Below are 72,089 nucleotides of genomic sequence, written 5' to 3'. Positions count from 1 at the left end.
AAAGGGGATCAAGTTTTGAACACGGCCTTTAAACACTTCGGGGACGAAGATTTTAAGGCTGTGTGGGTCAACTGGACAAAAATGCTAAACAAGACCCAAAGGTGGCTGTTTATGCAAAGTCAGCCTTCCGGCGTCCCTTTTCGGGAACATTCGGCTATTTATGACAAAACAACATCACCTGGCTTATTTATGACTCTTTTAAAATTTGACACATCTTTTTCTTTTTCTTTTTTTATTTATTTATTGATTTTGGCTATTTTAGCAAAAATGGGGTTGAACCCGACGAGGGTTGCCTACGTATCTCACATCCGGTGAGAATCAAACCGGCGTAGTTCGGGAACATCGTGAATAGAGAAAATCAATTAAACCCAGAAAGCAAAAAAAAAAAATTTGATTATTTTGAAAAAGAGATAAGGGCTAAAGAAAATATATTTTTTTTTATTTTCATATATATTTTTTTTAGGAAATATTTAGACTATTAGTCTGAATTCATAACAGAGGTATTAGGAAAGAAACAACATTTTTTTTGAATTATGAATTTTCCGTTTTTTTTTTTTACTTTTACTTTTAAAGAAATACCCCCTTTTTTATTTTGAGAATGATAAAAAGAACAATTTTTTTTTTTTAATAAATCAAACTAGAAAAATAAAAAATTTCTTTTTTTTTTAGGAAAATTCCGGCGAGGTTTTGACACTACTCGGACATTGGTTTTATTTTTCCAAAATAAGTAATCATCTCCCTACACTGCTATTTTCCTTTTTGTTTTTAGAAACCGGTCAGCATGCGGAACCGAAGCAAATAGATGCGCAAAACAAATAGGATGCAGCAGGATGATCTTTTCATTTCAGGTTGCCTGTCCTAGACGGGCCCAACCCCTGTGTTGAGCCCCCTAAGTCGAATGCAACATGATGCAGATAAACGTTCCTACTAGGGATCCGGCATGAAGTTTCGTTATACTAGGTTTATAACCTGGGCATTTGTTCTAGACTGTGTACCCGAGCGGACAACTCGAGTCAAGGAGGGGGCTACGTAGCGGGGACCCGCGAGATCGTCCAGCTTTGTAACTTGTCCGACCTCTTTCTTATTTCAGGTATTGACACTAACAGAATAGGGAGTCTCGACCAGCGAGCTTCTCCCCGGAGGTAAGAAGAGAAGGGTTTCGGCGCGGTTTATATACAGTTCAGATAATATCAAAGCGGTAAAAGACAACATTTAGCACGTTATGCAAAAACATGTAATAAAGATCAAATAATAAAGCCAAATATAACAATTATTCTAAGCTCGAATTCTTGAACCCTGAACCAATAGTTCTGGGTTCATTTTCCCCAGCAGAGTCGCCAGAGCTGTCACACCTCCTTTTTGCGCGCCCGCCCCGAAGGATAAATGCGCGAGGGGAGTTTTTCCAATTTAAGTGACAATATTCGAAATGGGATTATTTATTTAATTCAGAGTCGCCACTTGGGAAAGGTTTGGCTTTTGGTGTCCCAAGTCACCGGTTTATCTTGAATCCCAAATCGAGGAAATTTTCGACTTTTCCAAATGAAGTCTGCGAACCAGAAATTCTAAGTAAGGAATTCTGTTGACCCGAGGGAAGGTGTTAGGCACCCTCGAATCCCGTGGTTCTAGCACGGTCGCTTAAATTGTTATAATGGCTAAATATCTGATTTAAATACATGTTATGACTTATGTGCTTTTATTAAGTTTAAACCGCTTTTATTATTATCATTTATTTTTTATAGAATTGCAACGTCGTGAAAATGCATCTCGAACCACGTCACAATCAATGCACCCGTGGTCGTCGACACATTTTGACTCCGTTGAGATTTGGATTTGGGTCACATCAATGTGCACCCGTGTTTAAGAAGGTTAAATTATTAAAGGTGCGCCTAAAGCAACTAGCGTATTGTTATTTTGGGAAGGCCGTAAAATTCGCTAAACGGCCTGTCCCGAATTCTAAGTATTTTAATATATACATTGAGGGTCCCACAATTTTGCGTTTTATTTGGCGAGGCTCGTCTCTATTTTTAGAAAGGATATCCTAAAGTGGCTACATTTCTAATGCTTTTGTCTCTAAAACTAGAAGAGAAAGGTACATACTAATTTAATTATATGCTTTGGCCTAATCAGGATTCTTTTGGTTAATTATTTACAAAGTTGAGAAAACATTATACTTCGATGGAAAAATGCTTTAATTTGACAAAAAGAAATCCGTTTATTCTAACGAAATACAACACTTAATCCGAACAAACATCTTTAGGTCGAATTTAGATTAACTTGCTTAAACAGGGTTAATAGAATTCCTTATTAAAGAATACTACCGATGATATTCAAAACTAGTCCTATAAAATGCCTAAAGAAATCGAAAACTGGGCGATTCAAAAACTGTATTATATTTGGCTAGGTTTAACAGCCATTTGCCCCTACTTATTCAAAGCATGCCGAAAGAGTGAATTTAATTTTAACAATCGCGCTAAATAGTTTCACATTCCATGAGTTATATTTACATCCTGTATGCTACTTAACGAATCAAACACCACAGTTTTAAATCAACATAAACATTAATTAAGTACAAGCTTACTAATGTATCCTCTCTCAGGCTACAAGTTAAAGATATACATCTTTAACAGTATTCGCAAAGCTATAAGTAAGGCAACGGATGATTAAAAATTCTTCAGATCTTTCGACCCAACTTTCATTGTGACATCAGTTACATCAAACAGATTCGAAGTGTGTACCTGAGGAGATGCTTACAATGAAGAAACCAAGAGAGTCAGTTGAGCAACAGTGCAAGCGAAACAACAGTAATAGATGAACAATAGCAGGGCAAATTCCCAGTGCAAGGTGCAGTTTAGAGCCAATAAAAAAATGGCAGAATGTAGCAAATTCCCAGCAATATGAATCAGAATTTGGGCAGAATAGATCCAGAAATGAACTGATGCTACACACAGCTAGTAATCTCAAACAGGACTCAGAAGAAATCAATATGGAACAAAGAAATCCAGGCCAGTGAGAGTCAAGACAAAGATGAAGATGTAGTTCCTCTTTTCTGTGTTATGCCTCTCTCTATCTATTTCTGTCTGTGTGTGTATCCTCCAAAATCTTTCTCCCCTCCCCTTTTCTTATCAATCTCCCTCTGCGTCTGTATATTCTTCTCCCTCTTATCAGATCTCCTGATGTCTCTGTCTGTTAATATGTGTGTGTCTTTATGTCTATATGTGTATATGTTCAGCTCCCTCACCCTTCTCTGATCCCCTCTCTAAAACTGATGGAAGTCCCATTTTTTGTCCTAAAATCAAACCTTTAACAGCCTGTTTAGACCATCACAAAACCCCTCCCATGTGCTCTCCTACTTTCAGATTCCACAAGTATAAAAAACCCCATGATATTCCCTGGCAAACTTACTTTGAGTAATGTTTATTATTTCTGAAACTAAAGTAGAGTATGGGCAGCAGAATGTCGTCTGATAGCATATGCTGTCAAACTATTTAATTCAAAAGCCCTTAGGCAGGACACAGGCTGTGCACAAATGCACATGTGGTGCACAAATGCACATGTTGTGCACAAGTGCACATGCCCTCCAATTTCAGAACTGTAACTAAACAAAACATTGATTTTACATTTCTGATTCAAATTAACAATTATAAGCACTAAACTCAGTTCCTAATTGATTCAGGCGATGCTTAACAGAAGCAAATCGATTTGTTATTGTTCAGGCAGCTGAAACTAATTGACGACACATGTCGACTCGACTATATTAATCATAACATGTACAATCGTAGCCAAAATCAGACATTTAACAGTATCGAACACATGATTTGAATTGTACTGACTAAGCAGAATTGTACTCGAGGAATCAGTTAATCAGTTCAAATTTGAAATTCAGCTAATTGCACAACACATACATACATACATATTATCAGAACAAGTAGAAGGACTCAATCAAAACACAGAGGTTCAGGCAAGGTGGACAGGACACAGTTGGTAAAATTCAAAACAAATTTCACAAAATATGAACAGCCTTTTAAACAACACATGGACTAAAAAAAATAAAGAAAGAAAGCAAACCTCACCTTAAATCCCGACAAATCAAAGAGCCTCAGTTTGGATTCGAACAGGCCTTTCTTAAGGCTGAACGGACTTTAATCGAAGTGTTTCTCAGATCGATTAAGGTCCATTAGACCTTAATCTCTTCGGCTTAAACAGATATGGAACAGGCACGAGGAAACCTAGGGTTCAAAAAATCAGATCTGGAATTCGTGTTTCCTTGGTTAGATTCGGACCAAACCAAGCATGGTTTGGTCACGAGGGGGGTCTGGGGATTATCTGGTGTGAAGTTGAGGTCGATGGGTGTGAGTCAGGTTCCGACTCGAACCTTCAAATGAAGATTCGAGACGGTGAGAGGGGATTTGAGCTGAACGGTTGGTGGATTCATGTTCAGGGTGGTGAGGGGGTTCTATGGTGTTCAGGTGGAGGCCACCGGCGTTCATGCCGCCGGCTTTCATGGTGAAGAATACAGGGGCGGCTAGGGTTTGGAGGGGAAGGGGATGAGGACGAAGGTTGGGGTCTTGGATAGGGGGGGCAAGGTATGATAGGGACCTTTTATATGGGATGGGTGGATTGATTTCAACCGTTGGATGAGGCGAGATGGATGGCTTGGATCTGCAGGCTTAAAAGAAACGTCGTCGTTTCAAGGGTAAAGGGTTGGGGTCGGTCCGGGTGAGACGGGTCGGGTCTGTTAGTGGGTACGAGGTGTGAGATCTTGGTCGTTGATCATTCAGAGATCAACGGCTCAGATCAGACTCAATCACTACGACGTCGTTTGGACGTCCTTGAAGTAGGCTAGTCCGGACCGGGGCAAGCATAGGTTTTTTTGGGCTGGGTTGTTTGGGCTTTGAATTAAAACGAAAATCAGCCCAAACTGATTTTCAAACCAATTCTGCACTTATCTCTTATATATATATATATATATTTTATTATTATTATTATTTTTTATTTTGAAAAACAAAACCTAAGTAAATCAAATTAAAATTAAATAAACACTTAATACAATTATTTGCACACGTATATTAAAATATTTAAAGCAGGTAAAATCAAATAAAACAAAAATCACGGACAAAGATGCCTATTTATGATTTTTCTTTTTAATAGCCGGATTACGGTTCCAACTACGCATGACACATACATTTTTTGTATTTTGTTTTAATAAAAAATAAAAATGGACAAAAATCATAAATAATTAACAAAATGCCACGTAAAATCCGAAAATTGTACAGCAGGACCATTTGTTAATATTTTTCATCTCTTTTTGGAGCGATTGTCGCGTGAGACAAAAATCACGTGCTCACAGTTCTTGTTGATTCTAACTCCATAGACATATAGGCGTTAGGTTTGCTTGAATAGGCGAGTAAGAACTCGACAGATTCTTATGAGCAATATTAACCCTGTCAACCAATAAACTAGATAAATTAGTTAGTCAATTCAATAGAAGAATACAATAGGATTGTTAGATAGCCCATAACCCTAGATCGTTTTCATTACATTGATATCATAAAAATCTGTTATCCTTTGGCTCAGAGTTCATTATTTATTTTCTTTTTATTTTAATTAGTTTAGAATCAAATACTTTTAGGTTTAATTCTTGTATAGATAATTAGGATAGTCTAATTTAGTTAATAGTTAATCACAAGTCCTCGTGGGATCGACATCCGACTTTTAGTCACTTTATTACTTGACGACCGCGTATACTTGCGTGTGTGTTTGGTCGCAACAAGTTTTTGGCGCCGTTGCCGGAGACTTAGAAATTAACTATTCTTCTAGATTAGACACTGAATTTTTTTATTTATTCATTTTTTTGTTTTAGTTTAGTTAATATTTTTTTTATTTATTTTAACATGGAATCTTGGAATGAAAGTTATTCGAATGATGGTTATTCTTATTTTGATGATCCTTGTCCATATTGTGGAGGACCGCACTGGTGGAAAAATTTTCAGAATATTCCCGGAAACGAGTTGTGCGCACAATCTCAATCCTTTGAGTGGAATATTTGTAATATGTGTGGTGGTCAAGATGGCCACTGGGATGGTTGTCATAATTCTTTTCATCCTTCTCTGAGCCCTTATTATGATCATTCTAATAATGTTTGTGAGTTTGATAGGGGCAATGAAGTACAAGATATGGAACCTGATGCATATATTAGGTTTATTTTAAAACAAGTAGCAGAGCTACATGATGAACTCAAAAAAGATATGAAAAGAATGAGGGCAACAATCACAAGAATGAAGGCCAATATAGAAGAATTGAATGAAGATAGTGAGTGCCAGCAAGAGGAAAATTTTGAAAAAGAGAGATTTTGAGTCAAACTTGGCTGGTGGAACAAGCTGAAAGATTGGAGATATATGAGGCTCAACGTGAGAAAATTACAGATGGGATACAAGACCTAATAGAAGGAAGAGCTAAAATAGGACAAGAGATAAAAAAATTTGGCACTGCTATTCATGATTTGGGAGCTCAATTGATTGCAAAGGTTGATGCGTCTAATGCCCAACAAAATAGTTCTGAGTTGTGTGAAACTGAAAAGGAGCTTATATGCCAATTCGAGGAGCTAAAATTGGAGAGTCAATCATTCGAGCTTACTTTTATTAATGATGTCCATGTTGAGGAAAGCACTCTAGAGTCATGTGAGGAAGTAGATAATGTTATATTTGAAGACTCTAGTGTGTGTACATATGAGGATGTAACTAGTGATACAATTCTAGAGTTGGGGCATACTGCTCCTCATTCCATACATTTTTCAACATTGTGTTTGGATGATGACATGGAAATCGAGTCATCTGAGCCTTTGGGGGAGCCAATGTACGAGGACCTGGGTGCTTATTGATCGCAGCGAACTCAACCTAAGGAAGAGTGGGCGCTAATACTTTTACCCAATAGCGGTATCGGGGTCAATTTTCCACAGGGAGCTTCAATTTGGAGTTGAGTGTTTGTATGGTCTAGGACTATGTTTTAGCTCCTAATTGATCTTCTAACATTTTTGGTTTTCTTTTGATTATCAACTACAATTTATCAACTACAAGTTTAAAGCTAAGTTAGGCTAAGATATAGATTCTAGAGAAAGGCACTAGGGTCGTGGCATGTACCTAGGTGGTCAACTAACGGGTAGAGATTCTTAATGCAAGAATGATGAATATAGGACTTATGCTATAACCGTTGCACTTTTGCACCCACTCTCACACCTCTCGGTAGAGAGAGTGATTTTGCCCAATTGACTCTCTCGAGACCAATTGGGTAGGCCAATTTGCCCAAGCAACTTATGGTTCAAATTGGGTAATTACTCTCTCGAGGTTTAACCCGTTAATTGGGACTACCATTCTCATGGGTCCATCCCAATTCCTTGTTGGAATTAATCTTGGGGTCATAGACTCTCTTTCTCAAGAGGAGTCAAGACTCACTAAGCTAGACTTAGTGTTTGCAACCACCAAATCTTAATGAAAACATAAGATTAATCCAAATAACAAATACCCAACATCATTCATGCACTAAACAATCACACCCATTAATTACCCACACTAGGGTTGAGCCACAACCCTAGCTAATGGGTTTAGCTAGCCATAATAGAAACAGAAATTGAAGAAATAGTAGATGAAATTGTCATAATAATTAATTACAATGTTAATCTACTCAAATCCACGTTAGTACTAGAAGAAATTGCCCAAAATAGGCTAAAACCATGTAGTCTCGAGTTCAGCTCCTATCTGATAAAAAACCAAAACTGAAAAAAACTAATCCTAAAAAGTAAAATGTTCTATTTATACTACACATGAAAAATCGGACAAAAATACCCTTGAGGGTATGGCGCGGACCGCGCACAAATGACGCGCGGCTGCATAGGGTTTTGGGTCTTCATATCTTGCTTCTGGCACTGGGGACGCGGACCGCACAAATGTGACACGCGGCCGCGTGAACTTCATCCACGCGGACCGCACTGATTAGGTGTGCGGCCGCGTGGGCTTTTGCCTTGAATGATTGGGTCTCTGACAATCTTAGGCGCGAATCGCGTAATAAGGGGCGCGGACCGCATGAAAAGGGGCGCAGACCGCGCATCTTGACTAAAAAAAATGGTATGGCCTCTGAACTTTCCTACGCGGTCGCGTGGCAAAATAGTGCGGACCGTGCAGGTTGACCTTGAAAATGCCCAGCCTCTGAACTCTCCTGTGCGGCCGTGTGACAAAACAGTGCGGACCGCACAAGTCATTTTGTTCCCCCTTTTAGTTGTCTTTTGACACTTGGCAGATTTCACTCCTTTTTGAGTCGATCTTTGGTATTTGTCATCTTGTCGTTCAAACCTGCAATCAAGCGCAACTTGTAAGCATTTTGGGACAAATTTATAGCAGTTAATGCACAAAGCTTAGGTAAGAATGGGTATAAAACATGTAAAAATCACAGTTATCAACTCCCCCAAACTTAACCCTTTGCTTGTCCTCAAGCAAATAAAATAAGACCTACCCCTCAATGGACAACACCCACGTAATTCCTTCTTATCCTAAAGTAACCTCAACAAGCATCAATTGGGACTAACAATTGCCCTCAATGCGAATGCATCATTAACACATTTAAATTTTGAAAGCTTGTGGGTCAAGTGTGACACAAGAGCATCAAGAGTTGACACATGTCATCAAGGAACCTTTCTCAATTTCTTTGGTCATTGTGGAACCCAAACTCACACATCCTCAATGTTCCCTAAGTGAACCTCACCTTTTTAGAGTATTTGCACACAAATCGAGGTGAATGGACTTCTCTCTCATCTCTCATAAAGAAAAGGCTCTAAGTCCGGCTCTAAGTACCATATGCTTGCCCCTTATGTAAGTATCCACTAATGTAGGCTTCCCTCAACTCAAGATCATATAGGGCTTTTGAGGAGTCATTGTGAAGGCTTTGGGTAAAGGTAGGACGTGTTTTTGTTCAAATGGGTTCAATCTTCCCCTAAACACTTCTTTGAATTTATTTTGGCACACTTTCTTGACTCAATTGAGTAATTCACTTCTTTCAAGGGGTTAGAGAGACACATTATCACTCTTTCTTTTGCAATTCAAACCCTTTCTCCTTTTTACCACTTTTCCACACCTTTTTCACTTTTTTGTTGTCCTTGGATTCCCTTTTTGGTTCTTATTCATTTTTGTCTTTCTTTTTGTCTTTTTCTCTTTTTCATCGCCTTGCTTTTCTTTTGCTTTTGCGCCTTTTTACCACATTGATGCCTTTCTTGTCTCTCCCCCCAAACTTAGACATTTGCTATTTACTCAAGGGAAGATTTAGGTGCCAAGAGAGGGTCTCGTTAAGAAAGGGTATAGGCTTGTAGCTTGGTTCATGAATGAAAAAGGTTTAAGGCTCAAAAGGGTTGAACTAGGGATTATTTCATTGGTAGGTTATGGAAATTGTTCAAATTTTTGCGTTTTGGATCAAGGAGAGCCTATAATCACGTCTCAAGTCAAGTTCCACCTATGATTTCGCCTCAACAGACATTCAGAGCAAGTTCTAGACCATCGGCTCGGTACTTGGGCTCACGATTTGAATTCTCACTACACACACTCAAGGATTGCCAAAGACGGAGTCGGGGGCCCACAACGACCTTAGATATGATTCAAGCGCACAATGGTCCAAAATGACCACACGATGATTGTTTGGTCAACACAAGAGTCTCAAGGCCACAACTTTCACCATCCTAAACACAACATAATGTCTTTGACCATAGGACCAAAGGCAAATGTGCTAGGCCCAAGTGAAGCTTTGCCTGAGGTACCCTTAACTACAAAAACATGAAAATCAAAAAGAAAAATCAAAAACGGACTCAAACCCTTAAGAAGGTTGTCATGCCATCTATCATTGGGAAGAGCCGCCCGGTTCACACAACATCTACCCTTGGAACGAACCGTGGCATTAAGAAAACCAAGGGCTTATTGCAAACGCCAAAATAAAACAAAAAAAAAACTACGAGCCTAACTTTGCAACTAAAACGAAAAATTTTAACGAAAAATAGAAAACCAAAATGAAAACCAAATGAATATGTACAAAAGGGAGTAGAATATACAACCAGGGAGAATGAATATATACATAGAGTTTAAGAGCATCTAGAATGAACGGTTATATACAAGCCATCTACAACTACGAATGTGCAGAAAGTAAAAGAATATATACAGTAATCCAACAGCCAATCCAAATAGTAGGGCCACACCCCCACGAATAAAAGCTAGCATTGTCCCCAATGCTAACTATCAAAATAAGCACAAAAATGAAAGAAAGGATATAGAAAGGCCCCTCAAGCCTCATCCATCACCCTGTGCTGGTTAATGGCTCCTAAGTCCTCTGTACTGGCGGGGACCTCAGACTGGTCCCCGGCCTGTTGCTGCTGTGCTGCTGGGCCCGGTGCCTGCTCAAAAACTGGCTCATCAACTGGTGGGGCAGCGGAGGGACTCTCCTGAACTGGTGCTACCTCAATCACAACTCCCGTAGTGCTAGGGAGTTTCCTCTTCTTCCTCGGCCTCTACTCCTCCTCCTGTACCTGTGCAGCTGCTGGCTCTATAGCCGGGTCCCCAAATAGTAGGTCAAGTGGCAACTGATTCACCATGAGCTTGTCCACATCCACTCTCAACTGTGTCACTGACTCCTTTGAAGCCTTCTTCTTCCTTAGCTTTTTGTGCTCCCGAGCCAATTTCTCCAATGCTTTGCCATGTGCCCCAACCGCCTTAGTCAAGGCCTCCTGCGCCGCCATAATCTTTTCATGGTTGGACATGATCTTCTTCAGTGCCTCCTCAATGGAGGAAGGAATCTCAACAGTAACTGGCGCTTCCTGTGCCTGTACAGCAGTGGTTAATGTGGACAACTTGGATGTCGCAGCTGACATCTAGTTGTTCAAACTAGCAAGGGAGTGGGTGAGCTGGTTTGTGGTGAACCAGTGAGTCTTTGATGAAGGGACTACTGGGTCAGCTGCAATAGAAGGACCAGCTACTGACGACGGACCTGGAGGCAATGCCTCATCAGTAGCAGGAATGGTCGAAGGCTCACTGGGCTGCTCAATGACCGCTGGCTCCTCAGACTAGCCAGGTGTGGTGGAAGTGGATGCCACATTCTTCTTGCCCCTCTTCGGGTTTTCTGGACCCAACTGACTATACCATGAGTACGGGGCCACCGGAGGTACCTTGACATCATATTTCTTTTTCTTCACTTTCAATTCTCTGAAGTACAAAGAGAGTGTGTTTGGGAAGGGGTAGTTTGTTTGGGTCTCATTACCAACGGTAGAAATCACTCTTGACATAATATTACCCATATTCAAAGGGAAACCCGCCATGATAGATGCTACCAAGACAGCACGAGGGAGGGGAATGGAGTGATCATGTGTAGACAGGTCAAGTCGACTACACACGAAAGTCAACCACCCTTTGGCTTCAAAGTTCAGGGTGTTCCTAAAAATCTTTTCTTGTGCTTTCAACCAGACTGGGACTGTACCCGGGACTGCTAAGTGCTCGGCCAACCAAGGACGAACCTCCTCTTTCATTGCTAGCTTTTCTAAATATTGCGATTCATCCTCTTCTCCGAACCCCAGGAATTCATTCAATGATTTGCCATCAAACACAACTATCTTGTCCCTCACTTTAGTTACTTTGGAGTCCAGAACTATATGGTGAACATTGCTGCAGAACTCCTTCACCATATGCTCATTCGCCATTTCAACATGTTCTTTGAAGAAGCCCCAACCCTCCCTAGTGCGGAATTGTGCTTGCACATGAGGGTTGAGAGGGACAAGATCGGCATCTATGAACTTCCTCTCCGGAATAAGTTTCCTTCTGGGCCACCACTCTCGGAATCTATGGAAAGCAACCTCACTAATAAACATGTCTGCCCATGCCTCCAGTTTTCTAGTACTCTCAATCCCCCCCGACCTGTGGCTCACCTCCCTCAGCATATCCTCCACTCTCCTCTTATAATGAAGTTGTGGGAGATGTGGAGTATTGCTCTTCTTCTCTTGCTACGGACTCATCAGACGAGTCCGAGATGACATTAACCGGCTTCTTGGAGGAGGCTACATTATCATGATCCGGGGAAGGAGAATCACGGAGCTGAAATGAAGTGGACATGTGGGTGGGGGCAGACTCCGAGGTAATGCTCTGTGAAGGTGCATACTCACTCCCTGTGGAATGAGATGCAGCTCTATCAGCTTCCCGGATTATCTTCCGGGTTTTCTTTATCAGTTCCCTGGTTTAAGGAGTGAGTTTCACAATCCGCCTGCTTTTCCCTCCTTGAGAGGAACCACCTCTCCCGGGTTGTATTTCTTTGCCCGCTTGTTTTTTAGCCACTTGTTTTTGAACCATTGTCTGCAAGGAATACATATGTAACATTGTCAGTAGAAGCACATAAGGTGAAGTAGACAGTTCAATTAAATGAAAAGAGTGCAGACACAGTTACACAGGCAGAGGGGCACGGACCGCAAAAAGGCACGCTATCCGCACAGTATACTGACACCAACACATACCTCTCTGAATAAACCGACGCGGTCTGCACAGAAATGGTACGCGGTCGCGTTGGTTCAGCACGGACCGCACAAAAATGGTACGCGTTCCGCGCAGGTGAAATACCAAAATGTTGACCTCTCTGAACTCTACACACGTGGACCGCATTGTTTTGGTACGCGGTCCGCACAGGTGAAGTACCCAAATGTTGACCTCTCTGAACTCTTCACACGCGGTCCGCACTGTTTGGACCGCGACCGCGCTGGGCTCACACGGACCACACAAAAATGGTACGCGATCCGCGCAGAGAGGTTCATCATCTCTTTACCAGAGTCATGCGGACCGCGCACAAATGTTGCGCGGCTGCGTAGGGCTAATTTAACTGAGCCGGGTGTTTGTTCAAATAAATCCAATTTTTGTTCACCTTCTTGGGTCCTAAGTGTCCCTACTCAGTTATTTAACAAGATTTCATGCTAATGATTAAACAAAAACACACAAAAATCTAATCTAATAGTTAAACTAAGAAGAAAAAGACGAAAGTAAGAAGTTACACTAGTGCAGAGCAATTAAACAAGACAAAAATTAGACTACGATTAAAATGCATGAGAGTTGTTACCAGGGATTAATGAGATTTCAACGATGTGCACACTTAATGTTGATGAACAGTGAAAATTATATCTCAGGTGCTAAATTGGGGAAAAGGGTTAAAATGAGGCCCAAGGCCTCTATTTATAGAAAAGCCCTGGGACCCCGTACCCACCTACCAGCGCGGCCGCACAGAAATGGACGCGGACCGCACTGTTTTGGTGCGCGTCCGCGTGGGACTTTGTCAGAGACTTGGTACTTCTTGGTCCTCCAGCGCGGACCGCACAGAAATGTCACGCGACCGCGCTGGGTCTTCTAGGTCTCAGCCTTTCAGCTGCTCACACCTACACGGACCGCACTGTTTTGATGCGCGGCCGCGTAGGCCATATTCAGAGACTGACCATTTTTTTTGCACATTTGCCCTACACTGGTTCAACATTATCCCTGCAACACTTCACAAATTATCAGCTCAAAAATCCTACTCTTCAACAGAAAAAACAAAGAAAAAGAAAAAGACATGGGTTGCCTCCCAAGAAGCGCCTGATTTAACATCGCGGCACGATGCGTGTTACCATCACAGTCATTTCAAACGAATGAGTGCCACCACGTGGCTGTCATCAATCTTTCCTAAATAGTGCTTGACACGATGCCCATTGACCCGGAAAACTTCACCATTCTTATTTTTGAGATCAATGGCACCAAAGGGAGTTACACCAACCACTTCAAATGGGTCGCTCCACTTAGACTTCAGCTTGCCCGGAAATAACCTCAACGGGGAGTTGAAAAGAAGAACCATGTCACCAACTTTGAATTCCTTCCCTCGGGCATACTTGTCGTGAAGGTACTTCATCTTGTCCTTATACAAGGACGAGCTGGAGTAAGCATGAAACCTAAATTCATCAAATTCATTCAATTGCTCAACCCGGAGATTTGCCGCGACATCCCATTCTAAGTTCAACTTTTTCAGGGCCCACATAGCCTTATGTTCCAATTCTACCGGAAGATGACAAGCCTTCCCAAACACCAACCGATACAGCGACATACATTGGAGTCTTGAAAGCTGTACGATAAGCCCAAAGAGCATCATCCAATTTCTTCGACCAGTCGGTCCTATTTGCATTGACAATCTTGGACAAAATACTCTTGATCTCACGGTTGGACACCTCAACTTTACCACTCGCTTGAGGATGATAAGGAGTGGTCACCCTGTGATTAACCCCATACTTGGCTAGTAAGGAGTCAAAAGCCCGGTTGCAAAAATGAGAACCCCCGTCATTGATGATAGCACGTGGAGTACCAAACCTCGTGAAGATACTCTTTTTCAAGAACGCCACCACACTTCGAGCTTCATTATTTGGCAAAGCTATGGCCTCAACCCATTTCGACACATAATCAACCGCTACCAAAATGTAGGTGTTGCCACAAGAACTTACGAATGGTCCCATAAAGTTTATCCCCCAAACATCAAAAATGTCAACCTCTAGAATCGTGTTAAGGGGCATCTCATCTTTCTTCGAAATCCCTCCGGCACGTTGGCATTCATCACATCTTTTCACAAAGTCATCGGCATCCTTGAACAAAGAAGGCCAATAGAAACCACAACTCAACACTTTAGACGCCGTCCTCGCCCCGCCATGATGGCCACCATAGGGCGAAGAGTGACAAGCTTCCACAATACCCAATTGCTCTTCTTCGGGAACACACTGGCGAATTACACCATCGGTGCAAATTTTGAAAAAATACGGCTCATCCCAATAGTAGTCCAAACAATCCCGCTTGAGCTTCTTCCTTTGGTTAGAAGAGAGCTCATACGGAATCACACCGGTAACAAGATAATTGGCAATGTCGGCAAACCATGGCATGTCTAGCATTGAAACCGAGAGGAGTTGTTCATCCGGAAAAGCATCATTTATCTCAAGGTCGTCCAAAGGCCTCCCTTTCTCCTCCAATCGAGACAAGTGGTCCGCCACTTGATTTTCATTACCCTTTCTATCAACAATCTCCAAATCAAATTCTTGAAGAAGAAGCACCCATCTCATTAACCTCGCTTTCGAGTCTTTTTTCGTCATCAAGTACCTAAGGGCGGCGTGATCGGTATGAATAATCACTTTGGCCCCCATAAGGTATGGGCGAAACTTCTCCATGGCAAAAACAATGGCAAGCAATTCCTTCTCGGTGACCGTATAGTTCCTTTGAGCTTCATTCATCGTCTTACATGCGTAGTACACCAGATGGAACATTTTGTTGATTCTTTGGCCCAAGACTTCCCCCACCGCAACATCACTAGCATCGCATATAAGCTCAAAGGGAAAGCTCCAATTTGGTGCGGTAATGATGGGGGTAGTCGTCAACTTGTGCTTTAGAAGCTCGAAAGCCTCCATACATTTCTCATTGAACACATATTTTGCATCTTTCTCTAGCAATTTACACAACGGGTTAACTACCTTAGAGAAGTCTTTGATGAATCTTCGGTAAAAACCCACGTGTCCAAGAAAACTCCTCACCCCTTTGACGGAAGTAGGGGAAGGGAGCCTTGAGATAACCTCAATTTTTGCCTTATCAACCTCAATCCCTCTTTTTGAAATTTTGTGACCCAACACAATTCCTTCTTCTACCATAAAATGGCATTTCTCCCAATTGAGAACCAAGTTTGTGTTTTTGCATCGGGCCAACACACGATCCAAGTTTTGCAAGCAATCACCAAATGAGTCCCCAACCACACTAAAATCATCCATGAAGACCTCCAATATGTCTTCCACCATGTCGGTGAAGATTGTCATCATACATCGTTGGAAGGTCGTCGGTGCATTACATAATCCAAATGGCATTCGAGAGAAGGCGAATGTGCCATAAGGACATGTGAAGGTTGTCTTTTCTTGGTCTTCCGGGGCAATGAGAATTTGGTTATAGCCTGAATACCCATCCAGAAAATAATAGAAAGCCCGGCCCGCAAGACGATCAAGCATTTGGTCCAAGAACGGCAATGGGAAATGATCCTTTCTAGTCACCTTGTTCAACTTTCGGTAGTCCATGCATACCCTCCAACCCGTCACAGTACGAGTCGGAATAAGTTCATTGTTGTCATTGGTCACCACCGTCATTCCTCCCTTCTTTGGCACACATTGTACCGGAGAAGTCCACAAACTGTCAGAAATTGGATACACCACACCGGCGTCAAGCCACTTGATGACTTCCTTTTTGACCACCTCTTGCATGGCCTCATTGAGTCTCCTTTGATGTTCAAGAGACGGCCTAGTACCCTCCTCCAATATTATCTTGTGCATGCAAAACGCGGGGCTAATACCCCGAATATCTGCCAAGGTCCATCCAATCGCCCGCTTGCACTTTTGAAGAACCGCCAAAGTGGCGTCAACCTGCATGTTAGTCAAGCAAGAAGAAAGAATAATCGGCAAAGTGAAATTAGGACCAAGAAATTCATACCTGAGGTGAGGAGGGAGTGGTTTCAACTCCAACACCGGTGGCTCCTCAATAGATGGCTTGGCGGGTGGAGTCTTGCGGTTTTCAAGATCAAGAGATAACTTTCTCGGTTCATAAGAATACGAGCCCATGCTATGTAATGCGTTCACACACTCCACCCTTCTAGCATCATCATCAACATCCATGTTCAATAGCACGGCCTCAAGTGGGTCCTCAACATTTGCCATTGCACTTGTGTCATCCACTATCATCGCCGTGACAATGTCAACAAACGAGCATACCTCGGTGCTATTTGGTTGCCTCATTGATTTGCATACGTGGAAGACCACTTTTTCATCACCAACACGGAAGGTCAATTCTCCCGCTTCCACATCAACCAAGGCCTTCCCTGTAGCTAAGAAGGGCCTTCCAAGAATGATAGGCACCTCGAAATCCACTTCGCAATCCAAGATCACGAAATCGGCCGGCAATATGAACTTATCAACACGAACAAGGACATCATCAATAATTCCCAAAGGCCGCTTCATTGACCGGTCCGCCATTTGAAGCCTCATAGAAGTTGGACGAGGTTGTCCGATTCCCAAGGTCTTGAAGACCGAATATGGCATTAAATTGATACTTGCCCCCAAGTCACAAAGGGCTTTTGCAAAGTCGGCACTTCCAATGGTACATGGGATAGTGAATGCACCGGGATCCTCAAGTTTCGGAGCCATAGAATGCACAATTGCACTCACTTGATGGGTCATCTTGATTGTCTCACACTCCATTGATCTCTTTTTTGTAACTAAATCTTTCATGAACTTTGCGTATCCCGACATTTGCTCGAGTGCCTCCACCAAAGGCACGTTGATAGTCAAACTCTTCAGCATTTCAATGAATTTCTTAAATTGGTTGTCACCCTTTTGCTTGGCCAACCGTTGAGGATAGGGCGGAGGAGGTCTAGGCAAGGGTGCCTTGGCTTTTGGCACCATCGGTTCGGGCATATCAATGACGTATTCCCTAGACGGGTTCACGGCTTCTTGAGTCTCCTCCTCACCCTCATCAATTTCAATTCTCACATCATCACTTGCACTTTGTTCAACAACATCATCAACTACCAATGGGATCTCATCATTTCGTAACTCATCTTCATCTACCGCAACTTGGTTTCCTCTTGAGGCATGCACATCACCGCCTCTTCCACTTCGCGTTGTCACTGCCATCACATGATTATTGTGCCCACCCTTGGGGTTTACTACCGTATAACTTGGTAGAGCACCCTTTGGGAGAGTATTTAAAGACTGAGAGATTTGGCCTAATTGTACTTCCAAGTTCCGGATAGATGTGTTATGCGAAGCTAACTGGGCCTCGGAATCTTGGTTCTTTTTCATAATTTGCTCGAACATGCTTTCAATTCTCCCCATCTCGCTTTCGGACGAACTCGGACCTTGAGAAGGAAAGGGAGGCGGGTTATTGGGTTGTTGATACATTGGGGGCCTTTAAAAGCCTTGCCCTCTATTACCTTGTCCACCATTGTTGTTCCCACCACCTTGACCACCATTGTTGTTGTTCCAATTGTTGTTCCCATTCCAATTACCTTGATTCCCCGAATTATTGTTCCCCCAATTGCCTCCTTGTTTGTTGTTGTAATTCCAATTGCCACCTTGTTGATTGCCCCAATCACCTTGGGGTCTCCATTGTTGATTCCCTTGATTACCTCTATTCCCTTGATAGTTGTTGACATATTGGACTTCCTCACTTTGGTCATCAAAACCTTCATTCGAATATCCATTACCATCATTGTTGTTGTCATATTGTTCACAATTACCTTGAGGTTGTTGTCCTCTTTGCCTCCTTTTCAACATAGAAACACCTTCCATTGCGTTGACTTGGCGCGAGTTTTGGACTTGTTGCAATTGCGCCTTTGCCAATTGATTCATAGTTGTTGTAAGCTCGGCTATAGCTTGGCCATGATCGTGCAATTCCTTGTGCAAATGGATGACCGTGGGGTCACCTTGGGGCACGTTTGCTCGGTTTTGCCATGCCGAAGAGGTGTCGGCCATTTCATCAAGTACATCACATGCCTCTTTGTAATAAAGTTTCATAAAATTCCCTCCGGCCAATTGGTTCACAATGCATTGATTTGTGGTGTTGATGCCCCGATAAAAGGTTTGTTGAATCATAGCCTCAGCCATGTCGTTATTAGGTCACTCTTTGACCATTGTTCTATATCTTTCCCATATATCATGCAAAGGTTCCATTGGCTCTTGTATGAAAGCTAGAATTTCATCCCGAAGAGCTGCCATATGACTTGGAGAGAAGAACTTGGCAATAAATTTGTCCGCCAATTCATCCCATGTTGTAATAGAATGATTGGGGAGCCTTTCTAACCAATCCAATGCTTTACCCCGAAGAGAAAACGGGAAAAGCCTCAATCTCAACGCATCCTCGGACACGTTTGTCTGCTTGCTACCCCAACATGTATCCACGAACCCCTTCAAGTGCTTGTAGGCATTTTGATTGGAGGCACCCGTGAAATAACCTCTTTGCTCGAGCAAGGTCAGCATAACATTTGTGATTTGAAAGTTCCCCGCCCGGATTCGGGGAGGAACAATAGCACTGGCGTGTCTTTGATTTGGTAGAACTCTAGGAACCACTCTCGGCGGTGCCGGAGGAGGGTCTGGAATGTTGTTGTTCTCATTTGCATTTATATTGACATGTCGGTCTCTCTGTGGGAGTTGAGGTAAGACATCATCTTGTTCTAGATCCTCTACCTCCTCCCCCGCTATCACATTGCCGAGAGGGTCATTTGCATTAAGAGCCATTGTACCTGATTGATCGACACAACAAAGTCAGTAAATAAGAAGGAAGAGAAGCAAAACACAATACTAGCTACACAAATAGTCAACACCGTAAAGCTCCCCGGCAACAGCGCCAAAAAGTGATCGCAGCGGACTCAACCTAAGGAAGAGTGGGCGCTAATACTTTTACCCAATAGCGGTATCGGGGTCAATTTTCCACAGGGAGCTTCAATTTGGAGTTGAGTGTTTGTATGGTCTAGGACTATGTTTTAGCTCCTAATTGATCTTCTAACATTTTTGGTTTTCTTTTTATTATCAACTCAATATATCAACTACAAATTTAAAGCTAAGTTATGCTAAGATATTAATTCTAAGTTATATGCAATATAGAGAAAGGCACTAGGGTCGTGGCATGTACCTAGGTGGTCAACTAACGGGTAGAGATTCCTAATGCAAGAATGATGAATATGGGACTTATGCTATAACCGTTGCACTTTTGCACCCACTCTCACACCTCTCGGTAGAGAGAGTGATTTTGCCCAATTGACTCTCTCGAGACCAATTGGGTAGGCCAATTTGCCCAAGCAACTTATGGTTCAAATTGGGTAATTACTCTCTCGAGGTTTAACCCGTTAATTGGGACTACCATTCTCATGGGTCCATCCCAATTCCTTGTTGGAATTAATCTTGGGGTCATAGACTCTCTTTCTCAAGAGGAGTCAAGACTCACTAAGCTAGACTTAGTGTTTGCAACCACCAAATCTTAATGAAAATATAAGATTAATCCAAATAACAAATACCCAACATCATTCATGCACTAAACAATTACACCCATTAATTACCCACACTAGGGTTGAGCCACAACCCTAGCTAATGGGTTTAGCTAGCCATAATAGAAACAGAAATTGAAGAAATAGTAGATGAAATTGTCATAATAATTAATTACAATGTTAATCTACTCAAATCCACGTTAGTACTAGAAGAAATTGCCCAAAATAGGCTAAAACCATGTAGTCTCGAGTTCAGCTCCTATCTGATAAAAAACCAAAACTAAAAAAAACTGATCCTAAAAAGTAAAATGTTCTATTTATACTACACAGGAAAAACCAGACAAAAATACCCCTAAGGGTCTGGCGCGGACCGCGCACAAATGACGCGCGGCTGCGTAGGGTTTTGGGTCTTCATATCTTGCTTCTGGCACTGGGGACGCGGACCGCACAAATGTGACGCACGGCCGCGTGAACTTCATCCACGCGGACCGCACTGATTAGGTGTGCGGCCGCGTGGGCTTTTGACTTGAATGATTGGGTCTCTGACAATCTTAGGCGTGGACCGCGTAAAAAGGGGCGCGGACCGCATGAAAAGGGGCGCGAACTGCATGAAAAGGGGCGCGGACCGCGCATCTTGACTAAAAAAAATGGCATGGCCTCTAAACTTTCCTGCGCGGCCACGTGGCAAAATAGTGCGGACCGCACAGGTTGACCTTGAAAATGCCCAGCCTATGAACTCTCCTGTGCGGCCGCATGACAAAACAGTGCGGACCGCACAAGTCATTTTGTTCCTCCTTTTAGTTGTCTTTTGACACTTGGCAGATTTCACTCCTTTTTGAGCCGATCTTTGGTATTTGTCATCTTGTCGTTCAAACCTGCAATCAAGCGCAACTTGTAAGTATTTTGGGACAAATTTATAGCAGTTAATGCACAAAGATTAGGTAAGAATGGGTATAAAACATGTAAAAATCACAGTTATCACTTATATCCTGGAATGTATCATGCCAGAGAGACATGATTACATACCTCATTTGAAAGCCAAAAAGTGTAGAACACGATATTGGTTGCTTGGCCCTGTTAAATTTGTCTCACCGCCCCTTAAGCATAGCAAAAAGCTTGAAGCCAAATTGGAGGCTCAATTTATAAGTTCGAGGTGGAGGCAAAAAGTGGTCACGTCGTACCGCGATGTTAAATTAGGTGCTTGTTGGGAGGCAACCCAGCTTTACTGCTTTCTTTTATTTTTATTTATTTTTGTTTATTTTAGTTTTCTATCTTTGTAGCATTTTTTGTAGTATTATGAGCATAGAGGAAAAGCCACTGAAAGTGTGCAAATGCGAGTCAGCTGGTTGGAACTAGTGTGAGGTACCCGCACAAAGGACCACCCTTGAGTGAAGTCTGAGTACCCCGTGAGCTGCTAGTGCTTCGGCCTTTGGCCTTTCAGGGAGTTTCTTGTCCACCCTTTTTATTTTTGCTTTATTTGTGCATTGGGGACATTGCACTCTTTTAAGTGTGGGGTGGAAGAATTCCTTTGGATGCTTAGCTTTTTAGTAGTTTAGCTTCTTATTTCTTTTCTTCGTAGTTGTGTAGTATTTTAGTAGATTAATTTTTTATGTGGAAAAAAAGAAAAATCAAAAAAAAATTGAAAAAGGTAGAAAAATTAGATTTTTCCCGACGATGGATCTCTTAGACGGTTTTCTTGAGGGACTGAGTCGGAAAAAAAACTGAAAAAATTGTAGGCTCTTCCTGATGACGGATCTTTTAGACGATTTTCTTGAGGGAAGTGAGTCTAGAGAAAACAACAAAAAGATTTTTTATTTTTTTCTTAGGTAGTGTAGCAATTCGCCCTTGGTTTTTCTTTAAGTCGCGGTTCTTTTCCAAGGGTTTAGCTTGAACCGGGCATAGGTAGTTTTTATTTTTGTTTTCTTTCTGATTTGTAGATTAGGGTAATGGGCTACGAGCTATAAAATTGAAAGAGAACTCATAGCGTTGACACACCTGAACACAATAGACCCTAGAGTGTAACGCTTAGTCCTAATTGTTGAATCTCACTGAAAGCGCCTTAAATAGTATATTTGTACTGAATTGAATGTTCGTAATGGAGTGTCTTGATGAGTTGATCTGAATGAGTTATAATCCATGTGTGGAGAGTATTTGTGTAGTCCATGTATTGTACTTGTGTCTAGAACTTGCCCGGTATGTGAGTTGAAGCGAAATTTGAGGTGATGCTCGGTTTGAAAAATGATGTTAAGCTTTCTTTGACCTTTTTGAGCTTAATTGCTTATCACAAATAAAATTTGTCCCTAGTTAACCCTTTTGAGCCTTTAGACTTTTGTTTGGCACCCGCATTACAAGCCTATACCCTTTTGTTCTTAATTGACATTGTTTTGATCCTTTTACCTCTTAAAGCACTTTAATTATGAGAGGAGCTCTAAAAGAAGTAAGAAGGAAATAAGTGTGGGGTGGCTTTTGAGTGGAACCAATAAAAGGATGAAAGGTGCACTTATGTTGTAAACGAATACACCACTAGCAGAATTTGAGTGACAAGAAGAATAAACTTATTAAAAAAAAAGAAAAAAAAAGGGAGAGATGATTACATTGTGTCTTGCTCTAGCTAGTGGGAATGAATTAATAAAGTGCTTAAAGAAGAAGGGAGTATTTGTGGGATGATATTGTGTGTGAATGAGAAGTGGGGTGAAGAATTTGCGCTGAAAATTGCTCGTGTGATGTGTTAAAGTGCTTAGGGGTTGAGTCACTATTCCTAAATACATCCTACCCGTCCCTTAGCCCACATTACAACCATGAAAAAGTCCTAATTGATTTTGAATCGAGCTAGCCTACCTTAGTAGAGATTTACATTAAGGGCAAGCTTATGGTACCAATTGCATGCATGTGACCTCTTTTGTGAGAGTGAGTGATTTCCTTGATATATGTGAGTATATGAATTGAATGTGGTGGATTGAACTCAGTTTTGTTGATGTAATTGTGAGGGCATATGATTCGTGACGGAAAAGCAAGTCTTGACTTCTGTGCAGAATATTTTGAGGAAGTGTGAATATTGCATGGGACTTGAGAGTCGACTTTGAGGCTAGGATTGTTCATTGCTAGGCGTAATACATGTACATTGTTCTAGGTGTAATGCGTTAAAGGAAATGGTTGAGCGAAGGATTCTCTAGAGAATATAGTTGATTGCTCGAGGACTAGCAATGAATTAAGTGTGGGGTGTTGATAATAGGCGAAATCTAGGTGATTTAGCTATTGTTTATGCTTCCGCTTGATTATATTCCGATGTCATATTATGGTCAATTGATGAAAAATAGGCTCTAATTGTGATATGTATATATTGCAGGATGAGGAGCCTAAATAATGCTTTCAAGAGGATATTGGAATGATTTATGAGCAAGAACAACCCCTAGGAGTCGAGTGTGCGCAAGGACGAGACGGAAAAATGGACGGAATCGAGCTTCAGAAGCGCACTAAGTAACGCGCTAACTCCAAACTTCGCGGAATAGTTCGCGAGCTTTTCTGCCTGGAATCTAAGAGAAACACACGAAGTAACGCGCGAACTCCATACTTAGCACAGTAGTTCGCGCGTGTCCGATCTGGAGAAACATTGCTTGGGGGTAAAATTGGAAATCTGGAGGGAAACCCACTTAACCTATATAAAGTCAAGCGCGCCTAAGGTTAAAAAAGAAGGTTTCATAGTTTAGTGTAAGAAATAGAGAGGCAAGAGGGGGAGGACGTTTTTGAGAGGAAAATACAAGCATAGAGCCGTCGTGGAGGCCGGAATTCATCGGGTTTCATCTTTCTCCCTCCAAACTTAGTAATTTTTATGTTTCTTTGTATGAGTTGTTGTTTTGCTACCATGTCTATGTGGAGCTAAACTTCACGTTCTAGGGTCGTGGTTCTTTCATGACCATTGTTATTCGGATATTGAGTTTGATTTCTTAGTTTATAATATTGGTTTATTTATTCAATTATGCACTTAATTATTTGATTGATTTATCACCAATTGAATACTATCTACGGATCTTGAATTGAACTCGAAAGTGGGTATTCTAGATTGCATATAGGATTGAATAGAGCAAGTTCTTGAACCTGGGCATCGGGGAACGGATTCGCGGTTAGGATAGACATATACCTAATTGCCTTGCTTGGTTGATTTACAGGAATTATAAATGCGTTCTTGTTGATTCTAACTCCATAGACATATAGGCGTTAGGTTAGCTTGAATAGGTGAGTAAGAACTCGACAGATTCTTATGAGCAATATTTACCCTATCAACCAATAAACTAGATAAATTAGTTAGTCAATTCAATAGAAGAATACAATAGGATTGTTAGATAGCCCATAACCCTAGATCGTTTTCATTACATTGATATCATAAAAATCTGCTATCCTTTGGCTCAGAGTTCATTATTTATTTTATTTTTATTTTAATTAGTTTAGAATCAAATACTTCTAGGTTTAATTCTTGTATAGATAATTAGGATAGTCTAATTTAGTTAATAGTTAATCACAAGTCCTCGTGGGATCGACATCCGACTTTTAGTCACTTTATTACTTGACGACCGCGTATACTTGCGTGTGTATTTGGTCGCAACACAGAGCATAGGCTAATCAAGATTTTAATCTTGATAATCTTGGGAGGTTCTTGAGCAATCAAAAAAACCAAAAAGAAAAAAACGAAAAAGAAAAAGAAAAAAAATCAGCCCAAAAAAAGAAAAGTGAATAGGTCATTATTATTTCAAAGTTCAAGTATTATTTGGTTTCCAAGTCAAGAAAGAAAACAAGAAGAGAGGATCCTAGTTCGTAAAGATTAAGGTAACTTCTTTCCTTATTCTTCTGGGTTTTGGGTTTCTTAAATTCTTTCTTTTTTTTTCTACTAACCAATTCCTATTCTTTCTAAGTTTGGTCTTCCACTTTGCTTTTTTTTTTTCTAACTCTAAATTCTTATCACTAAGGGTTGTGACTAGTAAGGTTTATTAATAAATCTAAAGATTAACGACCAAGAGTTGCTTTTAGTGAAAAAAGAAAGAGAAGTGAGAACATTAGAGGGAAAAAGCCAAATTTGACAGATACATATTTCTTCTAATCTTTGTTCGAGATGTCTCAAACTGGTAATTATGAAGAAAGGAGGCGAGCTATGACTCAACAACTTGAAAGGTCGAACTTTCAGTATGACGAATGGAAGAAACACGATGGTAAAGTTATTTTTCAAACTAGAGCTAAAGTGATGTCTGCGATTTGTACCCTTAGAATTGACAAAGAATTTGGCTATAACTCAATTAGCACTTATATGATTGAGATATGCGTTGTGTTGAGCATATTGAACCCTACATATTGAGAGGAGTAAAGGTAGATAAGAGAGTCTTATTACTATTCTCAATTGGAAGGTATGAGGATGCGATCTGGTGTGATGTGATTCCCATGAATAATTATCATATCTTGTTGGGAAAACCATGGTATGTCTATAGAAGAGCTTCATATAACATGGAAAAAAATAGATACTCTTTTGAGGTTAACGGAAAGAAACTCATTCTTGGACCTTTGACTCCCTCACAAATTTATGAAGATGAAAAGACTGTTAAAGAGAATATGGAAAAATATGAGAGGAAAAATAATGAGAGGAGTAAGGGAGTGCATGTCGATATCCCAAGAGAGGAAAAAGGAGAGGTCGTGTTGAGTGAAGAGAATGGGATGTCAAGTGAGAAAAAGAGCGAACTTGAAGGAAAAGAAAAGAGGAAAGGCAATGATATCACAAAAGTATGTGAGGTAGAGAGAGAAAAACATGAGGCTTTGAATGAAGAAAAAGAAGAAAACTTTAGTGAGAGAAAAGAGGCTAAGGGTGAGGAAAAAGTTAGTCTTGAGATAAAAGCCAAAGAGAGTGAAAGTAAGAAAATATGTTCTTTACTTTCTAACCCGCTAAATCTTTCTTGTTTTAGTTCTTATGTTTTTGTGCAGCCACGTGTTGAAAGACCTTCTAAAAGGATAGGTGAGGCGCAAGATATGGTGGCAAAGGATCCAATTAGATTCCAATATGAATTTAGCAAAATCAATTTTTATTGGATGGTGGATGATAAAAGCTTGGTTAATTTCTTTATTGTTGAACCTTTTGACTCTTTTGATCCTTATTTATAGGTTTATAACATAGAGTTCCCTAAAGGCATTGCCAAGTTAGATCCATTGCATAAAAGAATAAAAGGTGATGTTATTCCATTAGTAAATAAGTCCAAGTATGTATGTATAATTGGTTTATTTACATTCTTGGCCTTTCTAGAACACCTAAGGTATTTTTGGAGGTAATGAACTATACTCTTATTTCTTATGTTGGTGACTTTATAATTTTTGTGGATGATGATATTTTATTGCATATCAAGTTACTAACTGTAATATCTAAGTTCAAGTGCAAGAGTAATTTATTTCCTTTCGAAATTGAGTATGGCATAGATGACTATATGTTCGAACTTGGTGGAAAAAGGCATGAAATTTATAAGAAGAGGCTTGGAAATGAGTTTTCATGTGATAAATTGCTAGAATATGAGTTTTGTTGTGTGATAGGAAGTCATTCTTCTAGTCATGTTGATTGCGAGCATGTAAAAGTATTTGATACTAGTAAAGAGACTATACATGATTATTGTGACGTTAGTGATCAAATACTCTTTCATGAGCTTATCTATAACTCTTTCTGTGACAGTTTGAGCAATTGTTTATAATCCTTTGATGTTGAGAATATTATTTGGGAAAGTTATAATCATGAACTTGAATGTATTGAAACTTTTATTTTGGGAATTATGGGTTCTTCTAACCTTCTTGAGGAGTTATGTGCTTCTTTGAATAGCTTATATGTAGAAGAATCCATGAAATTTGTAATTGATACTTGGCTATATCATAAGTGACTTATTTGATACATGTGGTAGAGATACTTGTTTTAAATGGACGCGTGATCAATCTTTTGTAATTTCATTGTCATACGCATTTTTTGACTACCTTAAGAGAGGTTTTTATGGGACAAATCTAAGTAGGCGTAAATTTTATTGGGATGATGATGTCCATATGCTTTATGAAGGAGTATTTACACATATTAGGCTTAATTGGGTTAAGTGGACACATGGTCACTATCTTGTTTTATTTTTACCATTTTTTCAGATTAGTAGATGCCATTTACTAGTGCCTGTCTTCATTTTCTTGCATGGCCGAAATTTGAGGACGAATTTTCTTCAAGAAGGGGAGAATGATAGAATCCTAGGAAGCTCAAATCTATTCAAGGACAAGGATGAAGTTTTGGAATCTCAAAGAGGGCCTTTAACAAGATCTCAAGCTAAAAAGCTGCAAAACAAGGTCATTGGACTTCAGGAGCGATCAAAGAAGTTGTTAGTTGAGAGGAAGAGCTTAAGGATAAAGTACATGAGTTATCTAGGTGTTATAATTATTTTATGGCCCAAATTCATGTCCAAGAAAAGGTGGATTAGATCCCAAAAACATCCTCTGAAGAAAGTCCAAATCAGGCCATTGTTGGACAATTTTGGCATCTAAAATGTGTCCAAACTTGCAGCCCATGAAGTCCTACATAAAACCATATTTTTAGTAGCATAAAAAGGACTTACTTGATGTCCAATAAGGGTAAAATAGTCATGCTAGATGTTGAGTGCAAGTTGGTGCCAAGTTGCTTGCAAATTTCCTTCAAGATTTCCAAGATTCTATCCAAGATTGGTTTGAGACTTATTCCCATATATTTAGGACTATATTTATTGCTTTCCTAGTTAGTTAAGGTTATGTTTCCTTTTCCTAAGATTTTTGGAATCACTTTCCAAGAATGACTTGGTTTTTGCTTCCTAGTATTTTTCTTTTCCTAAGGTAGTTGGACTTGTTGTCCAAAGTAGGTTAGGACTTTATTTCCTTGTTTTTTTAGCCTTAATTTCGTGACCCCCTCCTATCTATATAAGGGGTATCTTCTTTATTTTTGGACTTAGATTATTCAGATTATTATCAATAAAAATTGTGAGATTTTTCTTGCACTCTTGTGTGTGGCTACTCTTGGATTTATTCTTCAACCTTCAAGACTCAACTTAAGGAGGTAAGATTAAACCCTTTTCGAAATCTTAGATCACTTCTAGGTATTCAAGAAAGGTGATAATTTTAGGCTTATTGTTGTTCTTGTTATTCTAAAGGGTCGGGTTTCACAATATATCTCTTGTTTTTAAGTCTCTACCAAAGGCGATTAGTTCTTCGTTAACTAGTTGTTGTTGTTAGGATTCAACTTCAAGAATAGACTTCTTGAATTCAAGAAAGAGTTTCTTGAATTCAATCTATCTTTAATTTCTGTCTTTTTTTGTTTCTTTATTTTTTTTTAGCTTCCGCATATTTCTTGTTTTTTCTTGTTTTTCTTTACTAACTCTTGAATCTCCTATCGTGTTGTTATCACATAGTTTACGGTATTCCATCCATCTGGGTGCCGCGAAGATGTACCAGGATTTGAGGCAGAACTATTGGTGGAGGAGAATGAAGAAAGATATAGTGGGGTTTGTGGCTCGGTATGTCAATTGTCAGCCGGTGAAATATGAGCATCAGAGACCGTGTGGCTTGCTTCAATAGATAGAGCTTCCAAAGTGGAAGTGGGAGCGGATCACCATGGATTTCTTAGTTGGACTCCCACAGACATTGACAAAATTTGATATTATTTGGGTGATTGTGGATCGTCTGACCAAGTCTATGCACTTCATTCCTGTGTGTACTACCTATTCTTCAGAGCGGTTAGCTAAGATTTATATCCGAGAGATTTTTCGCCTGTATGGTGTCCCAGATTGCATCATTTCAGATAGAGGTACTCAATTTACATCGTAGTTTTGGAGGGTCGTGCAGCGACAGTTGGGTACTCAGGTTGAGTTGAGCATAGCTTTTCACCCTCAGACGGGCGGATAGTCCGAGCGCACTATTCCAATATTGGAGGACATGTTGCACGCTTGTGTCATTGATTTTGGGGGTTCATGGGACCAGTTTCTACCACTCGGGGAATTTGCATATAACAATAGTTATCAGTCGAATATTCAGATGGCTCCGTATGAGGCTTTATATGGGAGACGGTGTAGATCTCCAGTAGGTTGGTTTGAGCTGGGCGAGGCTAGGATTTTATGTACAGACATGGTACAGGATGTTATGGACAAGGTGAAAGTGATTTAGGAGCGGCTTCGTACTGCACAGTCAAGATAAAAGAGTTATGCTGACAGAAAGGTTTGTGATGTGTCTTACATGGTTGGGGAGAAGGTTCTACTGAAGGTTTCACCCATGAAGGATGTTATGAGATTTGAGAAGAAGGGCTTCTGAGCCCTCGGTTTATTGGGCCTTTTGAGGTGCTTCGGAGGATTGGGAAGGTGGCTTATGAGCTTGCTTTGCCATCTAGCTTGTCAGGTGTGCATCTAGTAATTCATGTTTCTATGCTCCGAAAGTATATCGGCGATCCATCTCATGTATTGGATTTTAGCACGATTCAGTTAGATGGTGATTTGACTTACGATGTGGAGCCGGTAGCTATTTTGGAGTGGCTGGTCCGAAAGTTTAGATCAAAAGATATAGCTTCAGTGAAAGTGCAGTGGAGAGGTCGGTCCATGGAGGAGGCTACTTGGGAAACCAAGCGGGAGATTCGGAGCAGATATCTACACTTATTTGAGGCTTCAGGTATGTTTCTAGACTCATTCGAGGATGAATGTTTGTTTAGAGGGGGAGGATGTAATGACTAGGCCGGTCGTTTCGTGAGTTATAACCTCGTTTCCCCTATTTCTGCTTTCTTTTGTGTTATTCACCTGTATTTTATCGTATCATGTTGGTTGGTTCGGTTCCAGAGTGGTTTCGGTATGGAATGAGACACTTAGTCTCCTGTTTAGAAGTTTAAGTTGGAAAAGTCAACCGGAAGTTTACTTATGAGTAATCAATCTCGGATTTGGATTTTTATGGTTCGGTTAGCTCCGTTAAGTGATTTTGGACTTGGGAGCACGTTTGGAATGCAGTTTGACGGTCCGTGGTAGAATTAGGCTTGAATTGGCAAAATTGGAAATCTGGCGATTTTGGTCGGCAGTGGAAAATTTGATATCGGGGTCGTAGTGTCATTTATGACATGTGCGCAAAATTTCAGGTCATTCAGAGGTGATTTAGTAGTTTCCAGCGTCGTTTGCAGAATTTGAAAGTTTAGAAGTTCTTAGGCTTGAATCCGAGGGTAATTTGGTGTTTTGATATTGTTTTGAGTGTTCCAAAGGTTCGAGTAAGTTTGTATATTGATATGTGACTTGTTGGTATTATTGGTTGAGGTCCCGAGGGCCTCGGGTGTGTTTCGGATGGTTGACGGATTGGTTTTTGGTGTTTGAAAGTTGGTGAAAACTACTGGTGTGATTCTGCTGGTGTTTCCGCACCTGCGAAGTGGGAACCGCAGGTGCGAGGTCCGCAGAAGCGGAAAGAGGCTCGCAGATGCGGGCAAGAGTGGTTTGGGCTGGATGCGCATGTGCGAGTATAGGAGTGCACTTGCCAGACCGCATGTGCGAGATGTTGGACGCAGATGCAGATTTCGAGGAGTTAGTGGAATTCGCACCTGAGATGGTTTTTCCGCAGGTGCGGCATTGCAGAAGCAGGTATTTTGACCGCATATGCGGTTTTGCTGAGCAGAACCTATAAAGTGAAGACTTCGCGAATTTTGCTCATTTCCACCATTTTTGAAGACGAGTTTGGAGCTTTGGGGTGATTTTGAAGAGGGATTCAAGGGATTATCAGTGAGGAAAGTTTCTTGAGCCCTTATACTCGTATATGTGGTAATTTCCCATTGTTTAATCATATAATTAGTGAATATTAGGGGTGAAAATGAGGGGTTAGGGCTTGGGATTTTGGAGAGTATGATTTGAGGATTTGAGGGGTCAAATGGAGTCGGATTTTGATAAATTTCGTATGTATGGACTCGTGAGTGTATGGGCTTTCTAGTTTTGTGACTTTGTCGGAATCCGAGACGTGGGCCCACGGGCAGGGTTTGAGTGGATTTCGGGATTTTTGTCTAATTTGATAGTTTTTCTTGTGGAATTCATTCCATTAGCGCATATTGATGGTATTGTTCTGGTTGTGAATTGATTCAGTGTGATTGGAGGTCGAGTCGGGGCATGAGCATCGTGGAGTAGAGATTTGACCAGTTTAAGGTAAGTAACGATTATAAATCTAGTCCTAAGTGTATGAAACCCTGGATTTCATATCGTTTTACTATTTTTTAGGTGACGCACATGCTAGGTGACGAGCGTGTGGTGTGCACCGTTGGGGATTGTGACTTGGCTCATCTTGTAACAACCGTAAAGTTGCGTATTTGGTTGAAACTATATGATATTTATGTGTTTTGGAAAGAGTATCTGTAAATTGGGCTGAATGCCATGTTTAGGCCTTGTGCTAGAGCTGTTTGGACCCTTAGGGGACTTTTCCTTACTATCCTCTCACTGTTTTCGATTGAAAATTTATACTCAGTCATGCTATACTTATTGATTTTATAACTCAATCTTTTTACTCTGTTTTGATGCATATTAATGTTGTTTTGGGCTGAGTACCCTGTTTTTACTGAGATCCCGAGTGGCTTGAGAGATATATGACTAAGTGAGGCCGAGGGCCTGATTTGTAAGGATATTTATGGGATCGGGCTGCACGTCGCAGCATGTTTTACTGATTCATGATTGAGTGAGGCCGAGGGCCTAATTGATTTATGCCACGAGTTGGCTTGTTATAGCGCTTGGCCTAAAGGAGCCCCTTCGGAGTCTGCACACCCCTAGTGACCACAGGAACCTACTGAGTGCGAGTGCCAAGTGTCGAGTGCTGGGTGACTGGGAGGTATGAGTGATGGTGAGGTATGCCCGAGGGGTTGTATATGAGTGACTGTGAGGTTTGCCCAAGGGACTATTTATGATTTCATCATTTTGCTCACCGTTGCATTGAGCCTCTATTTGAGAACTGTTGAAAAATATCTTCAAATGATTTTACTAGAACTGAGTTTAAAAGAAATGATTTGATTCAAACACTGCTTTCAAATGCCCGTTATATTTTTACTAAGATTTCATGATATGAAATGTAAATACTTTATTGCTCGTCACTACTTCTCAGCCTTTGTTTACTTTGGTTACTTACTGAGTTGGCGTACTCACGTTACTCCTTGCACCTTGTGTGCAAATCCAGACATATCAGGACCTGGTAGCGGTTGTTGACTATTCCAGCTGTAGATTTTCTCGGAGTTAGCAAGGTAGCTGCTGGCGATCGCAGCCCTGCTCTTCTCCCTCCTATCTTTCTATATTTGTTTGTAGTTACTTTCCAGACAGTGTTAGTCTCAGTATTTTCGAACAAATTATAGTAGATGCTCATGACTAGTGACACCCCGATGTCGGGCTTTTCTTTCCGCACTTTCGTTATTTAGAATTTCTTTATGGAATTTTATTATTCAACAGCTTGAAGTTATCTTTAAATCGAAATATCGTGTTGTTTTTGGTAAAGAGTCGGCTTGCCAAGTACCACGATAGGCGCCACCACGCATGGTAGTTTGGGCCGTGAGACTCAACACATGGGTTGGGTCCGTCTAGGACAGGTGTACCCGAAATAAAAAGACCATCCTGATGCATTTTACGTGATACTTGTGCATTTATTTGTTTCGGCTTGCATGTTAATCGGCTTCTAGAATAGGGAAATAAAATCAAGAAAAACCAAGAGTGAGATAGGAGAGAAAACACCTGATTCTAAAAACTCCGGTATTCAAAATATCCCGAAACCCTGCCGAAATTTTGAAAAAAAAAAGAAGAGAAAAAGTCATTTCAAAATAAGTCATATTTTCCTTTTGCGTCAAAACTTACTGAACTACGCAGAATTGATTCTCACCGGATGTGGGATACGTAGGCAACCTTCATCGGGTCTGACCCTGCTTTTGCAAAAATAATCAAAAATATGAAAATATCATCATTTTGTCATAAATAAAGTTAGGTGATGCCGTTTTGTCTAAATAGCCAGAAATATCCCGACGGGACGCCGGAAGGCCATTTTTGCAAGAATAGCCGCATGTGGTCCTTTTTCCAATTTTAGGCCACTTAGCAAACACAGCCCTAAATCTTCCCTTCTGAAGTGCTGAAGGGTCGTATTTACAAAAGTAGACATGATTTGTTTTCAATTGGATTTTGCAAAAAAAAATATTATAATAATCTTTTCATAATGAGTTTTTTAAACAAAATTCACTTGTTTTAACTTGGTCACCCTAATTTAAAAATGTGCAGAATGAGCACTGTTCAGAATTTACCGGTGAAGGTTATGGATCAGATTCCACTAGCACTCCATATGTGGTGGGAGGACTTGGGAAAACAAGGACAAGATAGGGTCAACCAATACCTGGGGGCACTCACTGAACTATTGAAAATTCAACCTAGAAGTGATTTAATAAAGGCATTAGTGTCATTCTGGGACCCCGCTCGCAATGTTTTGCACTTCTCAGATTTTGATCTTACACCTACCTTGGAAGTCATAACAACACGATAGGGGATTCAAGAATTAGTAAAGAAAAACAAAGAAATATGCGGAAGCTAGAAGAAAATAAAGAAACAAAAAAGAAGACAGAAATTAAAGATAGATTGAATTCAAGAAAGAGTTTCTTCAATTCAAGAAGTCTATTCTTGAAGTTGAATCCTAACAACAACAATTAACTAACGAAGAATTAATCGCCTTTGTTAGAGTCTTAAAACCAAGATGTAGATTGTGAAACCCGACCCTTTAGAATAACAAGAACAACAATAAGCCTAAACATATCACCTTTCTTGAATACCTAGAAGTGATCTAAGATTTCGAAAATGGTTAAATCTTACCGCCTTAAGTTGAATCTTGAAGGTTGAAGAATAAATCCAAGAGTAGCCACACACAAGAGTGCAAGAAAAATCTCACAATTTTTATTGATAATTATCTGAATAATCTAAAAGCAAAGAAGATACCCCTTTATATAGGGAAGGGGTCACGAAATTCTACCTAAAAAAACAAGGAAATAAAGTCCTAAACTACTTTGGACAACAAGTCCAACTACCATAGGAAAAGGTAAAACTCTAGGAAACAAAAACCAAGTCAATCTTAGAAAGTAATTCCAATAATCTTAGGAAAAGAAAAACAAAACCTTAACTACCTAGGAAAGCATGAAATATGTCCTAACAAACTTGGAAACAATTTAAGGAACTTTGACTCCTTCTCCTATGTTTTGGCCGCCCCTCCCTGAGCTGACTTGGGCGCCAAGTTGGCTCCTTTGTGAGTTGATTTAGGCGCCTAATTTAGGCCCTCCTTGACTGGTGCTTGGACCACAATCTACCTGCTCTTGAACTTGGACTTGGACCGTGAAATGAGTGTAGCACTTAGCTAGATCCTCTCCATAATTCTTAAGCTTTCCTTCCACCATTAACGCCTTTTTGATCTCCCATTGAAGCCCAACAACCTTGTCTTGCTTCTCCTTAGCTTGAGACTTTGTGAATGGCTTTCTTGGTGCTTCTAAAGCTTTATCCTTGTCTGTGGAGCTATCAGGAAGAAATGGCGGGTTATGCCGGGAGCATAGAGGGACTAAAACACAAGTACCTGATATCTCTAAGGGCCGTTACTCCCCACAATTTTCTAGACCTACTGAAAATAAACAGACAGATCAAGACTGAAAGTCTGGCAAGGGGAGCTTCCACTTTTCACTTTCTATACCAGTGATACGGGCATTTAAGGGGATTCGAGGACCCAGAAAATGGAATATACAGTAAGGAAACCGGTCAAAATGGGAAATGCATAGATGTTTTGCTTTTGTGGTGGCATTTTTAGGCCTTTTTGTGTTTCCAAGGGAAGACGGGCACATTGATTTGTGTGTAGCCGGAGTTGTCCATGTTTTGACTACTCAGGCCAAGAGCACCCTTGCACCCATGATCGTATCAGATATATTCCGAGCCCTCACATCCTCTAAGGCCGGAGTCAGGTTCTTCAAGGGATGCAATCTACTATTGCAGATGTGGATGATCGAGCACCTTTGTCACCATCCCCGATACATGAACTATAGGTCTATGGGGAAGAACCGCATCGAAGAATTTGGTACATGAGTGATAGGATTTGAAGGCCGGAAGGGGTCAAAGATTGGATATCCAGCCTTCGTTGTAGAACCGCGGATCAGATACAGTGGACATTGGGTTGGCTTCCCGTTGATGAGATTGTTTACATGCCCGCCACCGGTCCCTACTTCCTTCTAATGGGTCTCCAAAGTATCCACCCCTATACCCCGTACCGGGTTTTGAGACAACTTGGGAGATCCCAGACAGTTCCTAGAGATGAAGATCTTAGTACTTATGTAGTCAAGATCTGCTTCAATGGCCAATTTCCCGAAGAAGTGGTTTCCCAAATTTGGAGCGAATGCTAGTATTTGGGGGCAAACACCCGAGTACGTGATTTGTCCAGGGGCGAGACATTATCTGGTTATGTCGCTTGGTATGGAAAGAGTCACGACGAATGATGAATCTGAAAGTCCGACTCAAAGGCCTCATATCCAAGAATTTGTCAACGCGTCGCAGGAACAATGGGCTTGGTTAGCCAAAGAGAATGACTACCGAACTACCATAACCAAACTAGAAGATCAAATCAGAAACATCAAATTTGATGGTAGTTTGTAGGCCTCTATGGATGAAGGAGAAATTAAGAGATTGGCTCGGGAAAACGAAGCCCTCCGAGCTTAGATTCAGAAGATGAAAATAGCCGATGAGACCCCGGTAAGAAGCGAAAAAGACGAAAAACTCATAAGCAATCTGAGGCGAAAAGTGCATGATTATGGGTTTGATTTGGCAAAGGTGGAGGATGAATTGGCAAAAGCCCAGGCAAAGTTGGAAAAGAGTGTAGAAGAGCGGATAGGGTTTGTTCAACAAATAAAGCAAAAGTATGACAGAGGAGTCACAATCTTAAAGAAAAAGCTGACTACTCTTGAAAATGAAATGGTCCAGCAAACAAAGGATTTCAAATCGGAAAGATAGCATTGCTATACATTGATTTCTCGATTGGAAGAAGACATACAACAATTGCAAGACCAAAACCATACGGCCACGCAGGTGTTGGAGGCCTGGTCTCAGCAAATTGGACGCCTGCTTCAAAAAAAGGGTGTCATTAGAATGAGGATTAAAGAAATTGTTGATTATGTTGTACTGAAGTGCCATGAATGCGAAGATATGACCAGGTCCATGTTCTTTGCTGTTGTGATGACCTTTATCCGTCAGGTGATTGCTAATTTAGAGTACCTTCAAGAAGAGATTGCATGCAGGCTCGCATCGAGACCGACGATGTCCCACGGGCCCCCGGAGTAGCATTGGAGGCTCTTATGTATTCTTGACCTTTTTGGTTTTGAGTTTGTATGCTATTTTTTCGAGTCTGTTGGTCTTTTTCAAGGCTGTTTGTTTTTCTGTTTTGAGTATGTATGTTTTTTATTTAATTGTCAGTATTTCCAAGCCTTTGTAATAGAAAAACCCAAAAAGATTTTATTTAGTGAAATATTGAAAAAACCTAAAAAATTCTTTTCTTTTATTTTGCATTTATTCCCTGAACTACATAATGATCTGATTCATGCGGCATCGTGATACATAGGCAATTCCCATCAGATTCGATCATAGCCATAGACAATTTGAGTGAAAAATAAACCGACAAAGAAAAAAAAAGAAAAGAGAAAAAATTGAGTGGAAAAGAAAGAAAAGAGTGAAAAATAAAAGAGCGAAAACAGCAAAAGGAAACAAAAGCAGGATTCAAAATTTGAGAAAAGAGATAGTAAAGCCAGGATGAAACACACAGCGGTTGCAAAAATATTTAGAAACATTTAATTGTTCAGGTGCATTGCATCCCCAATATGTGATTCCCTATCTGTTAAATATCTCAAACTGATAAGGTGGTTTGTGTATGCAAAATATTAGACAGGTCCTGTTTGGTTGTTGGTTTTGTGGTAATCTGGCTTCCCATCCTTACTTCACAAGATCCAAAGGCAGTGTTCCTATGGCCTCCGAAAGACATCTACCAATTATTGATCCCGAGGATAGCCTGGTATAAGCTATTCCATAGCCAGAGTCAGCAGTCGCTGAAGAAAACAGGAGGTTGCGCGTCCGTATGTTGGAGATGTGGGATGCTTGGTCCAACGGCGAAGAACCACCCAGTATAATCCCCGGATTTCCCTAACTGCTCCCCAGGACGAGTGAAACCACCAACGTCCCCATCCCTATGACCAACCCATTCGTCCCGTTTGGGAACCCTACTATATAAGCCAATTTTACTGGTATGCCTTTTGAGGTTCTCCCCCAGGCACCGTTTCCAAGAGTACCTTCTACAGCATTCATCGCACCACCAATCTCTACTACGACACAACCAATAGTGCTCAGGCCATGCTTCGATCCTTCACCTTTCACTTTTCAAGGCCCACAATTTCAGTTAGACACGGCTCATGTTATCCCAAACTCTTACCCTCAGCACCCGCAATATGAGTCTCCCATGGGACAAGAAAGAACAGTAAGAAACCCTGAGCAGGAAGAAATGGCTCGAAAGATGAGAAGCCTAGAAAAAAGTTTGAAGAGCATGCAAGTCCTGAGTGCCAAAAGAGTGTCTCGTACTCAGACCTATGCATGTTTCCCCATGTTCACTTGCCAGTTGTCTTAAAATGCCAAAGTTTTAAAAGTATGATGGGCACGGGGACCTGGTCGCTCATCTGAAACGATATTGTAACCAGCTAAGGGGTGCTGGTGGAAAAGAAGAATCATTGATGGCTTATTTCGGGGAAAGCTTGAATGGAATCGCTCTAGAATGGTACATGGACCAGGAAATCTCCCACTAGCACATATGGGACGATTTGGCCCGCGATTTCACTAGACAGTTTCAATATAATGTTGACATAGCTCCAGACATGAATTCCTTGTCCAGCTTGAAGAAGAAAACCACTGAGAGCTTTCGCGAATATGCAATTAAATGGCGGGAGTAGGCTGCCAGGGTAAAGCCTCCCATGGATGAAACTGAGATGGTTACGGTCTTCTTACAAGCCCAGGAGGATGATTACTTTTAGAACATGATGTCCGCCATGGGCAAAACCTTTTGCAGAAGCAATAAAAATTGGAGAAATGGTGGAAAATGGTCTGAAACTAGCCGAATATTAAGCCAATCGGCTTTGAGAGCCACTTCCCAAGCTATCCAAAAGGGTTCGGGGGGTTTGGCCAATCAAAAGAAGAGGGAGGAAGGAGCCATGATGGCTTCAAGTTCAAAAGGGTCTCGTCGATCAGATGATCACTCCTACATAACGCCCAGAACCCCACAACACTACTATCCCTCCAAGATGTAGTGTATGTCGTGGCACCGCCTCCATATACGGCAATGAATGACCAACCCTATACACGACCACGGCAGCACTACAACCAAAACCGAGCTCCACCTCCCAGAAACAACCATCCTCACCAAGCTCCATATAACCCCCCGTCCATCACAAGATAACTACCAACCTAATCCATGCCCTCGTGAGCCTCCTAGGAGAAACAACTTCACTCCTATTAGGGAATCATACTCTAGCTTGTTTTTGAAGTTAATCCATATGGGTCTATTGCAACATGTACCCCCAAACAGGAAAATTCCTGAATCCCCACCATACCGACCTAGTACCAGGTGTGCCTTCCATTCGGGAGCAGAGGGTCATGATACAGAGGACTGTTGGATCCTGAAGAGAGCAGTTGAAAGTTTAATAGAATAAAAATGAGTGGTGCTGAGGGCCGAGGAAGTCCCTAATGTGACTAACAATCCATTATTGGCTCACAACAATGGGCCAGTCATTGGAATGATTTGTGATGATAAAGAGTTGGACCCAGCCTTAAAAATTATCATGCCATTGCCGATTTAGAGGCAAGACCTAAAGCGGTGGCAAAACAAGCCAGAAATTAGAAGAAATTCACTCCAAACCCTCAAGTTGTAGAAAAAGCTGTAGAAACAAAAACTGGGGCAGCACCTGCCAAGGATGCAATTCTCTATGTTCCTAGGGCTCTAAGGAAAGAACAACTCATGTCAAACACTCCCAAAAGATTTGAGAAAAGGAAAGCCACGCTGAATGTGCCAAAGTTATATGTGCCAAAAGGGACTTTTGTGGCATAGGGGCCAGTAATTCCACCAAGGCTGACTGAGCCTGTGGTTATCAGCCGCGCACCACAGAGCCCTATGAGAGACCCCACAACTATCCCCTGAAATTATAATAAAATAGTTGTTACTTAGAAGGGGAAAGAGATTATGGGAGAGGTCAATGAAATGAACCAATCTGGGAAGTACCACAATACGGAAGAGTTAAAGAAATCAAAACTGAACAAGGAGAAACATTTTCCACCCAAGAAGCCTGTGACCGCTGAAGAAGCAGAAGAGTTCTTCCAAAAAATGAAAACTTCGAAATATGCCATAGCTGACCAACTCCGGAAGACTCATTCCCAGATCTCGCTTTTATCTCTACTGTTGAGCTCGAATGAACATCATAAGGTACTCTTGAAAATATTGAACGAGGCATATGTCCCGATTGAAACTTCAGTTGAACAATTGGAGAGAATGGCTCAACGATTCTTCGAAGTTAACAGGATTTCATTCAGCCGCGATGATTTGTCCCCAGAGGGAGCCGCCCACAACAAAGCCCTTCACTTGACCATCAAATGTGAAGGTCATGCTAGATGGTGGGTTCGGGGTCGACATTTGCCCTCTCTCAACGCTTTAAAGGATGGAAATTGGAACATAAAGAATTCGACCAAACAATGTTTGTGTGCGCGTTTTTGATGGTGTCAAGCGAGACACAATAGGGGAAATCGATTTGATTTTGACCATTGGCCCCGTGGATTTCGAAGTGACTTTCCAGGTTCTGGACATGGATACATCATATAATGTTCTCCTAAGAAGACCATGGATTCACGCTGCAGGAGCTGTGCCCTTCAGTCTCCATCAAATGGTCAAATTTGAGTATGAAAACTAGGAAATTGTTGTCCATAGGGAGGATGAATAGTCCATTTATAGGGACCCTTCAGTCCCGTGTCTAAGCTAGAGAAGGAAGTGAGCACATTGTCTACCAAGCTTTAGAAATTGTGGTCGCCGACCAATGCGAAGAAGGGGACTCGTTCCCTCAACCTTGCTTATCTAATGCCTCGGTCATGGTCGCCATTGAAATGATTAGACATGGGTGCAAGCCCGGAAAGGGGATCGGGGTATCTCTACAAGGCATCACAAGCCCATCACTTCAACCGCCAATGAGAAGTTCTTCGGTGTAGGTTTCCAAGCTATATGTGTCGACAGAAAATGGGCTGATAAGCACAAAGAAAATAGGTGGGTCCTTCCCCAGCCTGTTCCACACCTTGCCCGTTCATTTGTCAAACCCAAATATGCGAAAAAAGAGGAAGAAGAGGCCTTCACGGCCAAAGATATTGAGGATATTTGGGAAGCTAGGAAACAAATGTTGTACGAGTTCACATGGTCCAGCCGGGGGAAGTCACGAGCACTGTTGAGGTGTTGTACATGGGACCAAATGCCAGGCTTCAGAATTGGAAATCCCTGTCCGGTGGGAATCCCGATAGTTCAGTCTTGCCATCTTTTCTACATTACGAGTTATTTCAGGGTGTAACTCGAATGTTTTTACTTTATTGTTTTTTTATTTCAATGTAAACTCTCATATCTTCAATTTAATGAAATGAAATCAATATTTCATCGTCAATGGATGTCTCCTTTTTCTTTATTCTGATTTTGCTATTTTTCTTATCTTTTTCTTTTCAATTCTAATAATGCAGACTTAAATAACATGACATGCTTGCGGACTTCATGCCCAGATCCTAAAACACTATCTAATTGTAAAATAATGAATCAAGAGCCAGAATATGATGAAGATGAGGCTTTTAGGGAAATAAATCGAGAATTAGACCAATTTGAGAATAAGCCTAAGCCAAACTTAAATGAAACCGAGCCTGTTAATTTGGGTAGTCCAGAAGAGGTCCGAGAAACCATGATAAGCATTTACGCCGATGAAAGAACTAGACATGCATTGATCTAACTTTTGTTTGAATTCAAAGATGTGTTTGCATGGTCCTATGATGATATGCCATGGTTGAGTGTTGATTTGGTGGTACATAAATTGCCAACTTATCCCGGCTATCCACCCATCCAACAAAAGCCGAGAAATTTCAAAACGGACATCAGTGATAAGATCAAAGAAGAAGTCACCAAACAATTGAAAGCTGGTGTGATCCGAGTGGTCCGATACACCACATGGTTGGCTAATATAGTTCCAGTGCTGAAGAAAGATGGGAAAACCCGAGTGTGTGTTGATTATCGAGATTTGAACAAAGCAAGCCCCAAGGACAACTTCACATTGCCAAACATCCACATTCTTGTTGACAACTGTGCCAAATATGAGATACAGTCTTTCGTGGATTGTTATGCTGGATATCACCAGGTTCTGATGGATGAAGAAGATGCAGAAAAGACGATTTTCACCACACCTTGGGGCACTTACTATTACAGGGTCATCCCATTTGGCCTGAAGAATACCGGGGCAACCTACATGAGAGCCATGACTGCCATCTTCTACGACATGATGCACTAGGAAATTGAGGTGTATGTGGATGATGTGATCATTAAATCCAGAACGCATGAAGGCCATGTGCGAGATCTGAGAAAGTTCTTTGAGAGTCTGCGCAGGTATGATTTTAAATTGAATCCAGCTAAATGTGCATTTGGAGTTCCATCTGGGAAACTTCTGGGGTTTATAGTCAGCCAGAGGGGCATCGAGTTATATCCAACAAAGAAAAGTCTATTCGGGATTTGCCACCTCTAAAAACCAACAAAAAGAGGTCATAAGTCTGCTAAGAAGATTGAATTACATCAGCAGGTTCATTGTTCAACTTACTACCACATGTGAGCCCATATTTAAGTTGCTGAAGAAAGATGCGGCGATCAAATGGACAGATGAATGTCAAGAAACTTTTGATAAAATCAAAGAATATCTGTCAAATCCACCAGTACTGGTTCCGCATGAGCCAAGAAGACCTTTGTTCTTGTACCTAACAGTCTTGGAAAATTCTTTCAGTTGTGTCCTCAGGCAACGTGATATGGCCAGGAAGAGAGAGCAAGCCATATACTATATGAGCAAGAAGTTCACCAGTTATGAAGCCAAGTATACTTTGTTAGAAAGAACTTGCTGCGCCCTAACTTGGATCCCCCAGAAGCTCAGACATTATATTTTGGCCTACACCACATATCTCATAACCAGAATGGATCCTCATACATATTCCAGAAACCAATGCCTACGGGAAGGATAGCAAAATGGCAAATCCTGCTCACTGAGTTCGACATAATTTATGTCACCCGCACAGCAATGAAAGCCCAAGCCTTGGCTGATCATCTAGCTGAGAACCCGGTTGATGATGAATATCAACCCCTAAGCACTTATTTCCCAAACGAGGAAGTAAATTCAGTTGAAGTAATTCCAAAGGACACCATTGCTTGGAAAATGTTCTTTGATGGAGCTGTAAATGCAAAAGGTGTCGAGATTGGAGCAATTCTGATTTCGCCCACCGGTCCACATTATCCGGCCACAGCCCGGCTTCGGCTCTTCTGTACGAACAACACGACCGAGTAGGAAGCTTGCATCATGGGCATGAACATGGCAGTCAGATGTAGATGAATTGTTAATCATGGGAGATTCTGATTTGATCATTCGACAAACACAAGGTGAACGGGAAACTAGAGACATCAAGCTTAACCCATACAAGAAACATGTGGAAGATATCAGCAAACGGTTCAAGTCCGTCGAGTTCAAGTATATTCCTCGATTCCACAATGAGTTACCTGATGCATTAGCTACTTTGGCCTCAATGCTACCATATCTAGGCAATGTCCATATTGACCCGCTGGAAATCTAAATTCAAGAAAGGCACGGTTATTGTAATGCAATTGAAATAGAATAGGATGTTCAACCATGGTATTATGATATCAAAAGGTTTTTAAAAACAAAGGAATATCCCCAGCAGGCCAATGGAGATCAAAAGAGAACTATCAGAAGGCTTGCTAGTGGTTTCTTTTTGAGCGGAGAGGTCTTGTATAAAAGAACTCCATATTTGAATCTTTTGAGGTGCATAGATACCCCGGAAGCTGAAAAGATCATGAATGAAGTGCATTCGGGAGTATGTGGGCCCCACATGAATGGATATGTCCTTGCAAAAAAAAATCATGCGGGCAGGTTATTACTGGATGACCATGGAAAAGGATTATTTCAGTTTCGTCCAGAAGTGCCATTAGTGCCAGATACATAGTGACCTAATTCATGCACCGCCTTCAGAGTTACATCCTATGTCAGCACCTTGGTTGTTTGTCACTTGGGGCATGGACGTTATTAGGACAATCGAGCTGAAAGCTTCAAATGGGCACAGACTCATACTGGTTTCCATTGATTATTTCACAAAATGGGTTGAAGCAGTCACTTTCAAAGCTGTCAATAAGAAAGCGGTGGTGGACTTCGTACATTCCAACATTATTTGTCATTTTGGTATTCCTAAAACTATCATTACAAACAATGCTGCAAATCTGAACAACCATTTGATGAGGGAGGTATGCGAACAATTTAAGATTATGCACCATAATTCTACCACTTATCAGCCCAAAGCTAATGGCGAAGTTGAAGCTGCAATCAAGAATATCAAGAAGATCCTCAGGAAAATGATTCAAAGTTCTAGACCACACATGAAAAACTACCTTTTGCATTATTAGGATATCGCACAACCATGTGCATATCAGCTGGGGCCATGCCTTACTTATTGGTTTATAGCACTAAAGCCATAATACCTGCAGAAGTTAAAATTTGCTCTCTTCGAATCATTGTTGAAGATGAGATCAAGGATGATGAATGGGTCAAGACCCAGTTGGAACAATTAGCTATGATTAATGAAAAGCGGATGGCCGCATTTTGCCATGGGTAGTTGTACCAACAAAGAATGGCCTGTGCCTACAACAAGAAAGTACGGACTAGAAACTTTGAAGTGGGGCAACTCGTTCTGAGGCGTATTCTCCCGCACCATGAAGAATCCAAAGGAAAATTTGCTCCGAATTGGAAAGGTCTGTACATTATAAGAAGAGTGTTTCTAAAAGGAGCGTTGTACTTGGAAGACATTGAAGGAAATGATCCTGAAGCAGTTGTCAATGCAGATGCAGTCAAAAGGTATTATGTTTGACCCTTTTACGCACTTTAATGCTCTTTAATTGGGATGACGAAGGCTTTCATTCCCGCTACCTAAACACTACCAACCCTTGTAAACCCTTTGAGCCCGTTCCTTTTTCTTTGATGACCCTCTTTGGAACGTGAAAGTTATGTTTAAAAAAATGAAAAAATGAAAAGAAAGAAATCAAAAACAAAAGTTCCTTGAACTACGTTCAACTTGATTTCGAAAAGATATGTAGGCAGACTCTCTCTGGGGTTTAGTCACACTAAAATAAAATTCACATTTCCCCAAAGTTGAAACTGGGGTAGAAATTATAGTGAGTCGGCAATGGTTTCGTCTGAAAGGTTCCAAAGTTTTAATTCAATCCAAATTCCTTTAACCCAAATCCTTTTCAAGTCCTTCCGATCGATCGGTAAAGATTTTCAAATTGGAGGATACAGTTACTTGGATCTGATACAACAAAATGAGAGAAATAAATGAGAGAGTCTTATTGGTGAAAACCTTCACGGGGCACCGTAAGACGATGGTAAGTAGAGAAATTGAAAATAAGAGAGTCTTGTTAGTGAAAACTCGCAAAGAGCGCTATAAGGCGATGGTGAGAAGAGAAATGAGAGAGGTCAGTTGGTGATAATCCGCAAAGGACGCCACTGATCGAAAAGAGGATCCTCACAACCAATGTCATTGATAGAGTCTTGGCAAGGTTTATCGATTTTGAAGCAAAAGTTATGATGAATTTCTGAGAGTAGGTTTACACAGGTCAGACATCCAGTCCAAAAGGCATGTCATGTTCATTGAAGTCCACATGCACTCCAAATAAGTCCTTCTTTTCTTTCCCCGAAAGGGACACCTCTTGTCTAATTCATTATCCATTCCATCGTTTGTTTTTCTTTGAATCCCTTTCATTCTAACTCTATTCCAAAACTAAGACAAAGAAGGGATGGCAAGACTGATTTACAAGTTTCTCACTTGATACAAGCCAATATGAAAAAAGGCACCCAGCGTCAGCAGGGGCATCAAGTCGACTCCGATTGGCCATGATGGTCGATGCTTCAAATTCAAAACTCTTGGAGGAAGAAAATCAAAGTCAAATGCCCATAAAGGCAAAATAAAGTCGAAAAGGTTAAGTCTCACATGACTGACCCTTATGGCAAGGTTTGGAAAAGCCAAAGGTTTCTCCGGGACAAGAAATGAAATCGGTCTTCAGGGAACAACCAGTTACAATTGAAAGTATCATCAAAGAAGACGGGTCGAGCTCGAGTGACTGAAACAATCAAGGCCACAAAATCAACCACCATTTCAAACTAACAATCATTCTTTGTTTGAAAAATAGAAAACATGTACAATCCAAAAGCACCTTGCAAAAAGCAGGTGCAACCAAAAAGATACCGCGCGGAGACTAAAATAGCTCTGCAATAGCAACAACCCCAAAAAGGGAAGTTTTTCCAAGTTCTATCCCGTATTTTACTCATTCTCTTAAAATAAAAAAATAAAAAAATAAAAAGAATGAAGAGAAACAAAAGTTCAGATCATGGTAGTATATGATCTCCAATCCCTAGCTGCATTTTGCAACATAGAGTCTCCACTCCCTAGTTGATGATTTTAGACATAGGGTCTCCACTCCCCAGTCTTTTTTCCAACATAGGGTCTGCACTCCCTAGTTGAAGTTATTTCAGATATAGAGTCTCCACTCCCTAGTTTTCTCTCCAACATAGGGTCTCCACTCCCTAGTTGAAGTTATTTTAGACATAGGGTCTATACTCCCTAGTTGATTTTATTTTAGAAATAGGGTCTCCACTCCCTAGTCGTTTTTCCAACATAGGGTCTTCACTCCCTAGTTGATGCTATTTTAGACATAGGATCTCTACTCCCTAGTCGCTTTTCCAACATAGAGTCTCCACTCCCTAGTTGAAGTTTATTTTAGACATAGGGTCCCACTCGCTAGTCTGCTTTTCCAACATATGGTCTCCACTCCCTAGTTGACTTTATTTTCAGACATAGGGTCTCCACTCCCTAGTCCTTTTTCCAACATAGGGTCTCCACTCCCTAGTTGATGATTTTTAGATATAGGGTCTCCAATCCCTAGTCTCTTTTCTAATATAGGGTCTCCATTCCCTAGTTGATGTTCTTTTTAGACATAGGGTCTCCACTCCCTAGTCGTTTTTCCAACATAAAGTCTTCATTCTCTAGTTAATGTTTAAGACATAGGGTGTCCAGTCGCTTTTCCAACATAGGGTCTCCACTCTCTAGTTGATTTTTATTTTAGATATAGGGTCTTCACTCCCTAGTCTCTTTTCCAACATAGGATCTCCACTCCCTAGTTGATATTTATCTTAGACATAGGGTCTCCACTCCCTAGTCGTTTTTCTAACATAGGGTCTCCATTCCCTAGTTGATTTTATTTTAGACATAGGGTCTTCACTCCCTAGTCGCTTTTCCAACATAGGGTCTCCACTCCCTAGTTGATTTTGTTTTAGACATAGAGTTTCCACTCCCTAGTCGCTTTTCCAACATAGGGTCTCCACTCCCTAGTTGATTTAATTTTAGGCATAGGGTCTCTATTCCCTAGTCTCTATTTTCCCAGGGTACACCAATCCCGACCTTTTTATTTTTGCTTTCAATAATGAAATAGTATAGAGTTTTTATTGCAAATAACTTACGAAATTTTCCTACTAAAAATTGGGGCAGAAAAATTTCGTCGTTCGTTTGTTTTGTTGTCTGAGCAAGTTATACCTCGAGGCACAGGGTTTGATATGACCAAAAGAAGACGTCTCAATCCAAAATAAAGAAAAGAAGTGAATCCAAAATGCAGAAGCGAAGAAAAGATATGGACTGCTCAAGACATGACTGAAGTCACAAGCTTTGCATGTCCCGCCTTAATCCGAAAAGCCGAAGAAGAATAAACTAGCACCTATAACTAGCAAGCATCAAGGCTCAGATCATAATTTGCGTGAAGAACCAGCCAAGATTTAAGATCAAGCTTCAGAAGACTCATAGATAGGAATCTTGTAACTCGTAGCTGATAGGCTTAGTTACACTTTTTCAGTTTAGTTTTGATGTAATAAGGAACTCAACAAGTAGTAACAGCAGCAACAGTAGTGAAATCACAGCTTCTCGGTAGTCCCAGCTACCGAAACTTTCAGAACTACACTGACCTGATTCCTTTATAGCCAAGGATATATAGGCAACCTCCGAAGCAAGGTTCAGTCAAACTTATTTTTAAAATGCTTCCCATGGAATGTCCAGCGAGAAAAAGTTGCTAGTAATTGCTCACTTTATCTTTACCCGAAAACTCTTCATGTTCTCGAGCAAAGAGGGGTAGCTGTGAGCACGTAATTTTTTCCCTACAAGAAACATTCCTAAAAAATCCATAAAAATAGATTTTTCTTATTTGTTTTTGAATTTATGGGGTTTTAGGATTTTCTTTTAAATTGATTGTTTGCATTTAGCTGCATTTTCATGCATATTTTAAAATCATAAAAATTGTCACATTTAACTCCATGTCATTTTAGGTTTAATTGCATTTTAGTTACTAGAATTAGTACATAAAAATCACAAAAAAAAAATACATTGGTCATTTTTTGGGATTAGTTAGTTAGTTATTTGGTTTGATTTATATTTTTAATTAGGGATAACATTAGTAAGTAGAGGAATTGGTTAATTGAGCAAAAATAGGTTTTAATTTAGGATTTGCGGGCATGTTTAAGTTTCAAATCAAAGGAAAGAAGGGAGGATTTGTTTAGTCTTCAGCAAATTGGGCCAAAGACATGATCCAGCGGCCCAAGTGCCCAAAAACTATCCCCCCCAGCCTAGACCCTTGCAAAACCGGTCCACCCTTCTTTTTACGCCAAACGACCCCATTTTTTCCTTGTTCAATCTCAGACGTTGATCTAATGTGATTCAACGTCTCGCAACTGAACTTCCCATTACTATAAAGATGTTGGAACCCTCCTCCCAAAACCCTATAGAATAATCTCAGAACTCTGTCACCTCTCTCTTTCACCTCCGTAATTTGTCGATGTTGGAAATCGCTCCAAGGAGGCGGCATCACTCCAAACACCCTCAAAATTTCATCAAATAACCCCCACTTTCCCCTCTCTCCAAATCCTTCGATTTCTCCGTTCAAAACCCTCTGGTTGTTGACGAATTTCAGATCCACGAATCTAAAGCCTAGCTGCCCAAAAATCATCTCTGATGGCACCACTCCAAACCCCCTCAAATTCACACCCTATACTCCTCTCTTCATCCTCAACACAAACCTACTTCCAATTTTCCCAATACCCCTACCAAACTGCTCCAATTTCGGATCCAAAATTGAACCCTAGCCTCTTTCCCCTTTTCAAATACTCGACCAATTTCACCCTATTTACAGTTGAAATTCACATCAGTTGAAATCTCTTGATAAGAGCTATCCACTGATATAAGATTCACGCCCTATCTTGGAGATTATATTTTGGTCGGAGCTGTGTTTGTTCGTCGGAGTTCTATGTTCGCTTTCTCTTAAAGATAAATCTCCGGTGGCACCACTCCAAACCCCCCTCAAATTCACATCCTATACTCCTCTCTCCATCCTCAACACAAACCTACTTCCAACTTCCCCAATACCCCCACCAAACTGCTCCATTTCGGATCCAAAATTGAACCCTAGCCTCTTGCCCCTTTTCAAATACTCGACCACTTTCACCCTATTTACAATTGAAATTAAAATCAGTTGAAATCTCTTGATAAGAGATATCCACTGATGTAAGATTCACACCGTATCTTAGAGATAACATTTTGGTCGGAGCTGTGTTTGTTCGTTAGATTTTCGTCGGAGTTCTATGTTCGCTTTCTCTTAAAGATTAATCTTCGGTGGAACCACTCCAAACCCCATCAAATTTGCACCCTATACTCCTCTATCCATCTTTAACACAAACCTACTTCCAATTTCCCTAATACCCTCACCAAACTGCTCCAATTTCGGATCCAAAATTGAACCCTAGCCTCTTGCCCCTTTTCAAATACTCGACCAATTTCACCCTATTTGCGGTTGAAATTCACATTAGTTGAAATCTCTTGATAAGAGCTATCCACTGATGTAAGATTCACACTGTATATTGGAGATTATATTTTGGTCGGAGCCGTATTTGTTCGTCTGATTTTCGTCGGAGTAAATGTTTGCTTTATCTTAAAGATTAATAGGTAATTTATTTCCTTTCTTTCTCACTCATTCTGATCAATTCTCCTTTCTCTTAGTTTCTCACTGCATGCCTAGGTTAATAGCTGATCGCCTAAAAATATTTTAGCTTTCTAAATAATTGTTTGACTCAGTCCTACTTGAATTTTAGTTGATTGTTAATAAGGTTTTGGTTGAAATTACGTATATGCTTAATTGATAGGTTAGCTAGTTGCTATTTTTGATAGCTTAATTTTAATTTAGATTAATTAGTGTTTGTTTAGTAGTCGTTGGTTCTGCTTATTGAAAGAAGACAACAGAGTTAGGGTATAAGTCACTAATTGGTATTAACTGAAACATAAGGGGGCTAAAGGGCATTGAAAATAAGGAATCATTTTCAATTGTTTGAGGAAGTCTCTACAAGTGACCAAAGTACAATAAAAAACAAAGATTATTTCAAATTTTGGGGTTAAAAGTGTTAATTTTAGAAGATAAAAGAGTTGAAAATTTTGAGTAAATATCTGAATGGACAGCTATCCAACAGCTGTCCAATTCAGTTTTAAAAGATGTCCTTTCTCCTTATTTTTAGGGACTGCATTCCCTAGAATTATTTCCTCACCTTTTCCTATATAAGGTCTAACATTCCTTCACTCACACACAAGCTAATTCTCTGCAAGATACACAAAAAGCACTCACACATATAGGCTGATTTTCCCTTCACGTTGAAAGAAAAGCAGTCTGAAATTTTACTTCGCAAATTCTTCAAATCAAAAAAAGAGGAACAAGAGTCAGTTTGGCTTCAAGTTCTCAAAGACACACAAAAAGCACTCACGCATATCGGCTGATTTTCCGTTCACGTTGAAAGAAAAGCAGTCTGAAATTTTACTTTACAAATTCTTCAAAGCAAAAAAAAGAGGAACAAGAGTCAGTTTGGCTTCAGGTTCTCACTTGTTTTTTTTGGGTTTTCCTTTGGTTGAGCTGCTGGATTTTTGCTCTTGATTTGAAGCTATTACCTTGCTGATATTCCTGCTGATTCAGAAACTTATTTTCTGGTTTTCTATTATTTTCTTGACAATTAGGTACACTCCTATGATTTTGTACAACTCTGATCTTTAGCATAAACAAAGTTTTCTGATTTAATATGGAGTTATGACTGTTTGTTGCTCTTACATGATCTTATGTCTGTTTGTAAGTTAATTGGTCAATACTCGAACTTATCTCCTTGACATAGTCTTTGTTTTAGATAAAAATGCTGGTAATATTAACTAGAGTATGATTGTTAGTTAAGTTTGGTTTCCTGAAGCATAAGCATGTCTTATTGCATTGGTAGAGCTATTACATTGCTTAATATTACTTGCTAAAAGTGAAATTCGTGTGTTCAGAATCATTTAGCCTATGAGAACATTTGTTGTTTGTGTAAAGGTGAGAAGCATCACATTGCAGTCAAAAGTATTTGGGAAGTTCAAATTATATGTGATTCATCTGTTAAAGCTCTGGATGTTTGAGATTGAGTTGTCTTATTCCAAAAGACATGAGAAGAAGCAGTTTAGTTTGGTAATACCTAAATCTAGTATGTTTATGGATGGGTGATTATTGTAAACTTAGAATTTGCAAAAATCTTGATGTAATAGGTTAAGTCTATTGTTTTATTTTGTAAAAATTGAGCAGATATGGTTAAGAAGCATTGGATTCCAAACTTCAGAACTAGAAAATTTAATTGTCGCATCTGCTTGTAGGTAATAAGCATTTCCTTGAACATTTTAGCATGTTGTATTAAATTACGGGCCAAAACTGAATTATAATGTCACTAATGTTGATTCTCTGAAAAGTAGACTTTGAAAACTGTCTTCTTACATGTATTGGACCTGGTAATGCTCAGGCATGCATTTGTGTTATTCTACTATGTTGGGCTAGGGAATTATGTCCTTGTTGATTTGGGGTTCAGAAATTCTAAATATCTTCGTGTGATCATTTTGTAACAAATAAACAACATGAACTATGAATTCAATCATGTAGCCTATCGTATCTTTATGAATGTAATCAAATTATTCATGTGTGCTTGGGTTATGGACATATAGATTTGGTATTTTGTTGGGTATAACGTAGAATGCTGAATTGGGCTTAACCAACCCATGTCACTGGCCAAACTGTGGCCTCTAAAGATGTCAAAAAGGCCAAACATTTCAGGAAAAGCTAAGAGGTCTTGGGCCTCATTTTTAACTTATCCTTGTTTGCACGCTGACATGTTGGAGGTCCACCATGAGTGTTCAATTAAGATCTAGCCCATAATGTTACTCCCTTTCGTTTGCCCAAAAGCATTGTTCCTCCCAAATGTTTAATAGTCAATTTTCTAAAGAATTACACACTTGTTAAACCTCCATCTACCCGTTATCTTCAACACAAAGTATTTCCAGATCTTTTAACATTCTAAATAATCCCAAATCTAGTTTTTAATCATGAATAACGAATGAACATCCTAGTTTGCTTTAGGCACGTTTAAATAAATCATCGTGGCTATGGGTACGGTTCCCGTGGCATGGTCACGATACATAATTTCCAATTCGAGTGTGTGCTTCACGTGACTCGACCATAACTTCAAATAATAATAATAAACATGTTGTAAATTGTGGGTGCATTTCACATGGCGCGGTTTGAAATGTGTACCAAAATGACAAGTGTACGGTATCGTAACTTGTTCAAGAAATAATTCCACAAATACTAAAAGGCAATTAAATTAATTAAAAGCGGCTAAAAGTTAAAGATACAGAATAGGTTTAAATGTATTAAATCAGATAATCAGGCCATTTATTGATAGTTGAGCGATCGTGCTAAAATCATGGACCCCGAGAATGCCTAACACCTTTTTCCAAGTTAACAGAATTCTTTGCCCGATCTTCTATGTTCGCGGACCAAAAACAGAGTTAAATTTCCTCGATTTGGAATTTAAAATAAATTGGTGACTTGGAAAACTAAAATATCCCTAGTGGCAACTCTGAATTAAATAATCTCATTTCGATTAATGTCACTTTAGTTGGAAAAACTTCCTATCTCTCAGGAAAAAAGAGGTGTGACATCCAGAAAGATGGTTCAATTCGATCAGGAGTGTGAGAGTAAGCAGTGAAGGTGTATCTATACAGAAAGAATCCATTTGATCAAGAGAGTGTAGTAGTAGTTGTAAAGGTCTATCATAATATTATGGACCCGGCCACTTACATGCACTTCCCAAAATAAGAACATGACTCGTGATAATTTTGCCAAGTCGCCTTTTTATTTTCTTATCCTCAACACCGTTGTTTCGCCGCGTATTTGTTACACATTCAGCCCTCTGCTGAAAGCGAGAGAACATTTACATAAGCGAAGAAAAAAACCAATTCCCTTTCTAGTATTTGGTTCATATAAACTCCTGAAAATTCCTATGGTTGTGGCTGTACAGAAACCCAATGTGTACATTTACGAATGGGGATTGGGAATGCGCAGAAGGACAGATCATTTGATAGTTGGAGGAAGCAGGTTATTCTTGGGAAGAAATAAAAATTACGGATTCTGTTTGAGATTGATGAGGAATACGAATTACTACACACTATTTGTAGCAGCTGCAACAAGCAAAGAGGATGGGGGCGAGGAATTTGTGAAGATGATGAGGGAAGCTCAGCCATACTTTGTTGCACATAGAGGAAGCATATTCGTCCTCCTCCTTTCTGCAGAGATCATTGATAGCACCTTCTTGTCCTCCATTCTTGAGGTCCTCTGTCTTTTGTCTCTTATTATCATTTTGTGGAGAAAATTATTGTAGATTTACTCGTTTCTTTTTATGCAACTTAAATTAAATACATTTATGTTGTGGGAGTTGATCTCCTGTTTCGCTTGATTGATTATTGCATCAAATAGAGTAATTAACTTTGGAATTAATCCTAATTTAAGACATAAAATTCCTCTAAATTTGGTATGATTTGCTATTTACACATTTAAACTATAGTGTATTTTGTATTATACTCCTTTAACTTTTATTTTTGTGGTGTCTATTACCCCTCTATAGTGTGCACGGAGAGTCTATCTCCTTGTTAACACGTGGAAGCAAAACAAGGGCAAAAGAACTAGCACATGGTTTTTTTTCCCAACAATCACACAAAACTATATACTATAATTTTTGTTCTAACTATATACTTTTTTTTTAAAATTTCTCTGGAGCCTAAAGCAAATAGATAACTTTAACTAAGATTATCCTTTACAAGATCTAAAATAAAAAATAGACCAACTTGTTACATAAATGATTAAATTCTGAAAAATGTGCTAGTCAAACCTCTTACTACATCAATAAATTGCTTAGGACCGGACGAAGCGAGTCGTCAGTTTACCAGTTGTCGTACCGGTTCAAGTCCGTTCCCACTCTTCCCTTCAAAATCAATTTTCCTACAAATTCTTCAATCCACCAACCACTCACGCCATTCTAACAACCCCGTTCAGCAGGCAGCCGCCATAGCCCTCCGCCGCCAAAGCCCACTTCAGTATTATCGGACTTTGGCTTGCATTTGCTTGAGAAACCATGGCTGTTTTGCCTCCAATTCCCATAAATCAATGCCAGCTAAAGATTTTGTGTGGCACCACTATTTGGAATCCTCATGTTCCAAATGGTTTCCAAGGGGGATTAAATGGTTCTAATTCGCTAAAGATTTTACCTTTTCATGGGAAAAGATCGTTGGGTAGGTCAATAAGGTGCGAGGTTTTGGGGGAAACAGACGATGTGGGTTTTGACGTGAGTAGTGCCATTAAAGACGATCTATTTGTTGGGTTTTTCAGAGAAGCGTGGCCGTATTTCCTTGCTCATCGAGGAAGTACCTTTGTTGTTTTAATCTCAGCAGAAATTGTTGATAGCCCTCATTTGGATCACCTTCTCATGGCATGTTTCTTCCCATTTTAACTTCACCTTTTCATTTAGCTTTTATTGTATTCCTTTCTTTTTTCTTGTTTACATAATATTTTTGTCAAATTATTGCAGGACATCTCCCTCCTTCATGGTCTGGGAATCAAGTTTGTTCTTGTACCAGGAACTCATGTTCAGATTGACCGGCTTCTCGCTGAAAGGGGTGAGCAAAATTCTTATAATGCTACTCTCTTGTTTCTTCTTGTTCATTTTGATATTTCTTGTTTATCATCGCTGGCTGGGTTTTTCTCTATTTATTGATACTGATAGCAGATTTTGTTGTTACACTTCGAAACAAATCTGTTGTTCCTCATGCTGCTAACAGTTTTAGCATCATTTGATAAGTTGGATATCAGAGCTTATGATTTATAAACTGAAGGATCTATTTTGTTAAGACTTTTAGTTTTTTTTCTCTAATTGTCTCAGATTGATTTTCTTTTTTTTGAAGATTCTAATAAAGTATGTGTTTACTAGGAAAAGTGGGGCCAGTTTTTTATGCACTTATGTTTCTATTTAAGACAATTATGTATGCATAATTTGTATTTCAGAATAACCAAAAGTTTAAATCTAGTGCTTTAATATTAAAGGCTTCTACTTCTATTTGTGATTACTATAACTTTTTTTTTCCTTTTCTTTTGTTTTAGCTACTGATGTCCTGTATCTTCTTACAAGAATATTCTAATAAGCAAGTGATTTTGTTACTTCCTTTTAACAGGAATTGAGCCCAAGTATGTAGGCCGCTACAGAATTACAGATCCTGATTCACTCAATGCGGCTATGGATTCATCTGGAAGAATTCGTCTTATGATAGAGGCAAAGTTGTCTCCTGGCCCTTCATTGACTGGTGTCCGCCGGCACGGAGAAAATAGTCGCTGGCATGATAGTGTCGGTGTTGCCAGTGGTAATTTTCTAGCAGCAAAGGTGCAAATATGACCCTCACTGCCTGTTCTTCTTTACATTTTTGCATTCTCTCCGAAATCTACACTAAGTACCACCTAGTCACTTTACTAGATGTATCAATCATGTTTTGGGGTTTAAGTTTTGTTGTATGGCTGCCACTGCAATGGTGATTTTCATTTCATATTTGCTGGCAGAAAAGAGGAGTTGTGGAAGGAATTGAATATGCTTCAACAGGTGAAGTAAAGAAGGTAGATGTTTCTCGAATTCGTGAGAGGCTTGATCAGGATTGCATTGTGCTATTAAGCAATCTTGCTTATTCCAGCTCTGGAGAAGTATTAAACTGCAAGTATGCTATATGACTTTTGATTGGTATCTTTGTTGTTTTTTGCATAAACTGGTATTTCATCGTGTTTTACTTAATTTGTTGCCGGCGAATGATAAATGCAGTTCAGGCAGCTAGATACTAAAGCTTAGTGATATACTTCCAGCATCTCTTTCAATCAAACTCGTATTTGACATGTTTGTGCTACTCTGACTTATGTAAAATCACTTTCTTACTGTTTCACTGTTTGCGAGTATCCGAGGGACTTTGTGGAACTCCTTCACTTGTAAGTTGCAAGGGTTAAAGTTCGATATTAACAATCTCTGATGATCGATGTACATTTAGATACAATTAAAGAAATCCAGCAAGTTAACGAGGAAGTACACATTATCCTTCCGTACGAGCTAGTAGTCTTTTCCTATTCATGAACATTTATACGAAAATTAAACTTTCATCTGTTGGAATGTTGGCATTGATGGTGTTCATTTTTGAAGGATAACTCAGTTGATGACTTTAACATACTACAGAATACACCTGATAAGAGAAAAGAAACATACTACAGAATGCTTGCATGAAGCCGGATAAACTCATCTGGACTGTGGTCAGATGTTACTTCAACTCATACTGCACTTTTATCTTGTATAGAGATTAGATGATTCTTTATGCCATTGGGAGATTGCTTAGGTTGACATGAATTGTAGACTTTTAAGTCTAAATTTACGTTTCATGCAATTGCACTTTCTCTTTCCTTTTTTGTTTTGCTGTGAGTTGTTAAGAGTGATGATATGCTCTATTCCAAATTGAAGCACATACGAAGTTGCGACAGCTTGTGCCTTGGCTCTAGGAGCAGAAAAACTAATTTGTATCATAGACGGCCCAATTCTTGATGAGTCTGGCCGTCTTATCAGCTTCTTAACTCTTGAAGATGCTGATATGTTGGTCCGCAAAAGAGCTGAGCAAAGTGAGACTGCTGCTAATTACGTAAAAGCTGTTAGTCAGGAGGACTTCAATCATTTTGGTTACAATGATTCCAATGGATCACTCCTTTCCCAAAATGGCAATGATTATAGCCGAAGATACAATCCTACATTTCAAAATGGCATTGGTTTTGACAGTGGAAACGGGCTTTGGTCTAGTGAACAAGGTTTTGCAATTGGAGGACAAGAGAAACTAAGTAGATCAAATGGTTATCTCTCAGAGTTAGCTGCTGCTGCTTTTGTTTGCCGAGTAATTTCCTGAAATCACTATGTTTACAGTAGGGTAGTAGTCGTTAAGTTATCTACCCATGCTTGCTTTTCCTAATTAAAAACTTTTACTGAGGAATCTAAAAGATACTTCAGAAGATTACACATTCTCTTGTAAACTTACATCTCTTTGATATTAAATTTATTATGAAAAACTTTTGCAGTATAAATATGTGCATTTCATGAATAGACAACTCTTTATTTTTTCACATCTACTGTTTGACATTGTGCAGTTCATATTATATATCCACCTTCAAGGTGGTCTGCCATCTCTCTTGCTTTAAGTGAGGAAATCTTTATGTCTCAAGAATACTGATTCTTAGCTTAATAGCATGATATCTGTTTCTTCTTGAAACTTATTCAAATAATATATTTCCTTTTCCATCAGGGAGGTGTTCAAAGAGTGCACCTGTTGGATGGCACTATTGGTGGAGTTTTACTGAAGGAATTGTTCCAAAGAGATGGAGTTGGGACAATGGTTGCTAGGTATGCCACATTCTGCAGAAATATTTAATTGTGATGATTAAAGTTTGTGTTAATTTTCAATTGCCAACTATGGATCATTTCCTGAATAAGCTGATCAGATAGACACCTGGATATGTCAGATCACTTGTGTCAGACTAAGCTTCCTTTACTTTCTTGCTTAAAATACGAGGGTTCAAAGCATATATCAGGAATGTCTAAAAACCACTGTTTTATTTGGTCTAATTTCTCAATCAGAAAAAAATCTCATGTAATATCTGATAACCTAATATAAAGTATGGACGTTAGAAGTCATCAACGAATAGATTCATGTTTAACCGGCTATGTATATTGGGTCTAATTAAGCATCCTATACTTAAAGTGCTTAAACGCCATGGGTTGGAAGCTTGGAAGGAATATATAATTATTGTGCTATTGTCCAATCCAGTCTGGACACTTTTCAGAACAATCCGTGCAACTTAAAGATCCTATCACCAGATATACCCTTGTACGTATATTAGAAGTCATAATGAATAGGTTCAGAAGTTAACAGAATGTTTGACCAGCTATATATTTTGCCAAAATAAGCTATGACCTACTTTTACTTTGGATCTGCACTATATTTAGAATGGCACGACTAGTGAGAACCTGGATGTTATTATGATTTGATTATCCGCTACCTTCCAAAAATTTCCATAATACTTCTTATGACAGAAGTTCATGATGCAAAATGAGGACCAGCTCACCCAATGATTAGAATGAACATTTATTCTGTTGTCGGATCATTATCTTAATCTTTGGATGTACCTAGGTTATGTTTGTGTTTATCCATTCAGCTAACACGTGAATCTATGCCTCAGCGATCTTTATGAAGGAGCACGGATGGCCAAAGTGTCGGATATTCCTGGAATAAAGCAGTTATTACAGCCGCTAGAAGAGTCTGGAACATTGATCAGAAGGACTGAGGAAGAGGTTACACCTGATGCTTGTCATTAGTCAAGACTTATCTAGTCACCTTCTGTTTTATCTTTGTTGGATTATGCTTTTCTTTTACCCTAATTTTCATTGTTTAACTTGTTCTAGCTAGTGGAAGCGTTGCATTCATTCATTGTTGTGGAGAGAGAGGGACACATTATAGCTTGTGCAGCGCTCTTTCCTTACTTTGAAGAAAAATGTGGTGAGGTTGCTGCCATTGCTGTTTCTCCTGATTGTCGTGGCCAAGGACAGGGAGACAAGTTACTTGGTATGATGACTCTTTTCTCGTAATAGAACAATTTATTCGTCCATATTAAAGGCATATGAGCAGCTTTGAGGACTTTTTAGCTATTTTATTTAATCCTTATTGAAGTTGCAAGTACATTAGCGAGAGACTAATCTAAGAGTTTTTATATATTTCCTTAAGAGCCTAAAAAATACTTGGAAGCCTGTAATAAAAGGGAAGTAACTTTAAGTGGGTATCTTGGATAAATGTATCAAGAGACTGGTGAACAAGTTTAAACATTTTCAATGTTCCATATTATCGAGCACATAGGAACATGTCCCGAAGATGGCCGGCTTGTTCCATTACGGAATGAACGTATAATCATGGAATGGGCTGGATCATTGGATTATAAGTTAATAAGTAATAACCTTAACTCATCCATTTTGTGAAAATTGGTAAATTTTATTCATACCAGAGTTAATGGTACATGAGTTTTACAACCTATCCTTACTGATAAAAAGGGCACCCCGGTGCACTAAGCTCCCGCTATGCGCGAGGTCCGGGAAAGGGTCGGACCACAAGGGTCTCTATTGTATGCAGCCTTACCCTGCATTTCTGCAAGAGGCTGTTTCCACGGCTTGAACCCGTGACCTCCTGGTCACATGGCAACAACTTTACCATGGATAGGTTCGTCATGAATGTTGGGATTCCATATCATGCACAGAGACATTGCTTACATCACCCTATCGTAACAAATCCTTTTCAAAATAAATCTATCATTTGTAAATTCTGTTTTATTATTGAAAAAGTAATCATTTATTAATGAAGGGTATAGAAACACCCGTATAAGAGAAGTGTACCAAAAAGTATTTGTAAATTCTTTTTAACCTTACTGTCTATGATCCCCCCCCCCCCCCCATGCGGTGTAAATGGACAAATTGATTAGGCCAAGTTATTTCATATGTATAGAAATATCATTACGTGATTCTAAGGTAGTGTCTCGAATGAAGTTTTATCATAACATTCCTCTTAGAACTGCTATGGGATTTGATTCAATTATGGAATCATGAATAGCATTTGGTCCTGCTGATGTATATATATACTATAATCTGTATTTTTCTTCTGGGAAATCCTGAGCAAGATAAGAATATCAAGTTTCTTGTTACCAATAATGTAATACCCCCTTTTAATAATAAAACATATGATGTCGGGCCTCAACAACCTATTTTAAAGGTCACAAGTGGATGAATCAGAATCTTGAGAACGTCTTTCATGTGTCTGTCATGACCTTCTGTCCTTCCAGGAATGACTATTCTTTCCCCAGATCTAATATCTTGATTTTTGTTAATCTTAAAAATTGGTCCAAATTTAGAAGAAGAAAACAAGTAAATGATTAAACATCCAATGCTAAGACAGGCACTTGAACATGGTAACTGTTTGACTTTTAGTAATACATAAAAGCGACATCCATATGTCATATATACGTACTTATGTCATTATATCCGCTGAGAAACAGGTTATAAAAGATATGCCATTTATTGAGAAGTAATTATTTTATATTCTCCGTCTCCCTTGGACTAGGCAAAGTGTCCATATTTAAAAGTATTTTCATACTTATATCTACCAAGAGACAATCCTGTCCTTGAACTTTTGCTTATATTTGTGAGCTTGTTACCATATCTACCAATAACTTTGTCTTCCAATATTTTGCAGATTACATTGAGAAGAAGGCGTCTTCCCTTGGATTGCAAATGCTATTCCTACTAACAACTCGCACAGCTGATTGGTACTCTCTTTTCACCTTTCTACCTTTTATTCCTATGACATTCACTAGCTTACCAATAGTGTCAGAGATTCTACTTCCAATTGGGCTAGTGAACATAGTTTGTCCAAGTGGAGGTTCGAACCGACTGAACTAATTGGCAATGGCCCAAGCACAGCTCAGAGTAATGTATTAAAACAAAGTTGTGATATTTAAGCTGAATTTGAATATTATTGAGTATTGACATCTCAACAAGAAGAAAAATAGATTCAAACACCATCACAAGGTATTTTGATAAGGCAGACATACGTCAAAAAGAACAAAAACGATGTTTCTATTGCTTTTGACTTGCTACACATTATTGTTTGGGCTTGCTCTACCATTACTGATGTAGGATGCATGGACACTTTAAACAGGGACATATGTGTTAGGCGCCTATAAACTACTTGAGATTTTTGATGCATTTACAGCATATCTCCTATATTCTCGTTCTTCTTTTTCTCATAAATAAAAATGTAAAAGTGGAGGTGGAGTACAATGGTCCCGTTGTATAAGAACAAAGGTGATGTCCAGAGCTGTAACAACTATAGGGGCATCAAATTACTAAGTCATACCATGAAAGTTTGGGAGAGAGTGGTAGAAATGAGAGTGCGAAGGACGGTGTCTATTTCAGACAACCAGTTCGGGTTCATGCCGGGACGATCTACCACAGAAGCTATCCACCTTATTAGGAGGATGGTGGAACAGTACAGAGATAAGAAGAAGGATCTCCACATGGTGTTTATTGATCTGGAGAAAGCGTACGATAAGGTTCCTAGGAAGGTCTTATGGAGCTGCTTAGAGGATAAAGGGGTCCCGAGTAACTATATTAGGGTGATTAAAGACATGTATGATGGAGCTAAGACTCGGGTTAGGACAGTAGGAGGCGACTCTGAACACTTTCCAGTTATTACGGGGTTGCACCAAGGGTCTGCGCTCAGCCCATTCCTATTTGCCCTGGTGATGGATGCACTGACTCATCATATTCAAGGGGAGGTTCCATGGTGCATGCTATTTGCTGATGACATTATTCTAATTGACGAGACAAGAGGCGGCGTCAACGAGAGGCTAGAGATTTGGAGACATGCTCTTGAGTCTAAAGGTTTCAAGTTGAGTAGGACGAAGACGGAATACCTCGAGTGCAAATTTGGAGTTGAGCCGACGGAAGCGGGAGTTGAAGTGAGGCTTGACTCTCAAGTCATTCCCAAGAGAGGTAGTTTCAAGTACCTTGGATCGGTTATTCAGGGGATCGGGGAGATTGACGAGGATGTCACACACCGTATAGGGGTGGGGTGGATGAAGTGGAGGTTAGCGTCGGGAGTCTTGTGTGACAAGAAAGTGCCACCGTTACTAAAAGGTAAGTTTTATAGAGCAGTGGTTAGGCCTGCCATGTTGTATGGAACTGAATGTTGGCCGGTAAAGAACTCACACATCCAGAAGATGAAAGTAGCAGAGATGAGGATGTTGAGGTGGATGTGCGGGCATACAAGGATGGATAAGATTAGGAATGAAGATATTCGAGAGAAGGTGGGTGTGGCCCCCATGGAGGACAAGATGCGGGAAGTAAGACTCAGATGGTTCGGGCACATTCAGAGGAGGAGCACTGATGCACCGGTGAGGAGGTGTGAGCGACTGACTGTAGTGGGCATGCGGAGAGGTAGAGGAAGACCTAAGAAGTATTGGGGAGAGGTGATCAGACAGGGCATGGCGCGACTTAGGATTACTGAGGACATGACCTTGATAGGGAATTATGGAGGTCGAGCATTAAGGTTGTAGGTTAGGGGAGAGTGTGAATATTTCTACAGCACAATAGAGTGAGACTATCCAGTTAGGAGTTAGATTAGGAATGTCATTGGTCGTCTATTGATGCAGGGCTTTACCTTCTAGTTGTACTATACCAGCCATCTATTTCGTATTTCGTATTTCGTATTTCGTATTTCGTATTTTGTATTTGGGTACTGGGTCGTCTACAACCTTCTAGTTGTCATTTGCGTACATATTATGACTGTAGTGGTACTATGTCATTTGCGTACATATTACTCTCCCCAGACCCCACTTGTGGGATTATACTGGGTCGTTGTTGTTGTTGTTGTTGTTGTTATATGTATCTTTATTAGGATTACAGTTAACAGGAATTTCCTGGAAACATTGATCAGATGAAATTGGAGATATCTTGTATATTTCAAGCTTCAACTCATGATGTTGATCCAATGTTAATGACTGTATTTGTTCTTGAACTAATATTTATGTAGAATATAGGCAATTTGCTGATTCAATAATCATATTTTTATTTCTAACAGGTTTGTGAGACGTGGCTTTTCCGAATGTTCCATCGATCATATACCAGAGCAAAGAAGGAAAAAGATCAATCTCGCCCGTAGATCAAAGTATTACATGAAAAAGCTGCTACCTGATAAGAGTGGTATACGTATTGATTGCACTTTAGCATAGGAATTGAAGGTTTTTCTTCTGCCAGTGTACAAGCTCTGCAACAAAGCTCATATTTAGTGGAGTAAGTGGATAATCCTTACGTCCAATACAGTCTAGTAGTATTATAGAAGTCTCACACAAAAAGAGTAGGCTCATTTCTCACCGTCCTCTTCTCCGCTCCTACTACTGTGATCAATTTTGATCTAAATGTATGGTAGTTATTGTATAGGTCCAAATTTGGTCGACCACGGCTACTGTCAAATATGACAAAAGATGAGGTCTTCACAGCATGACGTCCTTGTATAGGTCCAAATTTGGACGACCACGACCATTGACGAATACGATAAACGACGAGATCTTCGTAGCTCGACGTCCTGTGGAGGACGACAGAGAAGCAAACAAAGACTGCATGACTTTTACAGTAGTGTAGGCCCAACAGGGGGCACTAGGAATATTCTTTCGAATATTCCCTATGGTATGTCTTCTAGGTTCAGAAGGGATTTGTCCCTTATATATAGCAGGAAAACAACCTTGTAAGAGGGATTTTTTTGCTTTTTTAGCCAAGAACGTAACACTTTTCTACATAAACGATTCGCATCCTTAATGTTCGATCACTCATCTGGGCAAGATCAAGAAATATTGTCCACTGTGTTCATCTTTTATATCCTTTGTTCTAGCGATTATTATACTTAGTTAAGATTTACCCCTTCATTTTCTTCAATTGATTTATTCAAAAAGGTTCCAATATTTTTTGAGTTAAACAATTTGGCGCCGTCTGTGGGAATTTCTATAGCTGAGATTTTAGTTTCGTCTAGATCCTTGAAAGGGATAATCACCTCTTCTTAGCCTCGCAAAGACCAACAATGACAGGAAAGGGGGAAGCAAGATTAAAAGCAATAATAGGCGTCACGAACAACCTTCTGGATTCCATCAACGAAGTCGGCAGGGAAGACATTGAAAACGCAATGCCAAGCGCTACACTTGAGGGAGATACCTCACCCTCCCCCCTCGCACGAAAGCGTGACTGTCTCGCGCGAGAGGGAAACCTCAACATCCGCAGCAGGAGAAGCACCACCGGCTGTGAAAAGGCTATTAGAAGAGTGGTTGACAAACACCTTGAGCAACATACTCGACAAACCCGTTCAAAGGGATATCGGAGGCACAATACACGCAGAAACCGCAACTGTCGCCAATGAGCCGGAAACTCCACGCACAGGTAACACTTATACTGTCATTGATACAGATAACGATGCACTTGCAACCATCTTAAAAAAAATGGAAGAAATGGAAAACGAGAACAAAATGCTTCGTGATCAGATGAAGGAGCATCAGGAAAGGGTCGATAAAATACCGGGCGCTCCGAAGTTGCTGCCAAAATGTGACGTAGGCCGATTCGTCGAGCAACCATACAGTGAAGGGGTAGCTCTCCACTCTATTCCAAAAACCTTCAAAATGCCGTCATACTTGAAAATATATGATGGCACCACGGACCCGGAAGATCACATAATCCACTACGTCACGGCAGTAAAAGGCAACGATCTGTCAAAAGAACAGGTGTCATCGGTGCTGCTGAAAAAGTTCGGCGAAACCCTGATAGGGGGAGCGCTGACGTGGTATTCCTAACTACCGGTACGGTCAATATTAACGTTCGAAGAAATGGCAGATAAATTTGTCACCGCTCACGCAGGAGCGAAAAAGGCAGAAGCCAGGGTAAATGACATTCTTCGTCGTTAGGCAGACGACAGGCAAGGGACTTCGGGATTTCCTAGCCCGATTCAACAGGGTAAGAATGAGCCTACCAAACATATCAGAAGGGATGGCGGTAGCAGCCTTCCAAAATGGGTTATATAGAAACAGGTCGAAAGCAACCAAAAAGCTGCTAAGTAGACTCATGAAGTACCCTCCCACCACATGGGAAGAAATTCATAATGCCTATTGTGCCGAAGTAAGGGCAGACGAGGATGACCTAAATGGTCCGATCCAACGGCTAACATCGGTCCAAACCGAAACAAGGAGAGATCGCTGCAACGATGGTCGAAGGGATCAACTATCCCGTTTCAATCGAGAAAGGCACCAGCCCTATATCCGGCCACCCATCCCGCCTATTTCACGACATGCAGACGTCACGCCTCGACACACTGCCACACCGAAACGAAAGAGGTATGCCTCCACTGTTATCTGCTCATAACTTTTGCGTTTCTCCTTCAGAAATAGTGTATGCACTAGAGAAGCTCGGCATAAAGGTGTAGTGGCTGCAAAAGATGAAGTCAGATCCGAACACCGGATATCGAACGTTCTGTGTGAATTCCACTAGGAAAGGGGACACAAGACCGAAGACTGCACAGGTCTGCGACTGGAAGTGGTAAGAATGTTAAACTAGGGACACTTGAAAGAACTGCTGAGCGATCGAGGATGAGTTAACTTCGCTCGTGGATGCGACCAACCTCAAGGAACCCCAAAACCACCTTCACCAGCTCGTACCATACAAATGATCATTGGCGGCGGCGATGATACGGTAATCAACCATGTGAAATTCACCACCACACACAAACTCAAGCTGACAGTCGCTCACGAACGATACGACGACCTCGAAGATAGTATCATCTTCGATAAGTCAGATACCAACGGTTTGTCTTTCCCTCACTATGATGCTTTGGTTATAACTTTACGTATTGCGGATACCGATGTAAAACGAATAATGGTGGATGACGGAAGCGGCGCGTGTATTATTCATCCACGAGTCCTCATACAGATGAGACTCGAGGATAAGATAGTATCGCACTGCATAACACTAACGGGTTTTAATAATGCAGTAGAACAAACCTCTAGAGAGATAGTGCTACCCGTTCTGGTAGGAGGAGTCACTCTGGAAACGACATTTAACGTCATGAACCAGGAAACATCCTACAACGCTATCATAGGGCGTCCATGGATACACGCCATGTGAGCCGTCCCGTCAAGTTTCTATCAAGTAATCAAATTTCCTACCCCATGGGGAATATTCAACATCAGGGGCGAGCAACGCACCGCCCAAGAATGCTACCGAATCGCCCAAGATTGCACACACACCAACAACTAAAGGAGGCAAGTGCGGAGGCATAGCAATCAGCCATATCGGGAACCAAACCCGACATACAAATAGAGGCCATCAAAGACCCGGATGTCGTAGAAGCCTGCAAGGCAACCGTAGAGGACCTCAACCCCGTTCAATTGGACAACACCAGCAGCACGAAAAAAGCTTATATCGGACACAACCTCTCAGAACCAGATAAGTTTCATGAGTTCTTAACTAACAATGCCGATTTGTTTGCCTTTTCCCATTCAGATATGCTGGGAATCCCAAGGGACATCACCACACATAGCTGAATGTCGACCCTCTTTACTTGCCAATACGGCAAATAAGAAGAAAGTTCAATGCCATAATCAACAAGGCAGTCAGCGAAAAAGTTGATAAGTTGCTCGCTAATGGTTCCGTCCGGGAATCAAAGTATCCTTAGTGGGTCGCCAATGTGGTCATGGTAAAAAAGAAGAACAGGAAGTGGCGGATGTGTGTCGACTTCACCAACCTGAACAAAGCATGCCCAAAAGATTCCTTTCCGTTACCACATATCGACCAGCTCATCGATGCAACGGCGGGGCACGAGCTATTAAGCTTCTTAGACGCCTATTCTGGTTACAACCAAATTCTAATGGCAGAAGAAGACCAAGAAAAGACCACTTTCATCACTCACCAAGGAATGTACTGCTACAGAGTCATGTCGTTCGGACTCAAGAACGTAGGGGCGACGTATCAAAGGTTAGTCACCAAGATGTTCAAAGAACAACTCGGAAAGACTATGGAGGTCTACATCGACGACATGCTAGTGAAGTCGAAAAGGGAGGAGGGTCACATTGGTCATCTAAAGGAAGCCTTCGAAATATTGAGGCGATACAGAATGAAACTGAATCCTGATAAATGCGCCTTTGGCGTAACCTCAGGAAAGTTCCTCATTTTTTTGGTATCGCAAAGGGGTATCGAGGTCAACCCGGATCAGATCAGGGCCATCGAAGGAATACCGGAGACATTAACCAGCAAAAAGCAGGTACAAAAATTGACAGGACGAATAGCCGCCCTGTCGAGGTACATCTCACGATCATCAGACAGATGCCATAAATTTTTCAATGTACTAAGGAAGGATTACGGGCTACGGTGGAATTCAAAATGCGTTGACGCCTTAAGAAAACTAAAAGCGTACTTGTCCTCGCCGCCACTACTCGTCAAGGCAGACCCAAGCGAATGCCTCCTGGTGTACCTAGCAGTCTTCGAAGTCGCAGTAAGTGCAGTTTTGGTCCGCGAAAACAGAGGTACGCAATCTCCAATTTATTATATTAGCAAAACCTTAATTGATGCCGAAACAAGGTACCCCCACCTTGAGAAACTAGCTCTAGCATTAGTCATAGCTTCACGAAAGCTTAGACCATATTTTCAATATCACCCCATAAAAGTGGTGACAACCTTCCCCCTCAGGGGCATCCTACACAAACCCGAACTATCGGGTAGGTTGGCCAAATGGGCCATAGAATTAAGCGAGCACAGCATAACATACCAACCGCGAACTTCTATAAAGTCGCAAGTGCTCGCCGATTTCGTCGTCGATTTCAACGCGGAAGTATTGCCTGAAGTAGAGCAGGAGGCACTCCGCGCTTCCGCACATTCCGACCTTTGGGTCCTCTACACCGACGATGCATCTAATGCATCGGGATTGAGCCTGGGACTCGTCCTCGAAGTCTCTACGGGCGAAGTAATTCGCCAGTCCATACGGTGCCCCGAAATTGACTAACAACAAGGCCGAGTATGAAGCTGTGATTGCAAGATTGAAATTAGCCCTCAAATATGGCGCTCGACGACTCGTCCTCCATTGCAACTCTCAACTCGTGGTGAACCAAGTCACTGGGACTTTCCAAATCAAAGAACAGAGACTACAAAAGTACCAGTCAGAAATTCACAAACTGCTACCAGAATTCGACGAATGCCGCCAGGGCGCAGAATATTGAAGCAGACGGTCTCGCCAAGCTAGCGGCAGCCACTGGAAATATAAACAAGGAAAACGTGGTCACCCTTCTCCATTCCTCAATAGACCAGGTCGAGGTACATTATATAAACCTAACTTGGGACTGGCGCAACCGTATCGTAACATATTTGCAGGAAGGAACGCTCCCACAAGATAAGAAAGAAGCCAAAAAGCTCCGAATACATGCGGCCAGATACAGCCTCGTAAACTTTGATCTCTACAAAAAGACGTTCGGCGCCCTCCTAGCCAAGTGTCTTGGGCCAAATCAAACAAGGCAGGTACTAGAAGTACACGAGGGGCACTGCGGTGCCCATACGGGAAATCATGCCCTCGTCAGATGCCTCATCCACGCAGGATACTACTGGCCCACCATGAAAAAAGAAACCGCAAATTACGTTAGGAAATGTGAACAGTGCCAAAAATACGCCCCTATGATACACCAAGCAGGAGAACTCCTGCATTCCGTCACTTCGCCATGGCCATTCATAAAGTAGGGGATGGATATTGTCGGACCCCTCCCGGCAAGACGAGGTAAGGTACGCTTCCTTTTGGTTTTAAATGACTATTTTCTAAATGGGTGGAAGCAGGTGCATACATTCAAATACGTGAGCAAGAAGTTATCGCATTCATATGGAAAAATATAATATGTCGCTTCGGCATTCCCAAAGAAATCAGCTGTGACAACGGACCTCAATTCGTCGGAAAGAAGACAACTGAGTTTTTTGAAAAATGGCACATCAAGCGAATACTCTCCACACCGTACCATCCCGCCGGCAACGGCCAAGCCAAATCCTCCAATAAAATGATATTGAATATATTAAAAAAGAAGCTCGATGACGCCAAGGGGCTATGGCCTAAATTGTTGCCAGAAGTACTATGGGCATACCGCACCATGCCAAAAACTAGCACAGGCGAGACGCCATATTCACTAGTCTATGGGACTGACGCGGTTATACCCGTCGAAGTCGGAGAACCCAGCCTGAGATACTCCAACGAAAGCGGACCAAGTAACGACGAAAGTAGGCTACAAGACCTGGATGAAGTCGAAGAACAAAGAGATATGGCTCACGTAAGAATGGTAGCCCAAAAGCAACAAGCAAAAAGGTACTATAACAAAAAGGCCAAAGTACGACCACTCAAGGTCGGAGACTACGTCCTCAAAGCTAAAACACAAGTAGCGAAAGACCCTAATGAGGGAAAACTAGGAACAAACTGGGACGGGTCATGCAAAATCACGGCGGCAGCAAACAAAGGAGCATTTCAGTTAGAGACAATGGAAGGAAAACCACTCCAAAACAATTGGAATGTCGCCCATCTCAAATACTTCCACTTCTGAAAAGAGGCGCCGCCTAAGTCGTACTCTTTTTCCCTCATCCAGGTTTTATCCCAATCGGGTTTTCTCGGTGAGGTTTTTAATGAGGCGACAAGGGAGACGTCTCGAGGTCCGAAGTGTTGTTCATTACCCTGCCCATCGACGTGATCTCCAGGCCGAGTAATGAAGGGACTAGGTATAGATAGCCAAATCTCCATTATATGTACAAAGTCAACATGTATTTCCCACAGGAATATAATCAAATCTCCAATGTATGAATGAAACTCCCAGTGGCTAAGGCCATCGACAAAAGTATAAGTTCGACTTCACTTGAGGCCATCGACAAAAATATGAGTACATCCCAATGGCCAAGGCCATCAACAAAAATATGAGTTCGACCTCATTCGAACTACGACGGGATACTACTTCGACGCCAGCTCGAAAGTAACATCCCAATGGCCAAGGCCATCTACAAAAATATGAGTTCGACCTCATTCGAACTACGACGGGATACTACTTCGACGCCAGCTCGAAAGTAACATCCCAATGTCTAAGGCCATCGACAAAGATACAAGTTCGACTTCACTCGAAATATGACGGGATATTACTTCGATATCGGCTCAAAGGTAACATTCCAAAGGCTACGGCCGTCGCCAAAGAAAAGGGTCCGACATCACTCAAATCGACAAAAATATAACGAAGAGTGCCACTGAATCAACAAAACAATTTTTCATTCATTACGACAAAATATTACCAGCATCTATCTTTACAATGGGCTCAAAGATGCCCTTACAAAAATCCTGAAGCAAAAGTAAGTACAAACCAAAAATTACACATCATCCATGGTAGCATACACGTCTTCGTACCAAGAGTCAGACACAAGACAGTTCGTAGCATCAGAGTTGATATCATCTCCGTCAGGCGTAAGCGGGTCATATCCGCATGCCTTACGAGCTGCCCGATCTTTGGCACGCATATCCTGAAGTTCTACTTCAGATGCCCTCCTGTCGGCGTGAAAAGCCTTGTACACATCAAGCTGTGCCTCGACATGAACCCACAACTCATACAAACGATGAGGTACGATGGGATCGGCCGAAGCACGGGACGTAGAAGGTTGCGAGTGTCGACGCATGTCCTCCGTTCTTAGTGATGCCACTTGTTCAGTCAACGTGGATAGCTCCACCTCCAACTCCTTAACATGCCCCTCAAACCCCACTACCTTAAGCGCGGATGCCTCCTTCTCTTTGGTCAACTCCGACCTACAGACACAGAGGGTATTTTCCATGACCGCCGCTTCAGAAATAGCAGTCACCAGTTTATCAGCACTCACATTCAACTCACCCTTGAGCTCGTTAATCTTCGCCGTCTTCATACCCAATTTGGCAGTAAAACTGGCTATCTTTGCTTGTAGGTCGGAATTCTCGGCCATCACCCCTCTACTTAACTCGAGCTCATCTTCCTTCACCTTAAGGGACGCCTCGAGTTCACTGTTGATATCCAATTTCTCCCTATATATTTTTAATATGCAAAATACCTTCAAAATAGCATATGTATGCATATATAAGCATGTCCAAGAGTTTTATTATTTTTCCATATTTTTAAAGGTTTTTTAATTGATTTATTTCCCCTTTTTTATCCATAAAATCCCAATAATTATTTTTGATAATTCTTCTATTGGATTTTTATAGTTATTCCAAAATATGGCTAAAGTAATTTTTATATATTTTTACAATTTCATTTAGTATTTTTAGGCTAAATTGCACATAATTGCAATATTAGCCCTTTTAAGGTTTAATTATGTTTTATACACATAAAATTGGATCCTGTATTTTTAAATTGTTATTTATGTGTTATAAATTATTTTGGCCTCTTAAATTAATTTTCAAAAACCATTTACTATTTTTTATAAATTAAAAAGGGAAAATGGCTATTTAAATTTTAGCCAAATTGGCTTTCAAATCTAACCCAAATCAAAACCCAATTCCCCGGCCCAATTACTAATTAAACCCGACCCTAACCCATTTAAACCCTACCCAAACCCGGATCCCTACCTACCCTATATAATCTGGGCCATTGATCATTCAGATCAACGGCCACCATTCCACTTGCCTAAAATAACTCAAACAACCCCCTTAACCTAATTCATTTCCACCAACCCGCCGCCCTTGAATCCCCTTCCTCTCCAATTCTCTCTATAACCTCACCCAAACCCTAGCTGCCGCCACCCAAACTAACCCTAGTCCCCTTCGATCCTCACCTAATCCATGGACTCCCATGGCTGTTTGAGACGTGTACTCGTCTCCTGGTGGCCCGCTTTTGTGATTTCGTGGAAAGATCTCGAAGAGATCTAGTCCAAACTTTACTCAACTTTTATCCATGATCTTTTCCCGGCCATCCATGGCCGTTCAAGTCAGATCTATGGCTTTTCCGGCGAGATCGGTAACTTTTCAAAGTTTTTCTCACTTTCTCTGAGTTCTCTGAAACCCTAGTTTTAAGAGCTTTCCGATTTTCTTTCAGACCTTTTTTAGATTTGTGCATGTTATGAATCTCTTGGTGTTTTTCTCAAAAAGTTTTTCGATTTCTTTCAAAGTGACTCTTCGTCTTCAATCATTAGGGTTTTCTTAACCTCTTTTTAAAAAAGACTTCTTCTCCGATTATCAACGATGTCTTATGATTTTACTATGTTTAAACGGTTTGTTTATGTTCTTCTTCTACCTGGTTCGTTGTGTTGAAAACCCTAAGTATCTTTGGTTTATCCGGGGTTCTGGAACTGTCTTTGTTTGTTTGTTTCGATTGAGTTCTTTGTGTTTAGATCCTTTTCTTTGTTGACTGATTCTTAGTTCTTACCATTTTTTAACTCGACTTTGTTAAACCCCTCATGTCTTAAAGGTTCTCCTCACTTGTTACTGAGAGTCTTTTAAAAGATCTCATTTACCTGTTACTATGTGTTAGACTTGTTGATTACCATGCTTCGAGTAGTCCTTAGCCTGCTCATTTCACCTTTG

General features: G+C 40.6%; 2 protein-coding genes across 3 annotated transcripts; both read left to right on the top strand.

Annotated features, from left to right (window-relative positions):
- The first annotated feature begins 53,705 nt into the window (after nt 1–53,705).
- LOC104234187 (probable amino-acid acetyltransferase NAGS1, chloroplastic) lies at nt 53,706–63,383 on the top strand. Of its 2 annotated transcripts, XR_011405430.1 has the most exons (11): nt 53,706–54,337; nt 54,437–54,524; nt 55,077–55,282; nt 55,456–55,607; nt 56,390–56,810; nt 57,216–57,313; nt 58,150–58,261; nt 58,373–58,532; nt 60,204–60,276; nt 62,592–62,803; nt 62,951–63,383. XR_011405430.1 is itself a non-coding variant. In XM_070168115.1 (10 exons), the coding sequence occupies exons 1-10, from the start codon at nt 53,984–53,986 to the stop codon at nt 62,740–62,742; spliced, it is 1,815 nt and encodes a 604-aa protein (XP_070024216.1). In that variant the 5' UTR covers nt 53,706–53,983; the 3' UTR covers nt 62,743–63,383. The 2 variants fall into 2 exon arrangements, 1 of the variants encoding a protein (XP_070024216.1); XM_070168115.1 differs by having other exon boundaries at nt 62,592–63,383.
- A 5,191-nt stretch (nt 63,384–68,574) lies between these two features.
- LOC138885349 (uncharacterized) lies at nt 68,575–69,108 on the top strand. Its single transcript, XM_070166292.1, has one exon. The coding sequence runs from the start codon at nt 68,575–68,577 to the stop codon at nt 69,106–69,108; it is 534 nt and encodes a 177-aa protein (XP_070022393.1).
- The last annotated feature ends 2,981 nt before the right edge of the window (nt 69,109–72,089 follow it).

The sequence above is a fragment of the Nicotiana sylvestris genome, chromosome 2 (assembly GCF_000393655.2).
Source record: "Nicotiana sylvestris chromosome 2, ASM39365v2, whole genome shotgun sequence".
NCBI lineage: Eukaryota > Viridiplantae > Streptophyta > Magnoliopsida > Solanales > Solanaceae > Nicotiana > Nicotiana sylvestris.
Note: the sequence above shows the minus strand (reverse complement) of the source record. Positions and strands in the feature narration are given on the sequence as shown.

Coding starts and splice junctions, on each gene's coding strand:
- LOC104234187 (XM_070168115.1), top strand. CDS start 53,984: ATGGCTGTTTTGCCTCCAATTCCCATAAATCAATGCCAGCTAAAGATT. Junction 56,811..57,215: donor CTGCTGCTTTTGTTTGCCGA/GTAATTTCCTGA, acceptor CTTTTCCATCAG/GGAGGTGTTCAAAGAGTGCA. Junction 58,262..58,372: donor TCAGAAGGACTGAGGAAGAG/GTTACACCTGAT, acceptor AACTTGTTCTAG/CTAGTGGAAGCGTTGCATTC.
- LOC138885349 (XM_070166292.1), top strand. CDS start 68,575: ATGATATTGAATATATTAAAAAAGAAGCTCGATGACGCCAAGGGGCTA.